The sequence below is a fragment of the Prionailurus viverrinus genome, chromosome D4 (assembly GCF_022837055.1).
Source record: "Prionailurus viverrinus isolate Anna chromosome D4, UM_Priviv_1.0, whole genome shotgun sequence".
Classification (NCBI taxonomy): Eukaryota; Metazoa; Chordata; class Mammalia; order Carnivora; family Felidae; genus Prionailurus; species Prionailurus viverrinus.
The window spans coordinates 19248520-19320407 of NC_062573.1; the positions used below are offsets into that span (position 1 = coordinate 19248520).

Genomic DNA, 71888 nt, shown 5'->3' on the forward strand with positions numbered 1-71888 from the left:
TTCATTTCAGTGTATGTTAAAGCTATCGCTCACAACGTCTCTTAGAGTTTACCATTCAAAGAAAAAGAAAGTGACTATTGATGCACTGGTTCACTTTCATTTACTATGTAATATAACCTTTAATTCATCATTTTCCATTTCCCCTTGACTGCTAGGAATCTCGGTTCTAAGTTTTGTGTATTATTGCAATAGATATTCTTACACTATGTATCTGGCTCAACTAACTTTCTTATATTTCATGGCCTTTGATCTGTCTTCCTTATTTTGATAGTTTTATTTTACACCACCTCAAATCTTTTTTGGGGGGAAAAAAGCAGAGCATAATAATTAGTAATAAAGAAGATACCAGTGCCCACCTCTTTTCTTCAAATGTAATCGCTTTGCCTTCTGAATTTAATAGAGTTTCCAAAATTAACTGCTGATTTAGAGCATCTGAAATTTGACAGAAGGCTATGAGAACAGAATAGTGCTTTACTTACATTAGAGGTATGATCTCCTACAAACATTCTCTCACTCAAAACTTTATAGAGCTTAGCACAATGCCTGACATAGGATAGGAACTCCATAAATATCCCACATTTGTTGCATAAATGAAGGCATAAACAAATATCATTCATGGTCATCATAGAAACTTCAGGGGCAGCTAGGTGGCTCAGTCAATTAAGCATCTGACTCTTGGTTACAGCTCAGGTGGTGATCTCACAGTTTTGTGAGTTTGAGCCCCATATGGGGCTTGGGATTCTCTCTCTCCCTCTCTTTCTCGCCGCCCCCTCCCCTGCTCATGCGGTCTCTGTCTCTCTCAAAAATAAATAAACTTAAAAAAAATTTTTTTAAATAATAATAAAGACTACTTAAAAAAAAAGAAACTTCAGTTAACAGAAAACTTGAAATAATAAAAATCTTCCCCAAAAGATGGTGATGATAACAGTGAGCAGATTGTGTGAAGGCAGTCTTACCAGCAACACCCCCGTACTGCACAAAACAGCCATGTATTAGGAATCCATGAAGCCTGTATTATTATACGCATTTCACAGATCCAGAAGGAGAGGCTCAGAGCAGCAAGGCACTGGTAGGAAGTGCTTGGGTTTGGACTCTGGTCTGTCTGTTGCTACAGTCCCTGTTCTCCAACACCATGTTGTACTTCCTCAGATATTTCTGAATATTTAATACCATCTCTACAACTTGATCATGTATTCAGGACATGAGACTTGTAAAAGGTCATTTAAATATGTTTTGTTTTTGTTTTACCTTGCTGATTCCTGAGATAGCTTCTTCCATCTGGAACCACAAAATAGGAGGAGGAGCTATGCTATAGAGGGGAGGATATACATGCATATGATTTATGATATACATGAACGTATATATTGCATACAGCACTGAACTCCTCATTCAGTCATAAATTCCTCCTCCTGCCCCTTGTACCAAGTGATTTTCCATATCTGTTGTGTCATTTAACTCTAAAAGCCTATCAAGCAGATTGTAGTACCTCTGCCTTCCAGGTAAGGAAACTCAGCCCAGATGGATCAAATGATACAACCATCTCTGGTGATGGCACCTGGTTGGCTAAAGCCCACCTGTTTCCAGAGAGCACACGCTACGCCCTCTTTCGCTGCACAACCATGACCTCCACATGCCCTCAGCCTGGTGCCACCTAATGAGATGTGTTTTCACCAGGAAAGATAATTATTTATGCATATTCCAAAGTGCATACCTCTACACATATCTGGGGTAGAAATAGACGGTGTAGCTGTACAGAGGTCAGGAATATTTTAGGATAGGGATGAACCCGAAGGAGTGGGGCTGCTGGCTGATACGGGTTGAACGCTGAGCCTACGGAAGGAAAGGCTCACACCTAAATAGCAACTGTGTTTGGACTCAAAGAAAAGGACTAGTTTTTGTTTATACAGTATTAACCTTCCAGCTAAATGTGCAGTCAGCTGAAACCAAAAGTTTTTTCACAGCAAGTACAGCTGAGCCCTCTTTCTTCTCATTCATGTGTTTGGCCTTAAGCAGTGGAGTTTCGGATCTGACATGTGCATGGACCCACTTCTATGCTACCCAGTCTCCTGGTCTCTCTTTCAACACCTCCAATTCCTCATCTCCCTGTCTCCTCTTAATCGCCATTTCAGGGAGGCCTTGAAAAGAGTGGAACAGAACCCAATGGACTCACAGCTGCTGGTCATCCTTCAGGAAGTCCATGTAGGGATGGAGGCCACGTCAGGCCCTGCCCCTATAGACATCCTGCCAGGTCTCTGAACAGACCACTGTTCTGTGCCCCTATGCTGTTCCCTCTGCCTTGAAAGCCTCTCTTTCCTTCTCAGCCTGCAATTTGCCCTCTCGAAAGTCAGCTCAGTTCACATGGGATCCCACCCCAAAACTAGAGCGCACCTTCCCCTGTCCACACAGCACTTAGCGCATTCTCCTGAAATCACTGCTTCCCACCTCCCTCACTATGCTGGGCATTTTCCAGGCCAGAGATTCACATCTTATTGTTTTGTATCCCAAGTGCATACCTAGCATGGAGCCTCTCACACACTGGGCAATATCAGAAGTCTACAGAATTGGGGTACCTGTGACTTCACTCATATGAGGACTTCAAGAGACAAAACAGATGAACATAAGGGAAAGGAAACAAAAATAATATAAAAACAGGGAGAAGGACAAAACAGAAGAGACTCTTAAATATAGAGAACAAACAGAGGGTTACTGGAGGGGTCGTGGGAGGGGGGATGGGCTAAACGGGTAAGGGGCACTAAGGAATCTACTCCTGAAATCATTGTTGCACTATATGCTAACTAACTTGGATGTAAATTTTAAAAAATAAAAAATAAAATTAAAAAAAAAAAGAATCGGGGTACCTGGCTGGCTCAGTCGGAGGAGGGTGTGGCTCTTGATCTCAGGGTTGCGAGTTTGAGCCCCATGTGGGGTGTAGCGATTACTGAAATAAATGAAACTTAAGTGTGTAGAATAAATGAATGTGGCCCACACTTCAATTCTTGCAAGTTTATACCTGTCTGAAGCATCTACTTACGAGAATTATTGCTTGTAATCGGTGCCAGAACTTTCAGGAAACTTCAAATTACATACCTCCTGAGATCCTCAGAACACCTCTAAGATATGGGTATCATCATGACCCATCTCAGATGGAGAAACTGAGGCTCAGAGACTGCCAATGGCCCAAAGTCACACTGCGAGAAGCAGTAGGACTGGGACCTGGCCGGGCCTTCTGGTCCTTCCCTCTCCCCCATACTGCTAGCCCCTCAAGGGGCAATCACCAAGTCTACGCTACGTCTGATTTTTCACGTGTCGCCATGCACACCACAAGGCCAAGTCTAGATAACATGCACAGGGTACTCTTACTGGAACAGCTCTGCCCTCCTGCTGCTATTTCTGATTTGCTGTCACCAATAAACTCCTTTCCTGGACCGTGGTCATCCTGCTCTCCTTCCACTCAAGCCCAAAGCAAGTCCTGGGGAGGGGAAGAACAAAGATCTATCTGCTAGAGAAGATCCCAGTTCAGAAAAACGCCTTCCCACCCACGTTCAGGTATAAGAACCCACCCTAATCTTAGGCTGCCTCCCGAGGAAGTGGCTCAGGCCCATGTTCATCCTGCCCAGGAGGTGTTCCCGGAACTGTGTTGGTGGACGCTAAATTCCTACTTGGAACCTTGGTGTCTAGAGGAACCCTGTTGGCCATTGTTAACCGAAGCGAAGAGCGTAACTAACCCCAGGGTAAGTCATTCATACCCACTAGGTTTGCTTAGAAAAGGGTCCACCAAGATCAGAGTTCTTTGAAAAAGTGATCTTTCCAGGCTCCCCACTGCCTGGCATTGGAGCCTTACATCCTCACTCTGCTTTCCTTTGCATCTAAAACGTGTGTGTAGACATGAGGTCCCAGCTGCAAGCTGAGAAGGGACTTTGGACCCTCTGTGAGTTGCTGCCTCAGGGAAAAGACACAGGGCTGGCGATAAATAGGGAAAGAAAGATGTGTACAGATTTCCAAATGGCTCTGTTTCTAGCATCACTTCCGTGACTCCTCCTCCTAACTGCATCACTGATGGCAGAGAGAGGTCGCGTCCTTACCCTGACTGGCCCTCACAATTCTGTTGCCAGGGTTGGGGGTCCTGCTGGGTCTGAAACACAGATTCAGGAAGACTATTCCTCCACCCCGACTGAGGATGGCCCCCCCCCGCGCCCCCGCCTTCCTCTCAGCAGCTGCTTCCAAACCACCTCCTTCTCAAACTAAGAGCTGCACCCACCCCAAACTGGCTCGCTCAATCCCAGCAAGGAAGACTTGGATCCTGCACGTTTGGCTTCCAACCACACTCCGGTGCCGCCTCTCTTCTCCCACCTGAGCCCCAGGGTCCCACTCTGTCCTAGGCTCCTGTGCCGGCTCACATTCTACGGTGGTCACACCTCTCACACTGCAAGAGAAGGAGCACAAACCCCTTCCATCCTACTTCCCTTCCAGCTACTGCCTTGCTGTCACTGCACCAGCCTCAAGCCTCTTAGTCTGTGGCCCAGCACAGCCCACGCTAGCCTCAGGCCCCTTCTCCTACTGGAAGGGTCTCCCCAAGGTCACCGTGGTCTTTTGTTGGCCAAACCCAGTGTCTGGTCTGAGTGCCCATTCCCCCCCCCCAACTCCTACCCTCCCCCCCACCACTGCCCACTCCATCACCCTCCCTAACACTTCATCCCCAAAACCCAATGCTCCCACAGGTTCCTGGCTTCAGCCGCATCCCCACCCCCCACTTCCTCCCTCCCCCCCCTCCCCCCAGGCAAAACCAGCACTTGTCCTCTTTATCAGCGGACCTGCCCAAGGACAGATACCTTCCAAGAATCTGGGAGGGTCGCAGGTACAGTCATGTGGCCTGAAAGGCTAGCAGGTTTGAGCATTCATCTCCACTAACCGGTGACAGAGGACATCTCCCAGGTCTAGTGCCAAGAACCCATCAGCCTCTGCAGCTCCTGTTTTCCAAGTTTCCGGGAATGGCCTGGTCCCCTTTAGACTGACACAATCCTTCAAAGCTCCAGATAGCCTTGCTCAGGCCAGTTGTCCCACCCCTTTCTGGCTTTGCTGGTCTCATCTCTGCTTTGCTAGTTTATAGCTGGCCCCTTAGCCTACCTCATTTACAAGCAGCAAACACACTGACACGCCGTTGCTCTGGGTATCTCCAACAAGGATCCTGTGACTGGCATGAGATCATCCCCCAAGTTAGCGATCTTTCCACCTACAAACTCCCTGTTCCCCCCTCACCCCTGCCCCAGCCCCCTCCTTCAGTTCTCTTCAAAGGCCTCCTGAATTCCCTTCCTGCAAGCCCCAGCCCCATCATCCTGTGTGCAGACAGAACCAATGGGTACCCTCCTGGGTTCCCTCCCACAACCATAAATTTACCATACCAAAGTACTGATTATTCTTGACATTCTATTAGAGCCATTTGGGGCTGACAGTCACATTTATTTTCATTTTTAAACAATGTTAAAAAGGCCTGATTATAACTGCCTGATACCTACACAAACACCGGGCAGGCGCTATTATATCAAGAAGTTGGTAAATGTTTTACTTGCTAGTTTCCATCTGCCATGGGGAGAGATCCTACCATTTGCCAGATGCTCAGATGCTGCCTGGAGAACATATCTGTAATGTGCATTATCCGCAGGGGGTGAGGTGGGGCAGGAGTGTTGCAGTAAATAAACCTTAGGGCTGCTGAACATTTCATACCTACTTTTTAAGTTTATTTACTTTATTTTGAGAGACAGAGAGAGAGAGAGAGAGAGAGAACGAACGAGTGGGAGAGAGGGGCAGAGAGAGAGGGAGAGAGAGGCTCCCAAGCAGGCTCCGCACTGTCAGCACAGAGCGTGATGCGGGGCTCAAACTCACGAAAGGCAAGATCACTACCTGAGCTGAAATCAAGAGTCGGACAGACACTCAACAGACTGAGCCACCCAGGGGCTCCCTATTTTTTTTTTTTTTTAATATCAAAAGGAAGGCATGTAGTGGAAAAAGCATAGAAAAACTTACATTCATCTTAGACAAAACTGGACTCTAGTCCTCACAGTGCCACTTACTAAGCTTTGTACTCTCTGGGACTCGGTTTCTTCATCTCTAAAATGGGCACAAATGGCAGTAAGACTACCTGCCCCTCCGAGAATGGCTGGGATAACAGATCTGAGAGCCCTTGGCGAGCTGTAAACTGTTACTCAAACGGGAAACAGAGTGGTTTTTGCCAGCAGCATTGATGTTTTGATGCTAGAAAGAAAACTGATGATTGCAATGAATCGAGCAGCCCACTTTTGCCTTGAGCCAGCTGGGTCACTTTGGACATAAGATGCCTGAATTACCTCACAGGATTCTTTGGGAGTTCGAGATAAAGGAAATGGTAAATAGCTTCAGAAGTCAAGAGTCTGGGGTAAGTCTTGAGGCACTTGATAGCATTAACCCTTTTTGCAGGAGCAAATTATGAACATTTATCCCCACCCCCTCTCCGGTGGTAATATCTGCCACAGGAAGACTCACTGACAAGGAAAAAAGAACTTCACTAGATACCCATAATATGAGCCACCGGCCGTTCCCTGCCCACCTTTGTCCTCCAGGTCTGGCCACAAAGAGACCTCCAACAAGGATGACCTTGGGCTGGTCACTTCAGCCCCCTGTCCTCCCTCCCTCCCCATCTGTTAACTGGGCAGAGAGCCCTTGCCATGGGGTTACTGTGCGAGCATCCAATGAGGTCATATATTTGAAAGACTCGGGTAAGCATTTAATTGTTTACCAAGCTGTACACATGTGAATGATCAGCATTATTTACAGTAAGTATGTGAGCTACATATGAAGGAAACCTAATGACAGTCCACTTCTCAGCCCAGCTGGGCAGAAGTTTCTTTTTAAAGAACCTGGTTTGGTGAAGTCTCCTTGTAATTAACGCAGCCTCAGGGAGAGGGTGTAGATCAGGATCAAGAGCACAGTAGCTTTGGGATTTGCAGGTTTAAAGCCTGACTGTGTCCAGAGAAGTGCCAATTTGCATAATCTTGGCAATTTATTTAATCTTTGTGAGTCTCCAGGTTTTCCTCTGAAAAAAAGGAATAATAACAGCACTTACCTCACTGCGCTGTTATGTTGAATATTCAAGATAATGTGCTTAAAACAATTCACACAACAGCTGGGTGCGATGGTTGCAGTGTCAGTTTCAGTAGGTAGGTGTACTAGAGAAAGGAAGACAGAAGGCAGTGGAATGTATTAACTGGTAAATATCATTCTCCTCTTATGAAATACACAAAAAGTATACATACTGGCAAGAACTGGACCCTGAAAGATGAGAATTGTATTGCTAAGGATGCCGGAGAGATGGGGAGGTGGCTGCTTTTCCTTTATCTCTTCTTATAATGTTGCTTGCACAAAGGATACAGTTTTATTGTATTTTGGGGGGAGTGTAAAAAGAAAAAACAAACCTCACCCTGAAGGGTAGTAGCAACTGGCTCTGAGGATGCCTTCCAGACCACAAGTCTTAGGCAGGGGGAATCGGAAGTCTGCAGGCTTCAGGAAGAAAGGTGAGAAAGGTATTAAAGTGACCGATCCCCATTAAATTTGAAAAAAATCCACATTCCTTCTTGGAGCCGGACGTACCTCCCTGAATATAGGCCGTTTGCAAGGTCAACCTGGCTTTCTCCTCACACTATCTCCTCCAACAGGAGGCTAGCCACCTTCTTCTGCCTCTCACACCCCCAGGCTCCTTTCACCTGATCCAAATACTTGCCTGATTGCAAGTCAGGTCTCTGGTCAATGTTATCTCTTCCCAGCGCCCAGCCCAAATCATTCCATTCCATCATCCTTTTTCTTTCCTTTTCTTCAAATACCTACACACTATCTAAAATTACCTCATTTGTTTACATGTTTATTGTATGCCTTTCTTTCTTTAGAACATAAACACCACAAGATCAGGGACCTTATCTGTCTCACTTGGGCCACAAGATCTCCAGCAATGGATCACGGTCAAGGCACTCAATTAAGTATTTAAGAAAGAGAACAAACTGAGGGTTGCTGGAGGGGAGGTGGGTGGAGGAAGGGGCTGAATGAGTGATGGGCATTATGGAGGGCACTTGATGGGATGAGCACTGGGTGTTATATGGAAATGATGAATCCCTGGGTTCCCTGTAACCAATACTACACTGTATGTTAACAAACTGGAATTTGAGTAAATATTTTTTTAAAAAGATAAAGGAACAAGTGAATACTGCCAATTGCTAATGAGGAGGGGATTAATAAGGGGCAAGTCAGCTGTGCCCCACCTCCCAGCTGACTGATTCGTGCAGGCACACATACCTGGGCAGAGTTTCAGGCATTTTGGCCAACGAGCAGACAGCAGCCACGGCCGAGGAATAGGTAGCAACTGGCACATGAGACGCCTGCCATGGCAGAAATCTGTACATGTGACTTCAGCAACATCAGCCTTGTGCATCTTTAGGCATACACCTGCTGGTTAGACATGACCAGTTAGATGTCTGGGCTTTAGTGCAGCCATAAATATAAGGCCAAATAGTCCGTGTCCTTCCCTGAATAAAAAACAAAAGACAAAATCTAGCTCAAGTGAAACACATTCTTGGGGAAGAGCACAGCCCACATTTACTGGGCCAGGTCCTACATCAGGATGACAAGATCCAGAGCTGCAGCTCCTAGCAGAGAATGACTACAGTGGGAAAAACAGAGCCGAATGAGGAAAGAATAATGAAATGACGTGAAATTCTAAGTTTCCCTCCTCTGAGTTGGCACAGAGGAGGGATTCAGAAGCCCCTGCTAAAATGAAGCCAGGCATTCCGTTCCCGCAGAGGTGAAAGGTGCAACAGATAGACAAATCCGCAGCAAAACCGCCCTAGAGAATCTCCCCAGTCTTCCCTGCTCTCACCACAGAGATGCCGGTGAGGTCTGACATCTTCCCATCCTTTCTGTGGCTCTGCAAACAGGTGCAGGCCTGGGGGCAGGTTGACAAACTGCTCTTACTGTTTGCGGAAAGTAGGGCAAGATCTGGAACCACTCAGTTCCTCAAGAACAGCTAGTTCTTCTGACCACAGCTTGGGCAGTTCTAGGGACTACCTGGAAGCAGGTGAAGGCCGGGCTCTGAGCTCCAGGAGAAGATATTCTAGTGCCTCCTTTTAGCAATGAGTCTGTTCCAGGAAAGGTTGTACCTAGGGGCCTTGTGGACTCTTTTATTTTTAGCTTTTTAATTTTTTTATGTTTTGTGTAGACTCTTTTATAATAAAAGAGAAAGAAAATAAGAAAGAAAGAAAGAAAGAAAGAAAGAAAGAAAGAAAGAAAGGAACTGCCCCTCCCAGCCTGTCATGTTAGGAGTGCCCCTGTTTATACACCTGGGGTGCATCTCCATGCAGTGGTTTGTGGAAATAGCCAGAGCTTTGGGAGTCCATGTTTCTGGCTTCAGTCCTGTACCACGTGGCACTTTCCCTAAGCAACTGCTTTTCCCCTCTCTGCGCCTCCATTTCCTCATCTTCAATTTGAGGAACAGGATGACAACTATGAGTTTTGACCCATTCATAGGCAAAAAAACAAAAAAAAAACAAAAAAAATCAATATAGGGGATTGCAATCAACATATTTTAAAAAGTGAAATAGAAGAGTTTAGAATATAGACTATCTGGGTGCATTGCAGTTACTAGAGAAGTATTACCTTTTGAAACTAATTTCATCTATAAACACATATGTACTGAAATCAGTAAAAATATATTTCTCACTGTAGGTCATTGCTTTTTTTAAGTTCAAAACATATTACATGGAGTTTTCAAGGATAGTAGCAGAGATAGACCAACCAGTAAGTGCCCACTGCTCCCTGCCTAATTGACAATTTCCCATTGTTTGCCTGAGGGCTGAGCCTGGCTCCAGGTGAACGTAGGATTAGGCTCATGAATATATTCAAAGAGAATAGATTCAGAGTAAAAGACAATGCTCCCAGAGGGCCTGCACCGTGACCCCTCCTCCCCAAAGGACATGACTTTCCTGATTTCTAACCCGTCCATTAGCTTTGCTTGTTTTCTGAACTCTGTCTAAACGGAATGACGGTGTGAACTCTGTGGACACAGTGACCTAGAAAAGGAGATGTTCAATGCTGCGTTTATTGTCCGGCATGACATCGGCCAGAAAGCATTGCAAAAATAATATTATGATTATTGAGCAAAGGCCTGTTATGTACCAAGCTCTGTGCTAAGGGATTTAAAAGTAGTTGAGTTCATTTTCACAAGGTGAATGTGATTCAAGGTGGAAGTCATTATCCTGATTTTCCAGGAAAGGAAACTGAGGCAACAGAGTTGTGCCGGGGGCATTCCAAGGTCACAGATCCTGTGAATGGCCAGGGTGGGGTTGGAATCCTTATCTGTCCGCCTCCAGAGTCCTTTCCATCATAGACTTTTTTGCAGGGGGCGGAGATCCTCTGCAACAAAGTAGCTGTGAAATAGCAATTGGTTCCATCTTTGCAGGACCAGTCTGCATTGTACAACCTTGCCTGGCTTTCACCCAGGAATTGAGCTGGTTTCTGTTTCTCGGGAAGCACTCAAACTACCCTTGGTGAAGCTAGAATATTCCAGAAGGCCCAAATTACACTGAGAGGTCTAATTTATGGGGACGTTCTTACTACACAAAATTTCTTCCAGAACATTTGGTCCTTTGGGATTTCCCCCAAATTGCCAATGATCAGACAGAAAATTACATCTCCCTCTCCCTGGTTCCTTCATTGTATGCAGTGTTTTCCCTGAACCTTACCTATCAGTGTATCTCCCTGGACTCCCTCGGCAACTCTTCACTATCCAGAAAAATTTGAGATTTTTTGTTTCTGTTTTTGCTTTTCTATTAAATATAACTACATCTCATAACTTGATTGATGAAGCCACATCGCATCAATGATGTTGGCCAGTAATTTGTTCAGTGTACCCAAGAATAGAGGATAAAGGGACCCATGTATCAATTTTCGTCCTATTCAAGATTTTGGAGCTTTCACAGTCACCATCCAGATTACAACATACCTACTACACCAGAGTTCCAAGGAAATTAGTCAGGCCTTAAATTAAACTTTAGCCTTGTTTCAAATTAAAAATACAATTTACCACATTAGTTTCATATGTTTCTATTTCCTGGCCTCAAAAACACTAACAGCTCCTTGACTACAGTAGTTGAAATCCTACTTAGCACTCAATAAGGAAACAACTTCCCAACCCCTAGGCAAGGCTAATTGAGTGATCCTTTTGCTCCCATAATGCTTTGTAAAGTTTTCCGGCTTGTTCCTCCATCCCTTACCAGCCCCCAAACCCTGAACTCCCCCCAGGGCAGTATTTATTCCTTTCAGTCCTGATACTTACCCCCAACATGGGCAGGACAAAGCTCCCTGCACACAGTAAGCCTTCAGTATTCATTGTTGCATTGAATTAGTTTCTTTCTTTTTTTTTTTTTTTTAATGTTTATTTATTTTTGAGAGAGACAGAGACAAAGCACGAGCAGGAGACGGGCAGAGAGAGAGAGGGAGACACAGAATCGGAAGCGGGCTCCAGGCTCCGAGCCGTCAGCACAGAGCCCGACGCGGGGCTCGAACCCGTGAACGTGAGAACGTGACCTGAGCCGAAGTCAGCCGCCCAGCCATCTGAACCACCCAGGCGCCCCGCATTGAATTAGTTTCTAAATAAGCTTTTCACTGAAGTATGATGTGCATACAAAAAGGTGCAGGGTTGTGTCTGCATGTTCACAAAGTGAAAGAGAATATACCCAAAAGGCCTGCACCATGATCCCTCCTCCCCAAATGACATGACTTTCCTACTTCTAACACTATACGTTAGCTTTGCATGGGTTTTGAACTTTCCATAAATGGAATCACAACATGAACTCTCTAGGTTTTGGCTTACTGTATTAAACACCATGCTTGTGAGATTTACCCACACCATTTTGTGTAGCACTGGTTCATTTATTCTCAGTTGCTACATAGCATTCCATTCTGTGCAGTTATTTATTTAACCATTCTACTGATGATGGATATTTGGGTTGTTTGAATTGGGAGCTCTTATGATCAGACTTGCTACAAACATTCTTGGATATTTCTTTTCCTTAAGTATTTACCTAAGAGTATAGTTGTTCAACTTAGTGGATACTGCCCAAAAGTTTTTATGGTGGTTGTGAAAATTGACAAGCTGATTCAAGAATTTTTATGGGGGTGCCTAGGTGACTTAAGTCAGTTAAGCATCCGACTTCGACTCAGGCAGGTCATGATCTCGTGATTCACAAAGTCAAGCCCCGCGTTGGGCTCTGTGCTGACAGCTCAGAACCTGAAGCCTGCTTTGGATTCTGTGTCTCCCTCCCTCTCTCTCTGCCTCTCCCCTACTCACATTCTCTCTCTCTCTCTCTCTCTCTCTCTCTCTCTCCCTCAAAAATAAACATTAAAAAAAAAAAAGAATTTATATGAAAATATAAAAGACCAAAAAATATCCAAGACAACCTTGAAGAACAAAGCTGGAGGTCTCACACCTTATTATTAAACCTATTTTAAACTTATTATTATACTTATTATTAAACTACAGTAACTAAGACTGTGGTTTGAACACAAATAGACCAATGGGTTAGAAGAGAATTCAGGAACAGATTCACAAATACAGGTTATTCGAAGTATTAAATGGGTGGCATTGCAATCCAGAAGGGAGAGAAAGATGCTTTCAGTAAATGGTGCCAGATCAATTGGATAAACACACGAATAAAATTTAACCACACATTGAAATCAAATCCAGATGGATTATAAATCTCAATGTTAAAAGTAAAACAATAAGACTTTGTAAAAAAAATAAAAATAAAAATACACACACACAGAAAACAATGACTTGGGATAGGCAAAAAAAAAAAAAAATCATACAAATAGGACATAAAAAGCATTAACCATAGGGGTACCTGGGTGGATCAGTGAATTGAGTGCCCAGCTGGTCATTTCGGCTCAGGTCATGATCCCATCCATAGTCATTGGATTGAATTCCATGTCAGGCTCCACACTCAGCATGGAGCCTGCTTAAGACCCTCTCTCTCTCTCTCTCTCTCTCTCTCTCTCTCTGCCCTTCTCCCCAACTTGTGCACGCTCTCTATAAATACATACATACATACATACGTACATAAATTTAAATTAAAAAATTAATAAAAAGCATTAACCATAAAGAAAAAATAAGATAGGGGCGCCTGGGTGGCTCAGTCGGTTGAGCGTCCGACTTTGGCTCAGGTCATGATCTCACGGCTTCTGAGTTCGAGCCCCGCGTCGGGCTCTGTGCTGACAGCTCGGAGCCTGGAGCCTGCTGCGGATTCTGTGTCTCCCTCTCTCTCTGCCCTTCCCCCTCTCATGCTCTCTCTCTGTCCCTCTGTCTCTCTCTCTCAAAAATAAATAAACATTTTTAAAAAGTTAAAAAAAAAGAAAAAAGAAGATAAAAAATTGGACGAGTTTTAAAAGTAAGAAACGTTCAGGGCGCCTGGGTGGCTCAGTCTGTTAAAGGTCCTACTTCCGCTCAGGTCACGATCTCGCAGTCCCTGAGTTTGAGGACCACGTGGGGCTCTGTGCTGACAGCTCAGAGCCTGGAGGCTGCTGCGGATTCTGTGTCTCTCCCTCTCTCTGCCGATTTCCGGCTAGCGTGTGTGCTCTCGCTCGCTCTCTCTCAAAAATAAATATTGAAAAAAAAAAAAAAAACTGGCCTTCCACATTCTTTTTAAAAAAGTAAGAAGTTATCCAGAAGATACCATCAAAGGCTTGAAACAGAGCACAAATTGAGAAAAGATATTTGCAAAAATGTATCTAACAAAGGCCCTGTAAACAAAATGTACACAGAACTGCTACACGTGAATTACAAAGTGATAGAAAAACGGCACACAGAAGGGAAGGCTAGGGGCGCCTGGCTGGCTCCGTTGAGCCACAGACTTCTGCGACTTCTGCTCGGGTCGTGACCTCCTGGTGCTGCACTGGGCTTGCCACTGTGGATGCAGAGCCGCTTCGGATCCTCTGTTCCCTCGCTCTCCGCCCCTCCCCCACTCCCTCTCGCTCTCTAAATAAAGTAGAAACATTAAAAGAAAACGTGAGAGGGGAAGACTACTTTCCACTTGGCCCTTAGCGAGAGCCTGTGCACACCCTTGGGAATAAGATTCATTTCTGACCGGGCTGGGTTCACAAGCTCCGGGAGAAACAGACAGGCACACACTCTAAACAACATGGAATTCTCCTCTCATCCGAAGACCTGAAGCTGACTATGCCTACGCACGCTCCCAAAACGAATTCCTAGAATTCAAAGTCATGCTCATTTTTATTTCTCTACAGGTTCGAGTTGCAAAACCCTCTTCCTGAAAGGCTAACTGGACACTTCCACCAGGGATATACACATGCCCTGTTTGTTCAGATGGTTGGTGAAAAATAGTATCTTGTTTTACTTGTGCCTTTGATCTCCAGGGAAATTACGTTTTTTAAATGCACTTGTTGGTGATTTTTATTTCTTCTTTTATAATTGGGCAGTTCGCACATTTTGCCCACTGAATTTTTCTTATAATTTTAAAAGGTGGCTGTATGTAGCAAAGTTATTAACTATTCACTTGTTATATACATTGCAAATATTTCCCCAGTATTTATGTTTTCCCCTTTAATTTTATTTGTGGTGAGTTTTCCATATATATATATATATATATATATATATATGAACCTTAAGTATTTACATAGTAAAATCTGTCCATCTGTTGTAACTTCTGTATTTTTAAAAAAAATTTTTAAGTTTATTCTTGAGAGATAGAGAGAGACAGAGCATGAGCAGGGGAGGGGCAGAGAAAGAGGAGGAGACACAGAATCCGAAGCAGGCTCCAGGCTCTGAGCTGTCAGCACGGAGCCCGACGAAGGGCTCGAACCCACCAACAGTGAGATCATGACCTGAGCCAAAGCTGGACGCTTAACTGACTGAACCACCCAGGTGCCCCGTAACTTCTGTATTTTTGCAAACTACTTAGGAATGCTCTTTCCATTTCGACATAAAAATGGTTATATACATACATTTATATAGACATATATATGTTATCTTTATATATTTAAATTGCTTGGAGTTTATTTTACATGAGGTGTGAGGTAACTCCAATGGTGTGTGTGTGTGTGTGCGTGTGTGTGTGTGTATAACCTTTTTTCTGAACGCTGGCCTGTTGTTTCAGCACCAGTTTACTAAAGAATGTGCACTTCCCCTACTCATTTGTGTGTGTTTGGATGATATAGTTCAATAGGGAAATTTGGGAGTGAAAGGATCTTCTTGGCCACTTGCGAGGACAGATTGATCTGAAGTGGCCAGAGTGGAGCTGTGGACCAGGAGGCTCATTGTCCCAACCGTGTGGGAGAAAGGGTGACTGCCTGAATTACAACAGGCACATGAAAGGTAAGGAGAGAGGACCTTTGTCCTTCCCCCTCTAATCCCCATATCCCTCACCTCGCTGCCTTTCCCCAGTCTTCAAGCTTCATCCACCATCAGGGGAGGGAATAAAGCCCAGTAGCTAATCTTGAGAATCTGGAATCAGATTACTGCATTTAAATCCTGACCTCACCATTCATACTGGTCTTGTGATCTCATGCCAGTGTCTAGATATTTCTGGTCCTCAGTTTTCCCACCTGTGGAGATAACAGGAACACCGATTGCAGAGCCTATCAAGAAGGATTTAAGGAGCTAATGCATATGAGGCCCTTTTCCTAGTGCCTGGCACAGACTAATCTCTACTAGTCAATAATGTTAACGGTTCATTTTTAAGGAAAACCGTGCCCATCACTTTTCTCAATGGAACAAAACTTCAGTCCTACCTTCGGATGGGTGTAGAGATCTGAGCCTGAAACAGAGCAGGTACAGGAGCAAGTGGAAGATGCAAGGTGGTGGAAAGGAGTCCAAGTCAAATGGTTGAAGGCATTGGTCTAGCAAATGCTTTGTTTGGGAGGCGTCTATTCGTTAAGGTATACTTACAATAAGACCTAAGAACTAAGGACTACCATTAGTAAAATAAATTAGCATATTAATTAACGATGGGCTCCACACACACACCCTATTTTTAAACACAACTGTTTGTTTATGTAAAACTTTGGTCAGAAGGGGAGCCCCAGGTGCCTTTCTTTCTTTCTTTCTTTCTTTCTTTCTTTCTCTTCTTCTCCTATTTTTTGGAGAATGAAGATAATAGCTACAGTTGATTGACTCCATCAGGGGCACAGTACTAAGCCCTTTAACAATTATCTCCTGTAACACGCCCTCTGTAATAACTCTGAGGTTATTGCCGTCTGCAGTAGACACATCAGGAAAGGGAGTTTCCTAGAAATGAAGAAGTGATTTGCATGTGGCCACCATTACTGAGGACAAAGATTCAATCCCAGGTCTCAGCGACTCCAACCCCCAAGCTCTAAAGCCAACAAAGAACACGTGACAGTTGAAATGGAATTTTGGAGGCTGGGAAGTCCAACTTGACAGATGAGAGAAATTCCTTTCTGAAGGATTTAGTGCCTGCTATTTATGTATAAACTGGTCAAGTCTGGAAGGACTTTGGAAGTCAATTAATTCAGCATCCTCCTTGTACAGATAGAGAACCTAGAACCCAGAACAAAGAGATGTGGCCCCAGCCAACTGTACGCTGACTGCTTCACTGGAGTCCCGAGTCTCTTCACCCTGTGCAGTGCTTGTAATCTCCACATGGCCTCAAGATCAAAGCCCTAGAGGTGGAAGAGATGGAGTGTGGAAGCATGCTTCATGCCGCACAGACTGCACAGGGAAAAACACACAGTCCTGGCCCAAAGAAGTTTGCAAATCAGCAAGGGAGACAATCTGAGCCTGCAAACAGCAAACACAGTGAATGAGTGGGGGAAAAACACTCTGAAGTCTTGAAAGGGTCCCATCCCTCTGGCCAGAATCTGGAAGACTTAGTGGAGGAGGTTGCATTAGAGCTGAGTCTGCAGCACAAATGACCGGAAGGGCATTCCAGATGGAGAAAAGCACACCTAGAAGGGATTACTAATAATGAAAGCTCACATTTATTAAGTGGAAATGTGCCGATTCTATGCTAAATGCTTTGTATGTATTAACTCCTTGAAACCCCACATCTTGAAACCCCACATAGACACTATAAGGTGGGACAATAATTATCCCCATTTCAGAGAAAGGGAAATTGAGACACAAAGGATAGAGAAGTGACTTGCTCAAGGACATACAGCTGGAAAGTGACAGGTTCCAGAAAGGAGATGCCAGCTGGAGTGACTCCTGCATTCTAGACAACCTGAGGGAGGACCCAGGGGTCAGAAATGGGGACAGAATGTAGGGTGAGGGAGTAGGGGACAGATTTTTTTCTAGGACAAGTCAACTTTCAATTGACCCCAGGCCCTTTCCTGGCCATCTTGGACCTCCTAAGGTAGGCAGGGAGTACTCAGTGAGGGTCAGGACCCAGACCCACTGGCCTTTGGGTCTGCCATGAGACCTTTCAGAGGCCACCAGGACTGAGCTGAAGACCCCAGATGAAGGGCCACAGAAGCTGCCTGGCTCACTCTGAGACCACAACATCCAGGAACCCACCCTGACTGATCTTACACCAACCCCAGGGGTTCTATGGGGCCAGGGCTTGGACGTTAGTCCCAAATTTGGCAAATATTTTCCAAATGCCAACCATAGCTATGGCTTATCCCCCTTGGGGACAGTGGACTTGGAGGTGAGAGCAGAGGGTGCTGCGGCAACCCAAGTCTGGATCTAAGAGCTGTGTGACCTGGGGCCAGCTCTGACCCTCTCTGGATTTCAGGGAGCACCTAAAGGGATCATCCTGATCTGTGGGCATAGGAATCTGTGAAAACAGATGGATGAGGGCCAGCACAATGCCCAGGCCCACAAGTGCTTAATAAATGCTAAATTCTTGCACTTGACCTTGAGAAACTTTTCTTCTTTTTGAAGCAGGCTGAGAGTAGATAGACCCAGTGCAGTCCTTGGACCCTTATCTTTCCTAAAAACATATCCAAGGGCCCTTTGAGTGTTGAGAATGGTACTGCTGAGCAGTGCTAGAAACAGGAGACAGCAGGAACCCCATTGGGAGTGACCAACTTCTCAGAACCAATATAAATTCAGTCACCTGGGGAGCACCTGGGTGGCTCAGTCAGATGAGTGTCCAACTTCAGCTCAAGTCATGGTCTCATAGTTGGTGAGTTTGAACCCTCCATGGGGCTCGTTGCTGTTGGCAAGGAGCCTGTGCCCCATCCCTCTCTCTCTGCCCCTCCCCCCACTTGTGTGCTCTCTTTCAAAAATAAATAAACGTTAAAAAAAAATTTTTTTTAAATAAATTCACTCCAGCACTTGGCTGGATCAGTCGGAAGACCGTGTAACTCTTGATCTCAGGGCCATGAGTTTGAGCTCCATGTGGGTGTAGAGATTACTTAAAGAAAGAAAGAAAGAAGGGTACCTGGGTGGCTCAGTCAGTTAAGTGTCCATCTCTCGATTTCAGCTCAGGTCAAGATCTCATGGTTCTGTGAGTTCAAGCCCTGAGTCAGGCTCTATGCTTATAACATGGAACCTGCTTGGGATTCTCTTTCTCCCTCTCTCTTTGTCTTTCTCTCTCTCTTTCTCAAAATAAATAAATAAACCGAGAGAAAGAAAGAAAGAAAGAAAGACAAAAGAAAGAAAAGAAAGAAGAAAGAAAGAAAGAAAGACAAAAGAAAGGAAAGAAAGAAAGAAGAAAGAAAGAAAGACAAAAGAAAGGAAGGAAAGAAAGAAAGAAAGAAAAGAAAGAAAGAAAGAAAGAAAGGGAAATTTTTAAAAATAGGCTTCACACCTAGTGCCAGACACTTAATCGACCGAGCCACCCAGGAGCCTCCCCAAATGTTTTTTTTTTAAATAAATAAATTCACTCATCAGCTTCCTTCTGCTCTGAAGTGGTGGCAGCCTTCCTGGGACTGTACCCACTCCTTCGGGGGGTGGGGGGGTACTTTCTTTGGTTCTCCTCACCCCAGACTTTCTCAAGGTGCCATCGTTCATCAATTAACTGCTGGTGGAACTCTTATCCAGAATTCTGGATGCAAGATAACTCAACAGCAAGTGGGAAAACAGCCTAAGTATCCATTGATAAATGACAGGTAAACAAAATATGGCATAGAAATACAATGGAATATTATTCAGCCTTAGAAAGGAATGCCATTCTAGCACCGGCTACATCACGAATAGACCTTGAAGACATTAGACTAAAATAAGCCTGCCCCAAGAGGACAGATATTGTATGATTCCACTCCCGCAGGGTATACAGAGCAGCCAAACTTCTACAGAAAGGAAAGTAGAGGTTACCAGGGGGTGGGAGCAGGGGGAAATAGAGGGTTAGTGGTCAATGGGTGTGGAGTTTCGGTTTGGGAAAATGAAAAAGTTTTGGAGATGGATGGCGGTGATGGTTGCACAACAATGTGAATAGACGTTATAACACTGACCTGTACAGCTAATAGTGCCTAAAATGGTAAATTTTATGTTATGTGCATTTTTACCACAATTTTGAAAAAAAAAATTATGTCTTTTAGTAGCTGATTGGATCAACTGAGGTTGATATCCAGACAATGGAATGTTATTCAAACGGTACAAAAAATGAAGCTATCACGCCAGGAAAAGACATGGAGGAGACTTGAATGGATATTCGTGAGCATAAGAAGCCAATTGGAAAAGGCTACATATTATATGACTCCAACACCTGACATTCTGGAAAAGGCAAAAGTATGGAGACAGTAAAAAGATCAGTGGTTTCCAGAAGTCAGGGGAGAGGAGAGGGACAAAGTAGGCTGAGCACACAGGATCTTTAGGGCACTGAATATACTGTGTGTGGTGCTATAATGGTGGATACATGTCATTATACATTTGTCTAAATTCATAGAATGTACAACACTGAGGGTGACCTGTAATGTAAACTATGGACTTTGGATAATTATGTGTCAATGTAGGTTCATCAGTTGTTACAAATGTGCCACTCGGATGGGTAATGTTGATAACAGGAGAGGCTGTGCATATGGGGGGCCAGGGATGAGAAACCAAAAAAAAATTTTTTTTGAGAGACAGAGAGCGCGTACGCACAATTGGGGGGTGGGGGATGGGTGGGCAGAGGGAGAGGGAGACACAGAATCTGAAGCAGGCTCCAGGCTCTGAGCTGTCACCACAGTGCCCAAAGCGGGGCTCAAACTCAAAAACAGTGAGATCATGACTTAGCCGAAATCAGATGCCTAACCGACTGAGCCACCCAGGTGCCCCTAAAAACAAAATTCTTTAAAAAAATGTGGTGGGACAGGGATGCAAACAGAAGCTTTCCTGCTCCTAGAGATCTCCCTGTCTAGTTGAGGAGACAGATAAACCGGCAGTTACTGAGCCATGATCTCATTTAATGGGTGGCTGTAGGTGTCTCAGACTGGCCTTTCTCCCGCCCAGAGGGCAGAAGGTTTTCTGGAAACAGGGAGTCCCTTCCATGTGGGGAGGCCTGCAACCTGGGTGTGGCCTTCTATCTCTCTGCATACCCCTGACGTCACTGGAGAAGTCCCTTCCAATAAGACTGGTAAGCCGACGGCCAACCTTTCCTGCCCTCACAGACCGTGGTAGCTATCAGCTCTTCCATTGGAATTCACGTCTGTGAAGCACGCTTTGACCTTAACAGAAACGAATGTCATTGAACTGGACACTCCCTCGCATACTCTCCAATGACTTACTCCTGAGTTTCTAACTCAGACCACGGCCCCGCTTCCTCTTTTCATGCGACCTCCTCCTACTTTCTTTCCAAAACTCTCAAATCTGTCTTGACCTTTTCTTGCCCTCTTCCAGGGCCTTAGGTGGAGAGGGCTGCCTGGGTGTCAGCAGGACCTGATTCCCGCAAGCCCTTCAGTTCACCCAGGCCAGTCCCGGGGCTGGAGTCAGAAGTGAGAGTAACATGCCCTGAAGCTTTAGGGACGAGATATGCAAAACCAAAAAGAGAAAGGATGGCTGTTTCAGAGCAAAATTAAATTTGACTCAGGATTAAGATAATCTAAAGAAGGAATGTGCCCAACAGAAGTGGCTGGGGGCAAGAAGGAAAAGAGTGTCAGCCTGGGATTTACCGTAAGAACAGATTGACTCATTCATTTAACAAACAGTTACTAAACCCTTCACCAAATGCCAAGCGCTGTCTTAGGGAGGAGGACATTGAATGAATCAAACAGACTGGAGTCCTGCTCTTACGGAGCTTGTATTCTAGGGCAATTAAAAAAAAAAAAAACTAAGAAAAATAAATGATATGTCAGATGATGACAAGTGATGTGGAGAAAACGAAGTCAGCAAGAGGAATGGAGATTTCCAGGTGTGGAAGGTGGGGATTGCAATATTTTATAGGCCTGTTGGGCCAAGAAGCTGGTACTTGAGCAAAGATGGGAAATGGGGAGAATCTGCCATTTGGATGCCTGGGGAAAAGCGTCCTAAGGCGAGGAAACTGCAGACGCAAAAGAGGAAAGGCGGGAGAACACGGGGAATTTGGAGGAACACAAGGGGGTGGGTGCCAGAAGGGAGTCTGCAGGTGGCGGGCAGGGGTTGGGGTCCCAAAGCAGGGAGCTAGGTTGTCTAGAGCCTTGCAGACCACGGCAAAAAGACTTGGTGAGACTCAGAGGTAGATCCCAGCACTGTTCAGGGACAGGTCCACACACTGGTGGATTTTGAGCCTTCCCCTCCCGGGAGTGGGATGGGTATACCAGGCTGGTGGGGGCTGATACCTTCAAAGACTAAAGGCCCATAATTGACCTCCTGCTGGGGTTTTAGACCTAGGAGGTAACCTTCAAGTCATACCCTGCCTGCCCATGGACAGGTCCTCCAGAGGGAGAGAATGCTAGCAACTAGGATGTTGTTCTTACTGTGACATTTGTGCTTTTCACTGTAAATCAATTTTTAATATGGCATGGCATGGTATAAACCAATATGATGTAACACAACATAAGTATTCCATGTCCCAGAACCTGGATAATGTGATTCTACTTCCAAGAGTTGAAGCAGCCCTAAACAGATGGCCTAATCCAATCTCTAAATCTGCCATGACCCTGGGCTAGACCCCCCAGGCCACAGTGTCCTCTACACAATTAGGCCACTTTGTGAGGCCACTCAACAGGCAGTCAGCTGTGCATCTCACACACCGTAATTCATCAAATTTAGTCTGCCAACAAATTTTTATTTATTTATATATACTTTTAAGATTCTATTTATTTTTTTAAAGTTTTATTTATTTAAATAATCTCTACACCCAACATGGGGCTTGAACGCAGGACCCCGAGATCAAGAGTCCAACACTCCTCTGATGGAGCCAGTCAGGTGCTCCTAAGATTTTATTTTTAAGTAATCTCTATACCCAACGTGGGGCTCGAACTTACAACCCTGAGATCAAGACTTGTGTGCTCCACCGACTGAGCCAGCCAGGTGTTCCCAGCAAATTTTTAGTGTTACCATTATTTTGGGTACCACTAAGAAAGAAAAAATGTTGCTAACTACATCATGACACATTGCCTTCTTATCGGTGGGAATTTAAATTTTATACTTAGTGAAAGAGTTCTTCTGAACTTACTTAGAAATACATTTTGAGGGGCGTCTGGGTGGCTCAGTTAGTTGAGCGTTGGGCTCTTGATTTTGGCTCAGGTCATGATCTCACGGGTTTGTGGGTTTGAGCCCTGCATCGGGCTTTGTGCTGACAGCTCTGAGCCTACTTGGGATTCTCTCTCTCTCTCTCTCTCTCTCTCTCTCTGTGCCCCTCCCCCCACTCTCTCTCTCTCTCAAAATAAATAAACTTTTTAAAAAATAGATTTTGATATCACTTATCACTCTTGTGCATATTATACATATTTATATATAAAATCAATTGATTAAGGCATTAACACATCATGACTAGCACCTGTCCAGTAGCAATTGTAAAAGCCATTGATTGTAATGCCTATCCCAGTTTTAAAGATGTTAAAGTATGAAAAACAAAAACAACAACAATAAAAAAAACTGTGTTGTAAAATCAAGATAACACAAGCTATCCCTTTCTCACAGACTAGTGCCTGGCACACAGTGCCTATTCCATCAATGTTTATAGGCTTGCCATTGGTTTATGACATGCTCCAGGCCAGTATAGAGTGACAGTGGTCATTTCTGTATTGCCCTGGCCTTCTCACGTGTGTTCAGGGCTTCCAGAAGGACAGGTTGGCACCAAGGCCATCTACGGAGGGCCTGGGGCCTCAGAGAAGGTCCTGGTTTCCTGGTGAACAAGAGGTCCAGGAATGAGATGGTTCCAAGGCAGATAGGAGGTGGATGTGAAGTTCTTCAAATCCCCAGACGTTCAGCAGAGTCCAGCTGAAGGATGGGCTTCAGAGCACAAAACCTTAGCAGTTGGAAGTAGGTTTTTAGTTATGTGTAAATTTTGGAGCCCACGTCCAGAAACGGCAACGATTATTGTGCTCTGTGCTCTGTCTCCTCCTCCCTCTCAGTTAAGTGTAAGCTGGAAATGGGGACTATTTTTTGGATAGTGAGAGACAGCGAAACGGTTATAACCTAAGGGAAATAATTATGCGTTCGGGCCAGAAATGACCCACTGTGTCTCCGTGTGAATGTAATGTTGTTTGAATGAGCTGAACGAAATCCAATTTGGCTGATCTTGAATTTGCAACACTCTCTTGGCTATCCTGAGCCTTACTCTGTGCACGGAGGAGTTTGCCAAACTCAGGTGGGTTCCGCCAGCCCAGATACCTGCCATCGTATACAAGAGGCAGGAGAAGGAGGCTTAACTGTGTCCTGGGAAGAGTCCTGGATTCACAGGCAGGGGCAGTGTGAGCCTGCTGGGGCTCCCTGTGTAAAATGGGGGCTGGAAAAACCTCCCAAGGGACCGGGGTGACAGTGCACCATCATTTAGCAACTCTTCGAGCAAGGGGACCCCACAGTGGCTGAGTTAACCCTTTAGGTGTTGGATCATAGGAAGGGATTCTGGGGGAGAAACCAGTGTGGTAAGGAGCACTCAGGACAGTTACTATTTATTTACCAACTGCTACAATATTAATATAATATGAATGGCACCCTGTCTACGGACTTCGAAGATCAGATGAGATTGTGCAGGTGAATGCACTGGTGACTGAATAAGAGAATGGGCATCTTGGGCTGTGCTCATGAGGCAAGAATACTGTCATCCAGTAAGTATTTACTGAACATCTACAACATGCCCGTTTTTGTGCCAGGTGCTGAAGATCAAAAGCTGATTCAAAGGAACTCTTCTTTCAAGAGCCCCCTTGGGACAGTAAGTGATGGCATGGGAAGGGCCTCCCCACTGCAGGGGACTTTGTGAGCAAAGACACAGAAGCAAAACAAGAGAAAGCAAAAGCAAGCTACAAAAACAAAAGCAAAAACAAGACAAAAAACAACAAAACAAAACAAAACAAAGCACACACACAGGCAAGCAAACAAAAAGCAGCTTCCCTTGCTCTCGAAGCTACAAGCTGTCATTTTGGTCAGCATAAAGTTTGAGGCTGGAAGCGGCAAGACGCGGAGTGCACGGGGGGCATAAGTGACGGCGGGCCTAGTGCTGTTCCATGGCAGAGGGAAGGATGGACAGTGGCAAGTTATATTCACGCTCCAATAGTCACTCCGGCAAGAGTGTGAGAAGGGGACTAAGAGTGGAGGCCCTGAGGCCATTTAGGGAGCGGTTGCAATAATCCAGGCAATAATGATACAGCCAACTCTAAATTGGTAGCATAAGTAAAAAAAGATGAATTGTTTTGGTTGTGTGGTTTTTTTGAAGTGGAAGAGTGAGAGAGAAAGGAGACCAAAACTGGAGCAGGGAACCTAGGGCTCGAGAGAAAGCGATATATTAAAGAAATACTTGGAGGTGAGGTTAGGAGGATGGGGAGACTATAGAAGAAGGGTAAGGGAGGGGGGCGCCAGGGTGGCTCAGTCGGTTAAGTGTCCAACTCTTGGTCTTGGCTCAGGTCATGATCTCACAGTTCGTGGGTTCGAGCCTCATGTCAGGCTCTGTGCTGGCAGCACAAGTCTGCTTGGGATTCTCTGTCTCCCTCTCTTTCTGCCTCTCTCTCTCAATCTCTCTCTTTCAAAATAAATAAATAAACATTTAAAAAAGAAGAAAAAGAGTAAGGGAGAGAGAGTAGTCAAGGGGAACTCCCAGGTTTCTGGGCTGAGTGACCAGAGGCGACAGTGTTACCAAGATCAGGAACGAGAAATCCCTGGACATCCAGGTGGGAAAGCCTTTCTGCCCAGAAAGTTCCACCGGCCTTCCCAAGATTTGCTTTGGGTCCCACTCTCTGAGCCGTGAGCCAAGAAAGATAATTCCAGGGATTCCAATTACTTTACCGCGATCTTTGTTTTAATGAGTTCAGTTTGTGGTTTCGAAAGTTGATAAGGACTCTGCCCAGCATGTCATTTTTTTCCCGTTAGCACTGAGGGGTAACCTACGTACAGAAAAGTGCATGAATCCTGCGTGTCTAGCGAAAAAAGCATGCTGTTCTGATGGTATTAAAGACCTTCACAATATAACAGGTGTGCACATGCACGCACACACATATGTACCACACGCGTGCAACACACGAAAATAGAAGCCAGGCTCCTCTCCGTGAACCCTCATTTCAAGAGGATGGACTTTGAGCAGGCCTGAGTGTGACAACACCATGAAGCCCAATCACCCTCCTTCACATGGACCTTAAGACCCTTTGGGATCTGCCCCCTGCCCCCTTCTCCCTCATCTATTGCCAGCACCACCACCCCCATCCCAAACCCAGCCCTGGCCTCACTCAGCCTCAGTGCCCTCCATCCCAACTGCTCACCGATCTCTCTACACCTGCCACACACCCCATTCCTACCCCTACTCCCTCACAGATCCATCCAGTAGATTCTCTGTAGGCCTGTTTGAGGCTTCCTCCTCCTCCGTGAAGCCCTCCTCCTCTATTCTCCTATACCCCACCCCACCCCAACACACACACACACACACACACACACACACACCCCTATTGTGTCTCATTTTCTTTCTAAGCTCTATAATAGCACGGTTACACTGCAGTCTCTCCACACCAAGTGTGAATATACCTTAACTACCATTGAGCCACCACTGATCATCCAACAAATGTCTGTCTAGGAAGGAAGGAGGGAGGCGATGGAGAAAGGGAAGAAGGAAAGAAGGAAGGAAAGAAGGGACTGAGGGAGGAATATGTGAGAGAATCCTCTTTTTAAAAATATTTTGGGGGCGCCTGGGTGGCGCAGTCGGTTAAGCGTCCGACTTCAGCCAGGTCACGATCTCGCGGTCTGTGAGTTCGAGCCCTGCGTCAGGCTCTGGGCTGATGGCTCGGAGCCTGGAGCCTGTTTCCGCTTCTATGTCTCCCTCTCTCTCTGCCCCTCCCCCGTTCATGCTCTGTCCCCCAAAAAATAAATAAACGTTGAAAAAAAAATTTTTTTTTAAATATTTTGAATGTTTATTTTTGAGAGAAAGAGAGAGAGCAGGGGAGGGGCAGAGAGAGCAGGACAGAGGATCTGAAGCAGGCTCTGTGTTGTTAGCACTGCTCGATGCAGGGCCGGAGTCCCCAAGAACCGTGAGATCGTGACCTGAGCCACGGTCACGATCTCACCTTCGTGTCATGAAGTTGGGCACTTAACCGACTGAGCCACCCAGGCACCCCGAGAGAATCCACTTGGATTCTCAGTTCCTGAGCCTAACACAAGTGTGCGAGCTAAAAAAGGACAGGCACCGGAGGCCAGGTCTGAGTCTGAAGTCTTACAACTGACCAACTGAGGATCACGGGCAAAATCCGTTAACTTCTCTGAGCCTCAGATTCCTCCCATTCTTCAAGTGTCCATGATCCTCAAGCCAAGAATTTAGAATCATAATAAATAGTACGTTAGAGACCTTGTTCTTCTATTTCCGCCATCTCTCATTTGGTCTCCACTCATGTGAATAGAGACTGATGCAAAACACATTTCTTTTCTTTTCATTCTTTACACGCTGAAATGTAAAACTGAGAGACAGAGGAAGGAAAGAAACAAGAGATGCTGAGTTCTTTCTGCACATGATACAATAAAGTTCAATAATATGGGGTTTTAATTGTTCTACACAAGAGCTGCGTCAATAGCCCGGTTAGCGACTGCCCATTGGCCCATTCTCTTTTTCTACAAGGTCATGAGATGTGCGCACTCTCTCGAGGGTAAACCGAGCTAACCACCCTGCATCAGTCACTCTTTTTAATGAGGCTCCCCCATTCAGACCCCATTTTCTTGTACACAATTCATTTTATTAAACGGCTGCAGCTGCAATTAGGAGTGGGAGGACCCAGGCATGTGTTTGGGTTCGAGATGCGTCTCGTGTGATTTTTCAAATACTTTGGGTTTGGCAAGAGCCGAGACAACATTCTGTCAAGTTCTTTTTCCCCTTCGTTTAAACCCGTGTGCATTCAAGAGAAATGTGGTCCATCTGACCCTCGTTCATTTTTTGCTTAACTCAACAAAAAGTTGTCTCAGAAGAGCTAGAAAATGTCCAAGCAGCAAATCCAGCCTCTTTAATGGAAGTCTTATTAGAATCTCCTTCTCTCGACCCCTGACAGTTTGACATTCTCCACACAAGCCAAGTGGTTTCATTTCTTTGTGCCATTGCACTTGCTCCCTAAACTGGAACGTCCTTCCCTTTTGCCCCCTTCTCTGCCTAGTGACGCTACTCCTCCAAGCCCAGTGCAACCTTTTTCTCATTTGTGAAGGCTTTCTCCCTTGCCTAACTTGCAAATATCGCATGGTCCTCTGAGCTCCTGCTGTAATCGTAGCCCTAACCAGCCCTTTATTCATCCTGCTTGGTATTTACAGTCTGCTGTTAGGCCAGGTGAGGCAAGCCCTCACTGATGTCTGCTTCAGTGTAAAGCCCTTGACCTTAATTACAAGTCTTCACAAGAAATGGCAGGCAGAAATTGGCATTTGTGGTTAAAGCTATTGCCCAAAACATTAAGTATTATGTCTGATAATGTCCCTATGTGGGCTTCCAGGTGAGAAGTAAACTTGAAGCTTGGAGACCTGAAACAACAATAGGCTTCTTCCTCGGTGATAATGAGAGGTTTGTACCTTGGCTTGTTCCCTTTTCTCCTTGGCTACCAGGAAGCTAAGAAGCAGATCCGATGTTCAGTCATAGCAACTACATTGCATACTGGCTTCCTTCTTTTTTCGTAGACTTGGTTTTCTATTTCTATATTAACGTTATAAAGGAAAAGAAAGCATATTGTTCTCCGTGAGTCACTTCAAAGTCTTTGTAGAGCAGCAGAGAAAAGTAAAAAGTAAAAAGAATAAGAAGAAATTCGTGATGGTTTCATCTATAGAACAGGTCTTGTATTTAGGAGTAATAGGAAAAGGTTTTGTTTTCAATCTTAGATGTTTCTCATAAACGATTTGAATCTTTTACCATGTGCATGTTTTAGTCGATACACACTCAATTTTTTAAACTTAATAATTAATTAAACTTGATTGTTAAAACATAATTGTTTTCAATTCTGACTCCCCAGGAGCACAGCCCAAGCCATTCATATTCTTCTCTGAATCTCCCTTACTACAGCAGCATTTTGTACATAACTAGCATTAGCAAATGTCTGTTAAGTGGATGAAGAACAAAGTTCACCCAAGTAAATTTAGAAGCCAAAGAGAGAGCCCCAGGCTCTGGATCTCTAGACCATTTTGAATACAAAGCCCGGCTCCAGCTGGCCGCATAGCCCTGAGGCCAGCCATTACTCAGATCCTTCCGAACCCCAGTTTCCCCATCTGTAAAATGAAGCTTTAACTACTACTGTTTCAGGGTCGTTTTGAGGATTGATTCAAAGAGGAGATGCTTAATTAGGGCAAATTCCCTTTTACTTATGAGTATTCATGGGCAGAAAATACACTCTATATTTAAAATAGGCAACTGACCACCAAAAGCTTTGCCTCTGGGGAGCACAAGAGGAGGTATGTGGGTGCACTATCATTGGATGGACAGGCATGCTCTTCAGAACTAGATAAATGGGAGAAAATGAGCTTTTAAAAGAGGCAGAATCCAAGCCCCAAAGCGGAAGGATGAAATGGCTTTGAACTGCTAGTCACAGAAACCAGTTTAGATAGAAAAGATTCTGCTCAGATGCTGAATGTAACACATGAGTGATAGAAGAAATCAGTAAGCTTTGGTTTTTAGCATCTAAATTGCCCTGGGGGGGGGGTGCCTGGGTGGCTCAGTCGGTTAAGGGTCTGACTCTTAGTTTCAGCTCAGGTCATGATCTCACAGTTTCACGAGTTCAAGCCCCAGGTCATGATCTCAGTTTCATGAGTTCGAGCCCTGTGCTGGGCTCTGGGCTGGCAGCGCAGAGCCTGCTTGGGATTCTCTCTCTCTCCCTCACTCTCTGTATCTCCCCTGCTCATGCTGTCTCTGTCTCTTTCAAAATAAATAAGTAATTTTTTAAATAAATAAGTAAACAGCCCTAGAGTTATGGTAGGATAGTTTTTACAAAAATGGAATATGAGTACCACTTGCAGTACTCAAGAAGACTTTCTTTAAACGGCACGTGGAGAAACAGTGATTTTTTTTTAAACCCTCAGAAAGTTTTACATTTCTTTATTTTTTTGACAGACAGAGAGAGACGGAGCACAAGTCGGGGAGGGGCAGAGAGAGAAGGAGACCCAGAATCCGAAGCAGGCTCCGGGCTCCGAGCTGTCAGCACAGAGCCTGATGCGGGGCTCGAACTCACGAACCATGAGATCATGACCTGAGCTGAAGGCGGATGCTCAACCGACTGAGCCACCCAGGAGCCCCGAAACACTGATTATTTTAATTTTGCATTTATTGTGTCATAATATTGTGTCATTTATTGTGTCATACAATGTGTTATACAATGTGTCATACAATGTGTACTAGGTTATGTTGACCTAGTGCATCCAAATTGGGATATCACACATATTACTATTAAATATGTTTTTAAAGTTTTAAAAATGAGTGGGTTTAAAGAAAATATGAATCATGTTATGACTGGTAGAATAAATCTATGACAAAAAAATTAACATAGCTCTAGGATCACTGAAAGTGTGGGAAGTACAACTTCAACATGTGGGTCTTGAGTAACTATTTGATTTGAGGGAAGCCCTGACACTGGGCCCCTCAATTTTTGTCCCCAGATGACTTTCCCAAAGATCACCAATCCTGCCTGTATACTCTACTTTGAGCCCCCTGGATCTCACCCTGTCCACACCCTCCTACCATCGTGCTCTGCTCTGCCTGAACCCCACTCCGAGAAGTGGGGCGCCCTCCCTGCCAGAATCAACCCTTCTCTCTTCTGGGCTCCCGGGCAACCTTGGGTATCCTGCCTGCTCTGATGACACCTGGCACCTTGTATTACAATTTCTTTCCGGGGTATGTCTCCCAGGCAATGTCCTATCTCTGTGTCCGAAGTCCCTACCCTGGGGCATTAAATAACTTAAAAAATTAAATAATCCAAAAATACCATTAAGGCCATGCTAGTTTTAGAAATTTAAGGCACAAATACTTGGCCTTAATCGTTCATCAGGGATCATCTTTCACAAGGACGACATGACTTTCATCTTTCCACTGCACTCCTTATATACCCCAGCCAGACCAGCTGCCCCTATTAGAAGATTTCCTACACCCTGCACCCTCTTTCCTAGCAGTTTTCTGCAGTTTTCTTTTGCCTTTGTGATTATTTGATGAATGTATTTCTCCTAGCAATAGACCATAAGCTTGCTGTGAGTAGGGTCACATCTATCTTTTTTTTTTAATGGTTATTTATTTTGAGAGAGAGAGAGAGAGAGAGAGAGAGTAGGGGTGGGGGAGAGAGACAGAAAGAGAGAGAGAGAGAGGGAGAGAATCCCAAGCAGACTCCATGCTCAGCACAGAGCCTGAAGCAGGGCTCAAACCCACAAACTGTGAGATGATGACCAGAGCTGAAATCAAGAATCAGACTCTTAACTGACTGAGCCACCCAGAGACCACTGGGTCACATCTATCGTTGTTCTCTGTTAACGTTCCCAGTGCCCAGTGCTGAGCCCGACACATGGTGGGTGCTCCCTAAATATCAGCCGTATGAAGGAGTGAATGAATTTTTCCCCTACGTGCGCGCGCGCACACACACACACACACACACACACACAGTTGGTCTTCTAGCACTTACATTGTTGTAGAGATCATTGAGTGGGCAGATGGTTGGCACAGAGACCAGTGTAAACTCTCCTGTTTGTTTTTCAGGCAGATTACAGCGGAAACATGATGCTTGCCAATTAGAAGGGGAGAAATTCAAAATGGTAAACGGAGCAGTCTCCTCACAGGGCTCCATGAGGGCTTGACAAACAACACAGAGCCAAAATAAATTTTTTAAAAGTATACTCCAGCAAAAGAGTATTGACCCTGTCCTTTCAAGAATTTCCCCAGCCATCCAGAAGAAAAACTTTAAGGACTGGAACTTTAGAATGACTAGGGCAACCAGGGAATACGTTCTACCTGCTGACAGCTTCTCCGAACTGGGTGAATATTGGGACGGCAGAGAGAAAGGAGAAAAAACAAATCGGTGTTACATTAAAATGAAGGTAAAGCCACTCTAAGAACTGCTTTGGTCCTGGTCAGATAGCAGGGGTTTGAAAGGATCAAAGTTACTTTTTAGCAGAGCTGCAGGGAGAGTGAAGAAATGTCTCCACCTTGACAACTAGCAGGTTCCTCTCTTCTTTCATTTCTTAACATTGCAAATATGGAGGCCAAGGCCATCCGAAGTCAAGAGCAGATGGATCCAACCAGCCAGGTTAATCCTGATGCTTTTGAGCCACAAGGGACTTGTTCCTTCCCACCTTCCTGCTACAGCAGAAGAGGCTGACGCACAGACTGAGTGAATGGCTGACCCAAGCTCACATGTGTGGTAGCCAAGCCTTCCAGCTTCGTGGTCCAGGCTCGCGTCCCTGCCCACCCTGCCCCATGGCTACACGAGACAAAGTCAAGTCTCAGCCAGTATGCTGCATAAAGCGGACTGGCCACGTGATGGCTTTGCTTTTGGGTCAGCAGTTTTAGTACGATGTTTTAGCTCATCTATGGTCTATTATCTCTCCATGGTTTTTCTATCCCTCAGGCATTCCCGAAGCAACTGGAAACGGTGCCAATTAGGAAAACAAGCCTTGAGTCTCCTGGTGCTATCTTTTCTTAAATACCTACTAGTTTCCGGCAACCTGAACTGAGTCCGGCCCGGTGGTCTTGAATCCCAGACAAGGACATTTTGGCTGGTCCCTGAGCTCTTTGAGGGCAGGAACCACTTTTTATTTATGTGTGGAGCCCCAATGCCAAGGCTACCGTCTGGCTTACAGTAAAACAGCAAAATGGGAGGTTGTCCGAAAAAAAAAAAAATTGTGCAGAGTCTGAAATCGAAGCCAGAAAGAACTGTGGTTGAACCCTTGGCAAGAAGCTTCCACAGGTGCCTGGCTCTGGGGGCCTCAGCATTCTCACCCGCAAAATAACACAGATACCAGCCACCCTACAGAAATGCTGTGCGGACAGAATGAGATGGGACACCAAGCACAGGGGACACCCTGTCAATCGCAGCCCCCCATCAACGTGGAGGCAAGGAAAGGATGAAGTCGGTTAGCATTTCAAACTGGTCCTTTTCTAGGAGACAAGCAAGGAACGAAGAAAAGGTGACAGCGGATGCAATTGCCCAGCCTGTGAGCGGTCAGACTTTCCTTTGCTATTTATTGTCAGAGCTTCGAGCCCTGTTTGAAAGCCGGCCTTGCCTCATCCCGACTTCTGCTTCATCTCCCAGTAAAGTCATAACGCTGGGCTTACTTCTCTGTCTATTGACACACAGAGCCTGTGAGTCACAAATTCAACAGAATGACTTTGCTGCAGTGTGATTGACTGGAAAATGTTCCCTCATCTGAAAAAATTTTTTTTGAAGCAAATGGACATGCTTATTTTTGCAACACGGAGTGCAGGCTCTTTATTTATTTGACGTTGGTCTCTGTGACATTCCAGCAGGCCAAGGGAGGGCTCACACGTTCACGAATTGCCCTATGAAGTGACATATGTTCTCCTCCCTCCCTCTCCTGCTCCCTTCCTGCTGACTATTATATCTAAAGCAAACAGTCCCAGCACAATAGTTAGATTGCACTTGAATTTGGTGTTTACTTGACATTTACACACTGGCCATGCTGGACAGTTCAGTCGTTCCAGAACAGAGGCTCAGCCAGCAAGCATTGTGCTGGACTTGTGCTCAACCCTGAGCAACATGGGATCCCAAAACAGCGAGACGCCGCCTTGAGAGTCGATAGTGCTGCCAGTTTTTACTCTTAGCCTGAATTAGCACTTGCTAGGGGGGAGAAAGTACCAGAAGGTCTTCCCAGGAAACATCTCCCTTGCCCACGCAGGGCAGGCTGGCCTTGCTGATACCACTCTTCCTGCCTTTAAATCCAACTCCCAGGCTGCCACACTATTCACTCTAGCTAATCTCATCTAGTCCCGGAGCTAAATCGCCCTGGTGGGTGCAGATTACTAATCTGATTAGCTGAAATCTCCAGGTCTTGCATTTCCCCCTCATGTAATGGAATTAGTAATAGCTACCTAATGGGATTATGTGGGCATAGCATAGTACCTGGGGCAGGGGAAGGTTCTCAGAAGGTGCCCGGAAAGTGCTTGTTCTCATCCCTCTCCTGAGGTGTGTGCTTCTGGCTTCAGGGGGCTCAGGGAAGGGCAGGTTATGGGGCTCCTGTGTCTGTTCAGTCTGATGCAGGGAACACTTGGACTTGGCTGCGAGTCAGGACACGTGTTCCTGGTTGTGGCATGGGCCAGTCACCTCTGATCCCCAGGCCTCTGTTTCCACATGTGCAAAGTGGAAGCCTCCGATTACATTCTAACACTGTACGATTTCCAAACCGTCAGAGTCTGGAGGAGGCCCGAACTTCCAAAAGCGGTTGACTAGCCCAAAAGCTGATATTCGTCGATACCAGTATTTAAAAGGGGTAGCAAAGGAACAAGATGATAACACTCAGTGCTGCACAGCATGTAAGGAAGCAGTACCCTGATACTTTGCAGATGGGAACATATACTGCTGATGGGAATGTACATTTTTTGAGGAACAATTTGATGATATCTGATGACATTAACCTAACGAAACGATTTCTCTAAATTGAGCCTAAGGAAATAAGCGAGTGTATCTAAGGGGGCATGTAGGAGTTTTCTAATAGTGAAAAGTGGAAATGATCTAAATGTCCATCAAAACGGATTGATTAATACCAATATCAGGAAAACTATGATGTGTTTAAAAGTGTAAGATAGGGGCGCCCGGGTGGCTCAGTCGGTTGAGCGTCCGACTTCGGCTCAGGTCATGATCTCACGGTCCGTGAGTTCGAGCCCCGTGTCAGGCTCTGTGCTGGCAGCTCAGAGCCTGGAGCTTGCTTCGGATTCTGTGTCTCCCTCTCTCTGCCCCTCCCCAACTCATGCTCTGTCTCTCTCTGTCTCAGAAATAAATAAACATTAAAAAAAAAATTTTTTTTAATTAAAAAAAATAAAAAAAAATAAAAGTGTAAGATACATTTATGTATTAACATGAATAGATATCTATGGTATATTGCTCAGTGAAAATAAAAGCAAATTTACAAAGCGGTGTGCAAATGATAAGCCATGTTTGAAAAATAAATTTTAGTATTTTTATATATACATAAAAATTCTGAAAATGTATACAACAAACTGGTAATCATAGTCATATCTGGATTGGTAGGATGTGGATTCCTTTTTACTTGAAACACACATTTATTGACTTTTTTTAAAAAATAGGAAGCATTCGTTTTTGAAATCAGAAAAAAAAAAGTAACTTTAAAAAGTAAAATAATAGGAGGAAGGGATTTTTGGTTAAGCATGGTGCATTAAACATGTTTTCTGACACTCTTTCCAAGACCCCATTCAGAGACAGTAAAGGGATTGAAAAGACAAAATCAACCACGACAGAGAGTGGGAACTGAGAGGCAAATGGCCAAATGGCCACAAATTTAGATCAGAGAAAGTGAAAAATAAAGCAGACTGATTTCAAGGCACAAGAACCTTGGAAGGCTCAGGAAGCAGAGACACCAAGTTACTCAGAAAGTAAAGTGCATATGGGAATAAAAGCAGAATTATTGCCTGAAAGCCAATATAATAAGCAGCAGTTGGAAAATCCATCCATCCACCCATCCTTCCATCTATCCAAACAGTTAGGCCCTAAGATTCCTCCCTAACCCCGTGCGACGGGGTAACTGCTTTTCCCCCAACTCGGGCAGAAGATTAGGGGTTTACTCTCTGGAGAGGTAAGGACTCTGGATTCAGGGAAGCTCCACACAGCTGAAGACAGGAACAAACAAGGATGACTAAGGGACAGACTGCATGCAGGGTCCTGATGCCACAGACCTCCCTCCCTGTGTGGGCTCTAAGAGCACTGACTATCTCCAGTCACTGAACCACTCTATACGGCACTTTCCAAAATTGAAAACTGGGGTTCACTTATTAAGCACATATGTACTGAGCACCTATTACGTGCCAGTAAGCTGCATTATGTTCTAAAATTAGAGTAAGTCAGGCTGGGCCCTCGCCCCTGCAAGCCTACAGACCTGGGTACCAGTGGCATCACCAACATCACAGGGGTGGTCTGAAGGGGACACGACTTGCTGCATATAAAGGGCTCAGCACAGTACTTGGTACAGTGTCTCATAGTCATGATGTTATTAATTTGAAAGTGGCTACTCCCTCCGAACCTTGAAGGGAGAACACAGCAAATCTTTCTAGTACTCCTCCAGGAACAAGGTTAGAGTTTTGCCAACATGGGGGGTGCCTGGGTGGTGCAGTCAGTTAAGCGTCTGGCTCTTGCTTTCAGCTCAGGTCATGATGTCACGGTTTGTGAGATCGATCCCCACATCGGGCTCCGCACTGACAATGGGGAGCCTGCCTGAGATTCTCTCTCTCTCTCCCTCTCTGCCCCTCCCCTGCTTGCTAGCCTTCTCTCTCAAAAATAAACAAACATCAAAAAAAATTTTTTTGCCAACCTTATCAACCTTAGAATCAATTACGAACTTCACCTTGACACTCCCTCTGTCCAATCTAGCTCTTGACTGGCTTATGAAGGGTCAACAGTCACTGTCTTTCTAGATTCGACAAGAGCAAAAGAGCCCATTGTAAGGCATGATGTGAACTCGTGTTGATTTATACATGGCCCTACTCAAAACAGCGTCTTTGTGAGGTTTCAGGTGAGGATGGTCCTTAGTTGTTGCATCTGTGGTGATGCTGGAATATTTGGAGGGAAATAAGAAACCATGAAAAAGCATTTTAGTTTCCTTTTTTATTTTTAAGTAATCTCTATGCCCAGCAAGGGGCTCAAACTCACGACCCTGAGGTCAAGAGTTGCACGCTGCACCCACTGAGGCAGCCTGGTGCCCCAGCACTTGAGTTTTCAAACCAAGATACCGCATCATCTGCTAGTGGTAGGTATCGCAGAACCAATTTCAAGTTCATCGAATTGGGAGAACTGTGTCAGGTTTTGTTGCCAGAGGGGAAAAACAAATATTCACGACAGCCTTCGCAACCAACATCTCACTGAATCCTCCCAATGGCTTTGTGAGGCAGGTACTTTCATAGCCCCATTTTACAGACAAGGAAAGTAGAGTGTCGCTGCATGGCACAACTTGCCCAAGGTCATGGGCAGTAAGAGGTCTGGAATCCAAATTCTTGGGTGGCAGCCCCAGCCATCTCTCCTAGAGTAGCTACACTTCCCACTTGCAATTCAAGCCCTTCCTTCCTCTCCCGTCACGCTGTAAATTCTGCCCTCCTTCACTGACTTACAGCAAGAAGGAGGCACAGAGAATGCAACTCAGATAATGACACTGTAATCTGCACCCAGATAACCCAGAGATAGTGGCTAGTCCCTAAAGAAGCTCAATTGACTCATTTTAATGGAAAACCTAGTTTGCTGAATGAAACACAGAACATCGAAATTCAACAGTTCAGTGTTTCCCATAAACACTTGGCTCTGAGAGCTTTGTTGGGTAAATGTAGCAACCAGAAAAATTCATCAGTAACTGACAACATAGACTGAAGGCAGTCTGAATAGATTACCTTCTTGAATCTCTATTAAAATGCTGGGAATTCCTCTAAGGTTAGGTAACTATTCTAGGGTTTCCTCTTTCAAAAAAGCTTCTGGTCGTCCCTTGACATGAGAGCATGTGTCTACATTTGAGTTATCAGACTTTGAAAAATGCATCAAGCACAATGAGATATTTAGTGCTGCCAGAAATTAATTTTGGTCTTTTTTTTTTTTTCTTTAGCATTGGCACTGGCCGTCTTCCTAGCACTATCCCCACCAGCCAGTACATTAAAATTGACTAACAAACACAATGTTTGTGGAAAAAAAGTCAACCGCAGGGTAATCAAATGCATTGTTATTATTATTTTTTCAAAAATCATTTCCTTGGCTCAAAGTACATAATGTCAAATTGGCAAAAATAACCTATCCTCTTGTCCGGCCCACAAACTGAAAAGAAAATTAAACACAGAATTGTTTGTTTCTTGTTTGCACTTCTCAGGGTGTGAAGCATTCACTTTTGAACTCTCAAAATCCCTACACTTTCCATAATGCAAAATTTTTACCTCCATTCTGATTTAAACCATGGAACCATGTTTTCTTCAGAAAAACAACATTGTCCTACACTAAGGATCTGAAGTATTGAGGCTTTCAAATTAAGAAAATAGAATCTGAGAATATGTCTTATTTCTTTCAATGCTAATTCTCCCCAGGAAAGAGTTTAACAAGCCAGGGAAATTTGGTGGACCAAGTCAAGGAGAAAATTCCAGCAATAGGTTTTTTTTTTTTTTCTGTTGATTTGCCTTGTTTTGCTTTTGTTTTGCTAGTTCTTTTACTTTTAAATGCTAATTTTATGCACGTAGTATCAGAAGATTCTCCTTGTGGCCTTAAAAACAATCACGCTAAGTGAAGATGGTAAAAGATGCTAGACCCTAATTTTTTTGTTAAGAGAAATGTTACTACTATGTATCCTACTCTTAAAAGATATTACTCTGTACTTAAACAGAAACAACCTAAAAAGAGGGGGATTTTTTGGTTTATTTTTGTATCTTCTTAACATCTCAGAACAAGATGAAAACACTGAAAAGTCGAATTTAACAAATGCTGGCAGTTCAGACATCTTTAAGGTTTAGAATTTCTTTTTGAACATCTTTAAAGTTTAGAATTTTTTTAAATGTCTTAAAGAAGGTATATCACTTAAAATTGGGGGGCTGCAAATGTAAGTTAAGTGATCAAACTTAAAGGTTCATGAGAAAGATTTTCAGTTTCTCAGAATTGATTTTTAAGTGTCTGTGACTCATTCTCTGCTCTAAAAACTTCAATACCCAATGTTCGGGTTTTGAAAGGCAATGGATTTGGCTACAGAAAAGAGGTGATTCGTTCTCCATTTGGTTTTGGTTTGGCTTTTGGTTATTTTTGTTTGTGTTTTCTAGTTTGTTTTATTACAATGCCTTGGCCAGGGCTGTTCTCTCACTGTTTGTTTTGTGAAGGCAGAGTTATGAAGGACTTTATTTTCTGTCTCCTTCATAGCACTTTTCTTTTTTCTTTTCTTTTAATGTTCTATTTTATTTTTGAGAGACACAGAGACAGAGCGTGAGCAGGGGAGGGGCAGAGACAGAGGGAGACACAGAATCCGAAGCAGGTTCCTGGCTCTGAGCTGTCATCACAGAGCCTGATGTGGGGCTCGAACCCTCGAAGGTGAGATCAGGAACTGAGCCGACCCAATGAGCCACCCAGGAGCTCCCATAGCACTTTTCAATGAAAGAAAAGAAGCCGGTGGAGGGAAGATAGGGATTGGAAAACAGAGAACCGAGCCAGTGATCTCTGAAGCAGAAGAAATGTTGTTGGCAAGATAGGAAAGAGCAGGGCTTCCAGATGAGTCGCCTTACCAAAGCAGCTTTGCTCCCTTCTTCCTAAAATGCATACTCCTTGGGCATTTGTCCTAAAGGATGCCACAGTGGAACAGGAGCCACAAACAAGTAGCCAGATCAGAGAGTCCACTGGGTAGATGCCACAGCAGTCACCACACAGCTTTATTGGAGCTCAGAGGGAAGAGCACTAGCCTTGATGAGGAGGACTAACAGACTACGGGGCTCTGAAGCTTGAGGAAGATGAGGGCTCCAAGGAGAGAAAAAGTATTTCGACTAGCCAATGGAAACACACACATACACACACACACACACTCATGTATTCAGACTTGAGAGAACATCCAGTTAAAGCTTAGGGAGGGTGGGGTCAGTCTCTAGAGATGATCCTGCAAAGTTTTCAAGGGCCATAGTAGGAAGAGTGTCGTCCGTTAGGCTAAGAAGTGATTTGTGAGCAAAAATGGATCGTATCTAGCAGGGAAATTCCAGTGGGACTATGGGGGAGGCGGCAGAGAAAGAGGAGGAGGAACACAACAGTTTGGAAGCCACAGCAATAACTAAAAGCTATAAATGAGAAGAGCCAAGGCAGCTCAACTCTCGCAGAAGTAGTGGAGACACTTAGGAATGGAAATGGCTGAGCTCTGTGGATGCCTAAATGCCCAGGCCCAAGAAAATAAGGGAAGAATTGAGGGGAATCTAGGTTTCTATCTTGGGAAGCCGGGTGCGAACGATCAAACAAGGGAGGAAAAATTAGGGTCAGGGTCTGGGTGGATTGAAGCTCTTGACAAAAAAAACGGGACTAATGCACCTCCAATGGGGAGCTGAAAAGGAAAGACCACCTTCCTGCTGAAGTACATTATTCATTTACTCAACAAACACAGAGCATTACTGGGTACCAGGCAGGCACTGTACTAGGACTTGGGGTTACAGCAGTGAGGAAGGCAATAGCTCCTGTCCTCGTGAAGTCTATGGTGCCCTGGAAAATACTGGTGATGGTCAGACATATCATGCATAATCCCGAGGCCTATGATAAATACCTTATCTGGATAATCCCACTTGTAATCCTCATCAATTTAACAGGCAGGTACCGTGACTATCCCCATTTTAAAGAAGAAACAGGTAAAGTGAGGTCAAATAACCTGCCCGGCTAAGAACAGCAGAGTCAGAACACAAACCCAGGAGACTGAGCACTAACACCCACTTTCTTAACCTCCACACACGACCGAGGTGAAAAACAGGCTGGCGTTTCCAAGCAGATGAAAGCGGAGGCTACGAAAACCTTTGCGACCCCGTGAAACCTATAAGCCCCTCTTCTCTCAGTTATCAGTACAGACTTCATTTCAAAGCAATATGGATACTTAAAATCATCTCTTGCTTTCTCTTTTGGAAAAAGCAGCTTTTCCTGAGTTTTGTGGCAGTTTTACAGACACCGCAGGCCAGGGTGCAGCCAGTATCTGCCCAAATCTGGTGCTGACTTCTGGGTGCAGAGTCCTTCATTTGAAACATGTTGAGCCTCTTCGATCTATCACACACACTCTGTCAAAGTTCTATGTCATCAACCCCCTAACACTGATGGCTTCCATCGCATCTTCTGCCAATGAATGCAGTTTGTGCTGGAAAAAAAAAAGTCTATTTTATAACTCCAAGGACATTAATAATTAACTTCCATACCACAAAACTTGTAATATCAGTTTGCTGAAATAAAGTCACCAGTAAGTATGTAATTCTTCTTTAAAGGGTGTCTTCTATTATTATTATTTAGAGTGCAATTTAGTCATCAAAGGTTTACTCAGCCTCATGTTTATAAATTATACAGGGCAGGGATTTAACTCTTCTGGACCTACCTGTTCTGAAAAGAGGGAGGGTCATAACCCTGTTGCCACACCAGGCACCTGCCTTGAAAGGAGATGAGGTGTAAACTTGGAAGTTCTTTACCACTTTTTAAAAAAAATTTTTAATGTTTATTTATTTTTGAGAAAGAGAGACAGAGACACAGCACAAGCAGGGAAGAGGCAGAGAGAGACGGAGACACAGAATCCAAAGCAGGCTCCAGGCTCAGAGCTGTCAGCACAGAGCCCAATACAGGGCTCGAACTCACAAACCTCGAGATCATGACCTGAGCCGAAGTGGGATGCTTAACTGACTGAGCCACCCAGGTGCCCCGAGTTCCTTACCACTTTTAGAAATCCATGGCAAATACAGAGATTTCCCTTTATGATGCAATCATTGGAATAACCAGATAGTTGCCTGCCACAAAGAGGCACTGGCTTTACCTAACCTCCTGAAGGCTGTTTGGAAACTATAAGTTCATTCAAAAAAATTTTTTTAATGTTTATTTATTTTTGAAAGAGACAGAGACAGAGAACAAGCAGGGGAGGGGCAGAGAGAAAGGGAGACACAGAATCTGAAGCAGGCTCCAGGCTCCCAGCTGTCAGCACAGAGCCCGACACGGGCTCCAACTTTCAAACTATGAGATCATGACCTGAGCTGAAGTCAGAGGCTTAACCCACTGAGCCACCCAGGTGCCCCACAAGTTCATCTTTTTAACTGAGTTTCAGAATCCTGTCTTGATTATATGATGTAATAATAGTATGTTTCCAGTTCACCTGTGCCATATTGTTTTTTCATTATGGTAGTTGCTCTTGCTGAAGGGGAAAGGTTACTGCTTTAGATAAATGAGAGCAAAGTAGAAAAAACTTCCCGCACCGGCTACCTAAGTTAGCCGGCTATCAAGTCCTTGATTTACATGTTTACATGCGATCAAGGGTTCATCTAAGTTCATTGGGGTTTAGAAACCTAGGCCTTGATAGAAAAGTGGGTAACTTTTCCATTCAATCCTGGAGTTCTAGCATTCCAAGAAATTGTTGCCATCCAAAGGAAAGGAGTGGGGGGAGGGGTAGCAGGTGTCTTCTTTTCTTGGTTCCTCCGTTTGAAAAGGGCAATGTTTTAAGAGTTAAAGTAACTGGCTTTTTCCTATGGGGTGAGATTGAACCCTTCCAAGCCACGGGAGGGTCGGGCTTTCCCTGCCAAAGCATGCCCTTCTCCCCAGCTGCGGGAGTTGGCCAAAGGATGGAAGTCATCTTCAAATGCGTCCAACCCACTGGACCTAGAGGGATTCCTGTCGTTGGCAGAGAGGGCCGAGTGGATTCATTCGGATGAGATGCATTCCAAGAATGCTTCTGTGGTCGGCAAGAAGTGGAAAAATCAGGGATAACAAATATTCTTTGGAAACCTAATAGGTACCAGAATCGCAGAACTCAAACAAACAGGTGACAACGACTTAAAATATGAAGCAACTGGAGCTCGGTGAGGGTGAGAGTGAGCGCACACTCTGCCCTGTTCTGGGGCTTCGACACTTTTCCCAGTCCTCCTCCTCCCCTTGTCTTTCCTGGGATCGACAGCGTTTACTGGTGAGGAGGCTCCGTGGAGAGGGCGGGTTGAGATCGGCTCTGCGCGGCTCAATCCAAACCAAACACCTCGCAAGCCTACGTTCAGCAGGCGATACCGAGCACCACACTCACGTTTGGGGAAGAAAAAAAAAAGCCACTGTTTGCAGAGATGAGGGCGAAAACATTTCCCGGCTGGAAAATTACTGATCACAAACTTAGGGGAGTGTGGGGGTGGGAAGGCAAAGTTATAAGGCTGAAATAACGATCGCCGTTTCCTCTTCTCTTCCCGGTGGGCAGGAACGGCTGCCGCGAGCTCCTCGTGCCCTTTTCGGGAACCGGGGTCCCACCGCACCGCTCCACTTCCTGGCACGTGTCCACTTTCCCAGCTAAGTTCCTTTCGGTGGGCTTGACCGCTCAGAGCCTGAGCCAAGGGAGCGAGCTGCCGTCTGACCTTTACCTCGCCATTTCACCTCTTTATGACTCAGTTTGCTCATCCATAAAGTGGAAAGGAGGGTGCGTGGCTTGTAAAGTGCTTTGAGATCCCCTGGTTGAAAGGTGTCTCCGCGCTTCACAGGCCCTCTGCCCACCCACCGCCCCCCCCCCCCAAAGTCTTGAGCCCTTTCACTCCCTTCCTTGCTCCCTTAAATATCAAAACCATTATCGCCCGTTTCCCGCTGCGGCCTCTTTCAGCCTTTTCCAGGCGAGAAGCACCACCCCGGCCCTCTCAAGCTCCCAGTCCCGCCATAGTTCTGGGTACCCACCTCCCCTCGCCTCCCACCCCCATCCCCACCCCACCCCACCCCACCCCACCCCACCCCACCCCACCCCACCGGCAGGAGAGCCCGCGAGGAACCTCGCGAGGTCAGGCCAAAAGACCGCACTGGAGCTCCGGGACCAGCGCCCGGCTGCTGCGTGCGCAGGGAAGGGACGGAGGGCTGGATGAGTCACGCGGATAATCGCGCTTTTCTCTAGCGCGCAGACTGCGCGGCGAGCGCGGACCGGAGCGGGGGTGGGGGCGCTGTTCCAACCCCTCAGCCCCTACCAGACTCCTCAGCCACGGGCTTCGAACTCGGGAAGCGGACCATGGCGACGCGGACTGCCCTAGTCGCGCGGCGACCTGACTTGCGCCGGGTGCCCAGCGCCCTGCGCCCGGGCCGCCGCCGACGCCGCCGCCGCCGCCGGCGTCAGCACGGCTCCTGCCCGCCAGCTGCCGAGCTGGCGTCACTGCTCCGCCGGGCCCCGCCCGCGCCCCTCCTTCCCCCCCGCCCCCACGTGCGCCGAGTTTGTTTATTTAGCTGCCATGGCAACTCGCGGGGGGGGGCCGCAGGAGGGAGGGGAGAAGAAAGGGAGGGGGCGGGGCCTGGCGGCCGGCTGTGGCGTACGGCGGGTAGGAGGCGGGGGTAGGGCGGGAGCCGAGAAGTTAAGTAAGGAGCGCGCGCCGGCCGCCGGCAGTTCCCCGGCCCGAGAGAGCGAGCGCGGCTGCGGGCGCGCGGGGAGCAGAGGCGGTGGCGGGCGGCGGCGGCACCGGGAGCCGCCAAGTGCCCCTCCCCGCCCCTCCGGCCCCCCACCCAGCCACCCACCCGCCCGCGGCCAGCGCCCATGGCCGCGCGCGCCCCGCGCAGCCCCCTGGACTCCGCGCCCTGCGCCGCCGCCCAGTCCGCAGATCCGCGCCACCGCGGCCAGTCTCACCTGGCGGCACCGCCCGCCCGCCACCCCGGCCACAGCCCCAGCGCCCACGGCAACAGCCGCGGCGACTGCGACAGTGGTGGAGGACACTGCTGAATCGAAGAGAGCGCAGCGCGGCTACCGGACTTACTCGCCTTGCTGATTGTCTTTTTTTTAGGAGTTTACAACTTTTCTAAGAACTTTTGTATACAAAGGAACTTTTTTAAAAAGGCATCTCCCATTTATATTTAATCCAAAGAAGAAGGATCTCGGGCAATTTGAGGTTTTTGGTTTTTGCTTCGATTCTAAGTCTTCCCCCCCCCCCCTTCGTTGACTTTGGGGCTAGTGTACCCCCACTGCTTCGGGCTCCCGAGGACCTTCTGGGCCCCCACATTAATGAGGTAGGTGCAGCGCGGGGCGCAGGGAGGGGTGAAGGCCGGAAGCCGGTGGGACGCGCCCGAGCGGCGGTCGCGAGTGGCCCCCCTGACTCCTGCCTCTGCGCCCCACCCGGCCCTCAGGCAGCCACCTGGTGAGTCTGACATGGCTGTCAGCGACGCACTACTCCCGTCCTTCTCCACGTTCGCGTCCGGCCCGGCGGGAAGGGAGAAGACACTGCGTCCAGCAGGTGCCCCGAATAACGTGAGTATTGCCTCGAAAGGTCGGGATCGTCCGGTGGGCTTCTGTGGGTTGGGTGGGGACGGGTGGAGCCCAGGGATCACCGAGAACCACCCGGCGAATGGAAGGAGAGGCCACCGCACCGGCCCCGCAGTCTTCTTAGGATGGCTTCAGCGTCCTTGGCTCAGTTGCAGATGCGTGTGGTCCCTACACTGCGGAGCCGCCGGGGGCGCACCCCAGGTCCGCATTACGTCCCCTAGCGCGCAGGCGGCAGAGCTGGCGCGAGGGCCACCGGCGGGAGGTGGCTGTGTCCCTAGACACTGGCTGGGCCCCAGTGAGCTTGGCGCGTAGGCGTACCCGTGGCGGGTGCGCACAGGGAGATCCTCAGTGCCCCAATTCCAGGGTTGGCGGGAGCGTCCCCGGGATCTGGCTGGGGCAGGACCCGGGCTGCCGAGCCACAGCGCTTGCTCACACGCAATCGGGCAGACACGACATAACATCTTCCAAACCGACGCACCGCCTCTCCTCGGGCCCGGCCGTGGGCCGAGATTGCCGCGCTAACGCCCGGAGGCCCCGGGCGCTTCGTGCCTGCCCAGTCCCGGTGCCTGGGCGGTATCGGCGTGGCCGGCCCGCCAGTATGTAGTGTAGCAGCAGTGGACCAACACCGACGGTCTCTCTCCCCTCCTGTTCCTGCAGCGCTGGCGGGAGGAGCTCTCCCACATGAAGCGACTTCCCCCCGTGCTTCCCGGCCGCCCCTACGACCTGGCGGCGGCGACCGTGGCCACCGACCTGGAAAGTGGCGGAGTCGGTGCGGCTTGCGGCGGCAACAACCCAGCTCTCCTACCCCGGAGGGAGACGGAGGAGTTCAACGATCTCCTAGACCTGGACTTTATCCTCTCCAACTCACTGTCCCATCAGGAGTCAGTGGCCGCCACCGTGTCCTCGTCGGCATCAGCCTCATCCTCGTCCTCGCCGTCGAGCAGCGGTCCTGCCAGTGCGCCCTCCACCTGCAGCTTCAGCTATCCGATCCGGGCCGGAGGCGACCCGGGCGTGGCGCCAGGCAGCACGGGCGGCGGCCTCCTCTATGGCCGGGAATCTGTGCCTCCTCCCACAGCTCCCTTCAACCTGGCGGACATCAACGACGTGAGCCCCTCGGGCGGCTTCGTGGCCGAGCTCCTTCGGCCTGAATTGGACCCAGTGTATATTCCGCCGCAGCAGCCGCAGCCGCCAGGTGGCGGGCTGATGGGCAAGTTTGTGTTGAAGGCGTCGCTGAGTGCCCCTGGCAGCGAGTACGGCAGCCCGTCGGTCATCAGTGTTAGCAAAGGCAGTCCAGACGGCAGCCACCCGGTCGTAGTGGCGCCCTACAGTGGCGGGCCACCGCGCATGTGCCCCAAGATCAAGCAGGAGGCGGTCTCCTCATGCACCGTCGGTCGGCCCCTAGAGGCCCACATGGGCACTGGACCCCCTCTCAGCAATGGCCACCGGCCGCCAGCCCACGACTTCCCCCTGGGGCGGCAGCTCCCCAGCAGGACTACCCCGACCCTGGGTGCCGAGGAACTGCTGAGCAGCAGGGACTGTCATCCTGCCCTACCGCTCCCCCCGGGTTTCCATCCCCACCCTGGGCCCAACTACCCACCCTTTTTGCCTGACCAGATGCAGCCACAGGTGCCACCGCTCCATTACCAAGGTCAGTCCCGGGGATTCATAGTTTGGGCTGGGGAGCCCTGCGAGTGCCCGCCCTCCCGGGCTCAGGGGATGATGCTGACCCCACCTTCTTCACCCCTAGAGCTCATGCCACCTGGTTCCTGCATGCCGGAGGAGCAGAAACCAAAGAGGGGGAGAAGGTCGTGGCCGCGGAAAAGGACAGCCACTCACACTTGTGACTATGCGGGCTGCGGCAAAACCTACACGAAGAGTTCTCATCTCAAGGCACACCTGCGAACCCACACAGGTAGGAGAATAGAAGCTGCTGAAAGGAGGGAGGGTGGTGTCCAGCCCCACTGGCGAACTGTGGACACTTCTCAGGGCCTCCCTTGGGATGAGGCACAGTCTATCTCCTCCATCTCTTGGATCACAGGAGAGAACAGCAACCTGGCGCCTCCTTTTTTGCCCAAGAGCCTTTTGCTTGATGGATAGTATCAGTGCTTGAATGTGCAGTTCTCTTAGGCTTTTGAAAGGCAGGAGGGAGGTTCCAGGCTGCAGGTGGGCCTCTCCTAGTCTGAGCAAAGCATTGCCCTTGTAATCAAGAAATTACACTTTGGGGGTGCCTGACTGGCTCGGTCGCTGGTGCATGAAACTCTTGATCTCGAGGTTGTGGGTTCGGGCCCCACACTGAGTGTAGAGATTAAAAGAAACAACACCCTAAATTATCAGGGCGCCTGGGTGGCTCAGTCACTTAAGCGTCCGACTTCAGGTCATGATCTCCCCTCCCGGTTCGTGGGTTTGAGCCCCGTGTTGGGCTCTGTGCTGTCAGCTCAGAGCCTGGAGCCTGCTTGGGATTCTGTGTCTCCCTCTCTCTGGTGCTACCCCACTTGCACCCTCTCAAAAATAAACGTTAAAAAAAATTAAAAACTAAAAGACACCTGCAGTGCAAAAAAATGATAGGTCTTATTAGTTTTTAATTTTCTAGACAATTTTCACCGGTTGTTCCCTCCCCACATTTACACTCTTTTGCTATTTTAAGGTCTACTCTTCATAAGTAAGTTCTATTTTCAGAACTTTCAAGAATTCTATTTCAGAAACTTTCAAGAATTGAATGTTATGATTACTAAGATTGTAGTTTAAGATGGTCAGTTCAGGGAAATTCCATGTTATGTAAGCGCAGGTACATAAGGTCAGTTAGGTGTAGTAGTCATTAAAATAACAGAAATGCACGCTATGTGTTAAGTTGGATTTAAATGTTAAAAAAATCTTAAAAAATAACAAATTCTAAAGCAGAAAAAGCCGCTTGTGGCTCTTCGAACCCATTTGTAGTGGGACAGGATATTAATTGCTTGGTTTGGGCAGGGGAAATAAACCAGCAGATTTCATTTCCAAATTCACTTCCACCGCTATGGTACTTTGACTCAAAAGAATGAAAACATTAGCAATATAGAAGTGTAGGTTGACGTTGTATGTGTGTATTTTCATTGCTTAAATGTCTGTTCCTCACCCCCCCCACACACACACCAGAAAAAAAGCGAAAGGAATACTTAGAAGCTTAATATTCCTATTTGTGATCTGAAATTTAGCATGGCCTTGAAGTGGTCTAAAAACATTCCTGGCTTCTTTCAGAGTAGGGTGCTTGGGGAGTCGGTTTAACATTTGGCCTCCGGTTTTTAAAGCAGCCAATTCTGCATGATGTAGCAATGGCTTCAATGGGTTTCTTTTCCTCTGCCAGGTGAGAAGCCTTACCACTGTGACTGGGATGGCTGCGGGTGGAAATTTGCCCGCTCTGACGAACTGACCAGGCATTACCGGAAACACACCGGGCACCGCCCCTTTCAGTGCCAGAAGTGCGACCGGGCCTTCTCCAGGTCGGACCACCTCGCCTTACACATGAAGAGGCACTTTTAAAATCCCAAGACAGTGGATATGACCCACACTGCCAAGAAGAGAATTCAGTATTTTTTACTTTTTTCACACTGTCTTCCCCGGGGAGGGGAGGAACCCAGCTGGAGAGCACTACAATCATGGTCAAGTTCCCAACAAGCCAACTTGTGAATGGATAATCAGGAGACACAAGGAAACCAGAAGACAAATCAAAGAACAGATGGGGTCTGTGACTGGATCTTCGATCATTCCAATTCTCAGTCCAACTTGAATATTCCCGGACTTACAAAACACCAAGGGGGTGACTGGAAGGTGTGGATATCAGGGTATAAATTAGATCCATGAGTTGGGGGGAGGGAAGACCAGAATTCCCTTGAATTGTGTTCGATGCAATATAAGTGTAAAGATCACCTTGTATTCTCTTTGCCTTCTAAAAGCCATTATGATACTAGAAGAAGAGGAAGAAATTCAGGTACAGAAAATGTGTTTTAATAACCTAAACGATGGTGCTTGGTGAGTCTTGGTTCTAAAGGTACCAAATGAGGAAGCCAAAGTTCTCAAACTGCTGCATACTTTGACAAGGAAAATCTATTTTTGTCTTCCGATCTACATTTATGACCTAAGTCAGGTAAATACACCTGGTTTACTTTAACATTTTTATGCAGACAGTCTGTTATGCACTGTGGTTTCAGATGTGCAATAATTTGTACAATGGTTTATTCCCAAGTATGCCTTAAGCAGAACAAATGTTTTTTTCTATATAGTTCCTTGCCTTAATAAATATGTAATATAAATTTAAGCAAACTTCTATTTTGTATATTTGTAAACTACAAAGTAAAAAAAAAATGAACATTTTGTGGAGTTTGTATTTTGCATACTCAAGGTGAGAATTAAGTTTTAAATAAACCTATAATATTTTATCTGAACACTGTTTTTGTTTTGTTTTTCCCCTGGAAAAGCATGTTACAGGAATTTCAGTTTAAACATGGGAGGGCAGGTGAAAAGGCCAAACTTTACCTCCACAGAGATTAAAAGAAGACATTTTTAAGGCTGGGTTTACAGTAAGTACTATCAAAGTCTAAGGCTTAAAGCTGAATATTGGAGATCATAGAATTAAACCTGGTTTGGGTGGCTCTTTCCAAGTGTACGGAAAAGTACATGAATGCAATTTCCTTACCTGAATATGAATTTCCAGGTACAAACCAGCTCAATTATTCTTCAATATGCTCAGTTTAATAGGAAAGTATTCATAAAATACATACATTCCAGTTTCATATTTTAAAAGGTCCTTATGGTTTCTCTTTAAAATTAAATGAAAATATAAAAATCTTTCTCAGAGGCCCGGCCTCGCCCTCAGAACAATTTGAGGAACAAAAGAAACCTTCCTACAGCGGAGAAACCCTAAGAACATAGTTCCACAGTGCCCTCCTGAGGATTAAAGGGTTCATTTATGCTTAGTGGGTGTTACAGATACATTCTAGTTCGAGTCCTAAAGAGGTTAGTACCAAATTTTCTGGCAGAAAGTTTTAACACTCCATCAGTCCTCTGTAGATTCAGCAGACTGAACTAAGAGTTAATTAAAACATACTTTCGCAAAACTAAGTGTAGAGCAAAACTTTTTAAGTGGTGTTTTTGTAAGCTTGGAGCATATTTCCGAAATTACTCAACTTTAAAAGGGCACTGATGCTTTTTTGAGGCGGGCACGCAAGGTTTGAACTTCATTTGTGGCAGTCACAAATTGGAAAGAGCATTTGTGACTCTTGTCGACACGTCGTACATTTGTAATGGTGATGCAGGGTGACCCAAGCAGACAAGCTCCCTGGCATCTTTAGACTGCTTATTAACTCTCCATTGTACGTAGTGTCCAGAAGTGTGGGTGCATCTTATAAATAGAAGAAAACAAATTCATAAGAGCCTGATGGTGGATCAACACAAAGTATTTTCCTTGGCTTTTGGGAGTCCAGCATGACTGGAAAACATGGCATGTGTCTTAGCTTAAAAGAAAACAGGTGCATTACTAGGATGGAATTTTATGTGGCCAAGAACATATTCAAAGCATATTTAATGACATGGAAAAATGCTCATGGTATGTTAAGTGGAAAAAGCAGGATCTAAGACTATAAACAGTATGATTCCAGTTGCATAAGTTTGTGTGTGTGCATTGAAGGAGAGAGAGAAGCAACAAAGTTTAAGAGGAAGGCCTGGAAGGAAATGCGAAAATATCCATAATGGTTTTCTCCATGTAGATTTTCTACAGTTTCCAAATATGTATCTATCTAGCTTTTTAAGAATGCAGGTACAAATATTTAGGCTTTTATTTTTATTTTTTATTATTTTTAGAAGTTTTAATGTTTATTTATTTTTGAGAGAGAGAGAGAGAGGAGTGGCAGAGAGAGGGAGACACAATCTGATGCAGGTTCCCAGCTGTCAGCACAGAGTCCGACACGGGGCTCAAACTCACAAACTGCGAGATCATGACCTGAGCTGAAGTCAGAGGCCCAACTGACGGAGCCACCCAGGTGCCCCTAGGCTTTTATTTTTGAAAGATCAGTTAAAGCTATTTAAACAAGAAGCCTTTTCTTGTGTGTTACATTGTGGCGGTTGCTCTTGTAATCCACCTTTCTCTCATACAGAGACTTCTGGCACGCGGTTGTGTATGAAAAGTATTTACTGAATGGCTGATACCATCTTCGGGTTTGCTAAGTGCCTGTTACCTCACAAGAAACGTCTCAAAATAGCCGAGCATACTAAAAATTTTCTGATTCAGGGAAACGTCACTTGCATGAACTTTTTCTAATCTGAAAAAGTTTCAGTATCGACAGCAAATAAGGAAGATTTTCCAAAAATGTCACAGGGCAAAACTTTTCAACACGAGTAAATAGCTAAAACCACTCTTGTTCCTATCCCGTTCTGAGTGCCGAGATGTCCTGTCATTACTGCATTATGGAGCCGTTTACACTGTATAATAAACAGCACCTAACATTCGAGATGCCTACTTATTACCTTTTCCCTATGATATTTAATTTTATATGTCCTAGATTTTAACTTGTGCACACAACACACACACATACACACACACACACACACAAGATAAACAGTAGTGTTTCCTACACATCAACAGATTTCTTCAGTCTACCTCTCGCCCAGCAAAGTGTCTTTTCCAGCAAAATAGTCTTCCTACCTGAAAACCTGCTTAGTGCCTACAATTAATTCTGTTTCGGTTTGTTAAACAGGAACCTTCACCATCTCATCATGTAGAGTGGTCGGGGGAAGAATTTTCTTCCATTCAAAAACTGTTCTAATTTTTAGAAACACGCGATGTTATTTCATATTTGAAGATTAACCTTTCTTACATACAATTTTACATATAAGAAAGCCCATGGGAGGTGGTCCTTATGCCAAGGAAGCAAGTCCACAGGGAAAATATTTAAAACAAGCAGTGATGGTGCCTGTCATATTTTGATATATGGCAGTACCTAAATTCAGCAGCCTATGTCAGCCACCTGTTCTATTGTATGTTCTGGCTTCTGAAGCTCTGTTCCACACACCAGCACACACACATCCAGTCCTCCACACACCTTTTCAGCTTATGTATTCCATTCTTCTATCGTGTTATCATGTATTTTATTTTATGTGTTTCGTTTCTTCATATTTTCTTAGCACCTTCTAGAGTATAGTGACATGTTTTTATAGTGCTAAACTGAAGCCATGTCTGCTTCCTAAAGTTCATTTATGAAATTATCATTCATTGTTCACATGCACAGCCATTCAATAGTATTTCACATAAAACCACCAAGAACGCTCTACATGATGAATGCTGTGGAACATATCCCGGAGTGTTCTACTTGTGAAAATGCAAAGGAGCGACTGTTCACAATCAGAATGCTGTATGAAAAGAAAGTTTTCTCCTATTAAGTGAAACTAAAATGAAAGTTGGAGACAAACAAGCTTTGGAAGCCTTTACCTTAAAACAAAAAAGTAAATCTTGAGTAAATTTCTTACCATCTTCTGAAAAACTAATAAATTCTTAAATCCTAATGAAGGTACCTAAGAGCTTCAATGCCCGGGTTGCAGTCAAAACACAGAAGAAACCAACTGCTGTCATGTTAGCCTAAACACAGAAAATCTTGCAGGCTGATATCTAGGCTACCAGAGCCAGTTAGCTTAGTTGGGCAGGAGGAGGGTGCACAGGGTTAGAGCATCAATTAAACTGCTTCTCTGGAATCACATACACTGGGAGTCCACCTTTTTTTTTTGTTTTAATTTTTCTTTTTAATGTTTGTTTATTTTTGAGACAGAGAGAGAAACAGATCATGAGCAGGGGAGGGGCAGAGAGAGTGAGACACAGAATCCAAAGCAGGCTCCAGGCTCCAAGCCGTCAGCACAGAGCCCGATGCAGGGCTCGAACCCACAAACCATGATATCATGACCTGAGCAGAAGTCAGATGCTTAACCGATTGAGGCACCCAGGCGCCCCTAGGAGTCCACCTTTTTAATTGTTTTCCATAATACCATTGATGTAATACTTTTTCCAATCGCTCAGGTCTTCTCCGGCACCGGCACCGAGAGGAGTCAGCATGTTGCAACCTGCCCTCCCAAGTCCTTCTCCACTTGTTCTTAAAGGAAAAGGAGGAAATAAATATAAATGTAATTTCATAACAAAAAGGAAATACACATTTCCAGGATCCTTTTGACATCTGATTATACCTAGCAGAGCATTTTCCACTGATACAACACAATAATTATAATGGTACCCTAAAGTATGAAGACCATTTGTCATCCTTTTATGTTTCTTTTCATGTCCACAGTACATGATATCATCTAAACAAAGCAAGAGACAAGAGAAATAGCTCTTTATGGAGACATAGGCAGGTAGGTAGGTAGTAGGTAGGTAGATAAATGAAGCCTCAGGTAGAGGTTTGGCAATGATATAAAATCAAACCATCAAACCTGTCCAGGCCAAGGGGCATTGAGGGGGATTATAATACCTATGTCACCCATAATATTTGAATATGTACTAACTGGCATTGGATCAACATGTTACTGAACGGTGGCCATATCCACACAACACTCAGATGCTGTATCTGCATACCCACTTAAAAGCTAAAATTGGTAAAAATAACTTTACAGAGATACTGAAAGAACTCTAGATACACTCGCTGAAAGCTAGAGAGATTAGTGAATCAATGTAAACCACAAAGCAGAGTCTCTTAGGCATGATAGATGGGATTTTTTCAGTAAGCACAAGAGTGCCTCTTCTCTGATCTGGTCACTTTTTGCTGGTGTATAATAACACCTCACTTCTGCACAAAGCCGTGAGATCTATGAAGCATTTACACTCTCCATTACTGTAACAGATCCTCACAATGAAGACAGGGGTGGGATCTCCCTCTCCATCCCCATTTTATGGAACGGGAAACTGAGTTTCCCTTTACAAGTTAGCGTTTGGTTTTTGTTTTTCATTCATTCAACGCATTTTTCTCCTAAGACTTCTGTCTTCAGTCTGCTGGGCAGGGAAGGTCACATGCAAAATGGATACACACCAATTCAGAAGGATTTGCTAATATCCAGGTCCTTCCAACAAAGCCGGTAAAAAGTCAAAAGCCCCCCAAGTTCTGTCTCCCAACCGAAGTGCTATTTAAAGGTAGACCGACAGGGAAGCCCGAGTTTCCCATAGATGTTTTTTGAGCTGGTCACTATGCCATGAGTGTATCCACACTTTCAGTTCGAGGTGGAAGAAAAAGCTCCTGTTTTTATCCCCAGCTCTGGCCCAACACACAGCTCTCCTGATCAAACAGATCTGGTCAAGCCCCTCCCCTACTCATTAACTTCCCATGGTCCCCAGTGCCTAGTAAAGATTTAACATGGTCAGTCCTTCAACGGTAGCTCCCACCTAGCGTCCAGTATTCTCTCCTTAAATATCCAATCATCCTTAATTATACCAGCCATGCTAAACTACTCTTGACCCTCAATGCACCATGCCTATTTCAGCCTCTGAACCTTTGCTTAGAGATGTGGGTCTCTCCTGCTTCTGGAAAAACCCACATTCCCCTGACAAGCTTCTATATATCCTTCGAAGCCCAGTTTTTATTAAAAGTCTCCCACGTTTCAGTCAATCTAGATCTTTCATTAAACTCTTATCCTCACATGCTACAAGGTTTTGTGGGTCTGGCTCCTCCAACAGACACAAGTCCCTGGAAGACACTGGAAGCTTCCCTTATTTGCCCTTGAATACCCACAGTTACTGCATTTAATGGAGTAAAGTTAATTACTTATTGAATAGTTACCCCCAAATCCTAGCATCTCTTTTCAGAGGATGCTTTCTTGCCAGGTGATTCTCTGCATTGATTCAGAAAGAATTTTGTTCATTTGGAGGGTTTGCTGTGTATTGGGGGAGGCACATGGATGTCAGGTGACCCACAGGAAGCAGTTAGGGGACCACTGGGCATGGCCTTCAGGAAGTCAGAATTTGGAAAAAGGCCCCCAAAAGGCACTATTTTATCCTTATCCTTGGATAATCCATTGTGCCTCTTTACAAGGGCAAAATTATAAGTGTCCTGTATACAGATGACAATGAAGGTTAAAAAAAAAAAAAAATCACACTTTAAAAGCTAACGAAGGCACTTTACGCTGTAGGATCCTGGGTGAGCCAGTTTGCCCGAATGAGGAAGGCTCATCCATCCATCTGTGGCTGTGAAGTCACCACCCACCTGCTTTGCGGTTCTTCAAGTTTGAAACTCTCCTAGCTGCTTGCATGACAGTAGTTTTCTGACTTCTGAACATGTCCAAATGAGCTGAATCTAGAAAACAGTACATGAAGTTAACAAATGCCCTTGCCTTTGAGCCCCCGTTAGTGCTTCACAGAGGAATGGGGAACAGACTGCAAGTTCTAAAGCTGTGACATTACATAGACCCTGTCAGTGAGGAAGGAAGGAAGGAAGGAAGGAAGGAAGGAAGGAAATATACATGGACATTGTAAATAAATAAAGAAATACTACATAAGCTTTGTAAATAAATAAACAAATAAATAAATGATAAATATTACATAGACTTTGTAAAGAAATAAATATCACAATAAACTTTGCAAATAAATAAATAAATAAATAAAAATAAATTACACAGACTTTCTGAGCAGGAAAGTATCTTCAAGACCATCTAACTCAAGGAGAAAATGGAGGCCCACCTAAAAGACTGGGCTTGCCCAAGGTCACGTCAAGTCTGGATCAGAACACCAACCAGCACCTTGAGCTCATTCAGCAGGCCAGCAGCTGACTGCTATATCCTGAGAACCCAAGGGAAATTTAGAGGGGAATAAAGAATTTAAAAAACAAAAAGGATGGTTCTAGTTATTTTTTTATACTCTTCTCTTTATTCATTTTTTTTAAGAGCGAGAGAGAGAGAGAGAGAGAGAGAGAGAGAGAAAGTGTGATCAGGGGGAGAGAGGCAGAGGAAGAGAGAGAATCTTAAGAGGCTCCGTGTTCAGCATAGAGCCCAACTCTGGCTGGATCCCAAGACCCTGGGGTCATGACCTGAGCCGAAATGACGAGTCAGACGCTCAACCGACTGAGCCACCCAGGTACCCCCAAAAGGATGATTTTAAAAGGAAAGTGCTAGTGCTCACTTTGGCAGCACGTATACTAAAATTGGAACAATACAGGGGAGACTAGCATGGCTTATGCCTAAGGATGGCACGCAAACTCATGAAGCGTTCCATATACAAAAAAAAAAAAAAAGAGGGATTAAAAAACAGGACAGTTCTAAATTCAATGTAACATCCTGTCAGCTGATGTCCAAAAAAGCATTTTACTGTTCTCTACAGTGCTTCTTTTAGTGTTCTGCTACCAGCCAGCTAAAACAGGCACTATAACACTCACCACTGTTCCCTTCTTTGGAGAACATAGGAGCCATTCCATAAGAGTGTTAATATAAAATATAATTCAGGCTTCGTTCTGCTTCTTTCTCTTCCCATGCAATTCCATTCAAACATATATAATCTGCTCAAAGACCTACTTTACCAGCCACTGTGCAAAGGGTAGGGGAAACAAGGGTCAAGAAGAATACATAAATACGCACGTCTGCAGCTATTTTTTCCTGGTACAATGGCTCCACGAGGGGTATAAAGTGTAACTTAAATGAAAATCAGCAATCTAGCCAGTAGAAACTGTTTGCCTCTCTTAGAAAGTGATTGTATAGTTCTTTGACAGACTCAACCACGTTAACTACAGCAACATATACCATTTTTTCCCCTACAATTTTCTTGACTGCTTATTATTTTAGATACATCCAACTTGTTTATCAGGTGCATGTTAAAGCCTGTTAAAACGTGTTATTCTGGTTTGGCACGAAGGTTTCAACCTTATTCAACAAAATATTTCAAACTTGTGCTGGAATTAATGATTCAGGCCAAATGGAACTTAATCTGCGATCCAAGACACCTTTCTATGGTTTGGAGACTGCATATCTAGACCAGGAGGACAACCTGACTTTGTTTCAGGCACAATTAGCTTCATAGCTAGGGAGCATAACTGACTTCGTAAGGCTCTTTTGGTGCCAAAGCTTGTAGAAACAGAGGAGGCTTTGCCTAAGGGATTCTTTGCATTAAAGACTTTGTTAGGCAAAGCCACTCTGGCTTGGGAGTCTGATTTGCAATTTGGGCCTTTGTAAAAGGATTAGAAGATCCCTATTGTTTAATGTTTGGATCTCAATTTGCATTTGGAAATGCATGACCTCTTCCAGGTTTAGAGTTCTTTATTTTCAGTTTCTCCTCCTGATATACAATCAATACGGTATGTTAAAAAATTGATAAAACTGCTCAGCCGAATGTTTGCACTGATTAAGGGGAATGTGATAGATTGATTTTCTCCGTGAATGGTGGAGTCTACTTAGGCTCCAGCAATACCGATCCAGTCATCTCTTTAGGAACTGACAAATAACTCCTAGGTTTGGGTACACACACATTTCATTTATTTCCTTAATCGGAATGCATGGGCACTTTGTTTAAAAACAGACACTGGGTCTACAAAAGAAACTGACAAGAAAAAAAATCCTCCGACCGACCACCTCAGGACACATTCGAATACTTTTGTCCAACATCTCCCTTTAAACATAAAGGTTTGAGAAAAATTATTTCAGGTTTGTGATAACACTACCCTCGGCTGTACACAATATTTAACTACCTGTCCCTTGGTCAACAACTTTTAACTAATATTTGCTTTGACAATATTCCCAGATTGGCAACATAAGGCCTAGAATAGAAACTTCGTGAGGAGGCACAATTTCTTAGATTGGGCGTTTAAAACGCGTGATTTATTTGTTTGTTTGTTGCCTTCAGTTTCTAGCTTCTCTATCATCACTGACCACAGGAAAACATGTCTTGTGTGTCGGGATGAATGTGCCTGGTACCTGGATTTGGAGTTGTCGGTTGAATGCGCTGGAAGTGGATGGAAAACACTCACATTCATTGAGCACCTACGATGTGTCCAGAATTTTACTAGGCGTTTAAGAGTTTGTTATTATACCCATTTTGTAGTGGAGAAGACCGAGGCCCAGAAGAGTCAAGTGACCTGCCCAAGGTCACACCCTCCCTAATGATCAGAACCCGAGTCTACCTGGCCCCTAACCCCAGGCTCTTTCTGTCATGTCACAACCGCCTCACAGATAAAGTAAAGCTAATTTCATTTGGAGGATTATCTGCTCTTCACCTCCTTGGAATGTGCTTATTTTTTAATCTAAACAGGGGATATGTTTGATGCACAGGAAGCTATGTGGACAAAATTGACCTAACCCATCCCTCTCGCTAATAGAAACAAGTAATCTTATCTGTAATTCTATTAAAAATACACCACATTCCTCTATGATCCAGTTTGGAAAATGACTCAAGAAAGGACAATCTGTTTCCGCATCACAGCACCCCAAGGCCTCTCTAAGATCAGCAAGAGTAAATAAGCCATTGCTTTTCTCAAATATTTCATTCACTGATTCCAAAGCACTTTTACGTGTAATTAAATAAAGAGCAGCAGCCCTCTCGATAGTTGGGCCAGAGGTAAGCCCAAGAAAGTCTCCGTTGCTGAAGATCACACATGCTGAGGCCCCCTTCAGTGGAGAACAGCGATGTGGAAGTTAGCTGAAGTAGCTGAAAGAGGTGTGCTGTGCTCTGAGCCCTCGATCTCAGCCTCGGCCCATGGGAGACACTCCTTCTCCGCCATCTTCCAAAGTGCTCTGCCGACATTCTCCTGATGCTCCCAATATCTAAAGATAATCCCTTTTCCCCTAAACAGGATCTCAACCTAAAATAGATCTGAGTATGTGCCACAGGGCTTGAACAAATGACTCAGAGGGCCATTTCAGATCTCGGAAGCAGGGAAGGCTCTTCAGAACACAGGAGCACAGTCTGGGAGCTAGTTAGTACTCAAGGAACAAGCAAATGACAGCTGGAAGGAAGGAGTTCCAAAGAACATGTCACCTGAAGGTTCCTTTGCACACATGAGGCAGCTGAGGCCTAAGTACCCCACAGTTATGTCACTGCGGAACCTCATTCCAGCCTGATTTTCCAGGCCCTCATTCTCAGGCTGCACAGCAGGCCATATATTGACCATAAATTAACAGATAAGGCCCAGGGGCGCCCTAACCTAGGCATAGGTGGCAAATGGACAGGTTTTTAATGTGTGGATGTGGTTCAGCATCAAGGATGTCAGAAGGGAGTCTGTCTTAGAAAATGTGTTGATTTGGCATTTTCTCCATTTGGATTTTGTGTGGTTACTGTTTTATGTTTCTCCTTCCTTTCACATCATCTGAGTTTGGTTTGTGTTCAACTCTTTGTGTCCAACAGTAGGGCAGTGGTTAAGTAGGTCCTAATAAGTCCTCGGAACAGACTACCACCCTCCATTTAGATTATCTGGTAAACAGTAATAAGAGCTAACATTTATTGAGCTTTACTACATGCTGTTTCCACACTCAGCATTTGACACGCATTTTTCTCCTGTAGTTCCCACAAGAACCCTATGAGGTAGGCAGTATTAGTCTCCTTGTGTTAACGTTGAGGAAACTGAGGCAAAGAGAGCTTACAATCAAATGACTGAACGGTGAAGCTGAGATTTAAACCTGATTCTACCGGCTCCCATGTTCTTGAGCCATATATTATTCTACACACAGAGAAGAATGCTCAGAAGTCAACGAGACAGGGAGAAAAGCTATATAGTGGGTTCCAGCTTGGTAAAATAGACCTATGCTTATGTGTTTGGAGGTACATCTCCACTGAGAAAATTCTAGAAGGACCACTCCAACGTCAGTTCCTTGGAGCAGTGTTCTCTGACCATACTAAAAGCCATCCCACCCTGCCCCTGTTATTCTGTATTTCTTTCACATATTTGATTTTTTTTTTTTTCATGGCCCTTATCATTACTTGAGATGTAACATATGCTGGAGCCATTTATTGTCTAGCTGGCTTCTAGAATGAGGGGCAGGACAATTTCTAAGGAAATGCCTGGCATGTTGTAGGTGTTTAATAAATAATCTGTTGACTTGAATAAGTGTGCTAAACTCTTCGTGTTGGTGGTTTTTTCCTCTCTCACTGTCAAAGAGGAGCAATTTGGATTCTTGATACTTAAATGGATTAGACTCTTTTTTATGTTTCATTTGAAATCCTCTGAGTAGAAAAGAAAAAAAAAATTCATCCCACTTAAAGATCGAGAAGTGAAAATGGCCTACTTAGGAATGTAAAAAGTGGATCTCCACGGTGGACCTGTACCTTCTCAGGAGAGAAGGTTCTCTCAGTTGCAGAAGAGGAGGCCACTGGAAATCTACTGAGATAAACTTGCTTTGAGTCAAAAGAGACTCATTAATGTTTCAACTGCTAATCCATTTAGTGTCCTATTCACCTAGATGTCTGTTCTGAGCAACCCCCTGGTGGTTTTAGAAAGATAAATTTCCAGTCACCAGGCTCAACTGACCAAAAGCAAAAGACAATTGACTGCAGAGGAAGGGACTGACTCAGTTTTTGAGATGAATGAATGGCCTCCTATCTGGCCAATGTGAAAATGAAAGGGACACTTGGAATGAGCTGATACCAGTTGGTTACATGTTATCCCAATTATAAGCTCTCCTTTCTCCTCTAAAAAGGATTAGGCCCCCTGTGAAGGGGAATCTTGTCTTCAAGTCCTATGGCCTTGACCTTCCTTTGTACTTTAAACCAGGCATGGCAGTTATTTGAGATTTTTCCTCAGCCATCTCCTTCTGAAGGGTGAGTCTTGCCCCATCAGCAGCCCCACGAACCATCTAGAAGTCAGGAGCAAAATATCCTCGCATTCCGGGCAGAGGAGGGGGCTGGCTGCTTTGGCCAGCTTCCTTCTCCCTTTCCCAAACAGACCCAAGCTCCTATATAAAATTCATAAATTCTTGGCAGGAAAGAAATCCTCCCATTGGAAGGAACAGATGTTCTACGAGTAACTTTTGCCATTATACTCTGTTCCTAATATCATAGTTTTAAAGTGTGGGGGGATGTTAACTTTTTTTAAAATGTCAACATGTTCTGGGCAGCTTTTCCATCGCCATCTGTGGCATACACATCACCAATCCTCCTGCCGCCCCTTTTTAAATTTCCAGAGACTGGCTGGGAATTGGAAAGATATTAAAAAGTTAAAAGCGGAAAATTCACTTGAACAAGTATGCTAATGTATAACCTAATGCAGAAAGTAATATGATGTTTCCCTCTCAGTTGTAAATCTCAGAAACTTTCTTTCCCTTGTCCTCTTAGAACTTGGAGGGGTCTAGGAGACTTTTAACAAGCTAATTATGACCAATTAACATTCAGGGGTTATTACTGGTAACAGAGTTCCATGGGAGTAACCTATTCATAAAATTCCCTTTCTAAAGAAAGCCTCAATCCGGCTTCAAATTCAAGAGGCTACCAGGCCATTTTCACTTCGTTATCACCTCGTTAAACTGCCCACCTTAAATGCCAGGGTCCCAGGTGACCGCGGGGAAGGGTCAAGGTCAGTGGATGATGCCTCCTAACTCGCCTGGGAGTAACTTCAGAAAACGTGACCTCACTTTGGTTGGTCCAAGGTGGGGTCCTCTCCCCAGGGACAGCGATGCTGTTTTGCAGGGATTTTGGTAAGGGTTCAAAGTCAGAATTCGGCGGCGTGGGGTGTGGACTCCGCAGAACAGAAAAGAGAGGAGGGGACAGCGTGGGCGGGGTGGGGTGGGGAAGCAGCGGACCGACATTCAAATACGCAGGGGATCCTCCCGGAGTCCCGGCTCTTTGCCGGGGTTTCCCCTCCTCCGCCCGGTGGGAGCCGGACGCCTCTAAATCTCCAGATGCCACGCAGGGCCCAGTGCCGGGAGCGCCACGTCCACCCCGGAAGACCCTGTCCCTGGAGCCTTTCGGTGTCCAAGTGGACCGCGCATGCAGGGCGGGGCGCAGGGGGCACCCACGTGTGGCGCTGGCCCGAACTCGGGGTCCGGGGGTGGCGGAGGCGGGGTGGGGGCCAGAACGGCGCACGCGGTCGCCAGAGCCCCTGGGCGCCAGGGGCCGGAGGCGGGCGCAGAGGCGAGCGCGGTCTGCAGTGCCCCCCTCCGGACGGCCGGGAGCAGGACGGCTCCCCGCGCCCCGCCTCTGCGTGGGAGACCCGCGCCCCTCCGCCGCTGCAGAGGCTGACCCCCTGTTAAGGAATTTAAAGTCAAGTCCAAGTGGATTCTCCTTCTGGCTCTGTCGCTTACTGGCTTTCCGCTCGCGGGAACTCGGGATTGCTGCCTCCCTTTGACTAATGTGAATACTAACCCGGACAAAATTAATGAAATAATTAAGTGAGACAATGCGCTCAAGTACCTGGGTATATGGTAAGTGTTCACTAAGTGGCTGGTCTTTTATTATTATTATTATTATTATTAGCTGGCTAGACCTTGGATGGGGGGAGGGTCTCACTCCAGTCTGCTCTTCTATGGTGGGTTTGGGGGAGGACAGGGAGGGATGGTTTCTCCTCTGAAGTGGAGAAGGAACCTGAGCACTCAGCAGGGGATCCAGCCTTCCTGTCCACTAACTCCACCTATAACTGTGGACTCGGCATCCCCTCTTTGAACCTAATATCCTCATTGCAAAATAGGAATAATCACACCCAACTCACAGAGTTTCTGTGCGATAAGAACTGCAGAACGCCTGGCCCATGGTGGATACTCGTGGCAAACCTCACTCCTAGCTGGCAGCCAGCAGATCCCAGAACACCTGTACTTATAGCACATGGCAGGTACAGTGCAAAACGCTTGTCCCTATATACACAAGCAGTGAACACACCCAGGGTCTCTTTTCTCACAACACGTGGTAGGTGCTGGGTGCAAGCTCCCCCCCTCCCCCAACCCCAGTCAGTCAGCATGCCATTTATTGACTACTTACTATGTACCTGTCTGACTCAGGCAGCTGGGGCTGCAGGAGCCTCACACTGCTGGGGTCCCTCTACTTCATCTCCCCTGGAAACCCCCTTCCAAAGATGCCTCATATCTGTTTTGGAAACTAGTAGTGTCAGGAACAACAAGAATGCACACTCCTGACCACGGAGTAATAGAATGTACCGTCAGAGGACCTGGCTGTCAAGGGCGGCCCTTACCGGTTCCTGGCTGTCTATCCTGCAACCTCCCTGAACCTCAATTACCTCATCTTTAAAAACTGAGGCAATAACACTTTCTGGAATGGACCAGTGTGAGGATGAGCAGATACGTGTGTACGAAAGCACTAAACACATAATAGGTGTTCAGTAAATATTAATGTATTATTACTTGTTTCCAGCATGAAGCAGGTGCCCAATGAGTACTCATCGGATTGAACTGGGCTTTCCCTCTTTACAGAGGTCTGTACTTGGGAAAGCTTCCTTTCAGGTGCCCTCCCTGTCGTCAGCTTTGCCAAATGCCAAGCCCTGTGACCTGCCTCTCCCCACCTCTTTCTAGAGTTTGCTACCTTGCATGTAGGAAGAGTGATGGATCTTTCCAGAGTTGAAAGCCTGGTTATTGCTGCCTCTCTCAGACCTGCTCTGAAACCCATTGCGTCCCATTTGGAAAATGGGAAAAAACAAAAACACCGTGTCCAATCTTTATATGGGCCTTGGCAGTCACGTTGCACTATTGTGTCTGTTCTATTACTTAATCTTCAGTACGGTTCGTTTTCCAGATGAACCTCACGGAGGCAGAGCGGCTGACACAGTGCTTGTTTCCATGACACACAGTTGCTGCTTGTGCTGCCACATTTTCGAGCTGCTCTCCTGGGCTGTGACATGGGGCTTCTCTCTGGCCATCGGAGCAAGCCTTCCTAGTGACTCTTTCGAAATGATAGGACATGGACTTTGCTAATACATAGCATTAGGCAAATTAGAGCTTTCCCATAATGTGACAAGGTGTGTGAAAGCTGTTACTGTGCCCAAACTATTCATTATGGGGCCGTTTGTTTAAAGGCTGTCCTGGCAGCTTGGGGACGGTGTCTTTGGCTCTCTGACTCACAGGAAGCAAAAATAAGTTACTATCAGGTGATGGTCATGCTTAGAAGCCAAACTAAAAATGAGAAGGTTTGTCATCTTTGAGAATAGGGCAGTGGCTGCTCTTTCAAACTAGTAAGTGCCAGGCTGCTCAAAATGTAAGCTTTTCTTTGTGTCATGCATTTTTAAAATGTTGTTATTTATTTATTTATTTATTTATTTATTTTGGAAGAGAGAGAGAGAGAGAGAGAGAGTAAACACACAAGCAGGGGAGGGACAGACACACACACACACACACACACACACACAGAATCCAAAGCAGCCTCCAGACTCTGAGCGCAAAGCCCAATGCGGGGCTCAAACCCACAAACCGTGAGATCATGACCTGAGCTGAAGTTGGACGCTTAACTGACTGAGCCACCCAGGCGCCCCTGTGTCACGCATTTAAAAAAATAAAAAAAAATCGATTTACCAAGTAGTTGATCAATAATCATGGTGTGCCAATTTCTATGCTGGGCAACACACAAAGGGACATGATATGGTTTCTGTCAGCCAGCATTTCAGTCTAGTAGGAGAGATGTGCTTCGTAAGTGAGCCAATAGTCTCTCTGCAAAGTAACCACTTGGTGGGGGCTTGTGAGGCCAGGCCAAGGAAGGCGCAGGTGAGAAGCAGTTGCTGAAGGGCCCCACCCAAGACAGGCTCTCGCATAGTGTCGTTAACCTCATTTTCAGACAGAGAAATGGAGGCTCTGAGAGGGGAGGATATTTGCTGGTTCATGGGGGATTCAGTTCAAAACAATTTCATATGTCGTCTTCCAGCCCAGGGCAAGTCATTGCCACTGTTGAAGAGACTTGTCTTTAATTGGGATCTGTGTACAGTGGGAATTAGAGTTTGCCCAGGTGTATACCAGCTCTTTGGCTTTCCAGGTTTCTAAACCGTGTCAGATGCAACCCCATCCTGCCTGTGTTTCAATTTTCCACAGAGTTCTATGGGAAAAGAAGTATGATTTCTGGTCTCTGTGTTTACGCTGGAAGTTGAATGAAACCATTTCTCTTACTTGCTCCCAAAAGGATTGGTTTTATTTAGCAAACAAATACATCAGGTATCTCAAGCTTTTGGGGGATGAAACAAGTTTTTGTTGTTGTTTCTTATTCAGTTTTATTGATATGTAATTGTGCACCCAAAACTGCATATATTTAATGTATAAAATTTAGTGAGTTCGGACAGATGCATACACCCATGATTCTATCACCATTGTCAAGGTAATAAACATATCCATCACCTTCAAAAGTTTCCTCGTGCCCCTTTGCGTGTGCGTGTGCGTGCGTGCGTGTGTGTGTGTACGTGTGTGTGTTGTTGCTTTTGTGACAGGAATAGTTAACATGAGATTTACCCTGTTCACAAATTTTTGAGTGTATAACACTGAATTGCTAACTGTAGGCACTAGGTTGTACAGCAGATTTCTAGAACTTACTCATCTTGCATAACTGAAACTTTATACCCATTGAGCAACAACTCCATTTACTCCTCTCCCAGCTGTTGGCAACCACACTCTATTTTCTTAATTTTTTTTAAAATTTATTTATTTTGAGAGAGAGAGAGAGAAAGAGTGCACATGTGTGCACACAAGCAAGGGGAGGGTCAGAGAGAGAGAGAGAGAATCCCGGCTGTCAGCACAGAGCCCGACAGGGAGCTCCATCCCACAAACTGTGAGATCATGACCGGAACCAAAGTCAAGAGTCAGTCGCTTAACCGACTGAGCCACCCAGGCGCCCCATTTTCTGCTTCTCTGTTTGCCTAATTTAAATACCTCATATAAGTGGAATCATGCAGTATTTGTTCCTGTGACTGGCTTATTTCACTCAGTAAGATGTCCTCCAGGTTTACCCATTTTGTCACAATTGTTATAATTTCCTTCTTTTTTTAAGGCTGAATAATATCCCACTGTATTCATGTAACACATTTACTTTATTCAGCTGTTGATAAACATTGGGTTGTTTCCATATCTTGGCTATTGGGAAGAGTGCTACAATGAAAATGCGAGTGCAGATACCTCTTGGAGATCCTGATTTCAAATATTTTGGATATATATCCAGAAGTAGGATCACTTCCTTCCAGAAGTAGGGTAGAACTACCATATGGTAGTTCTATTTTTAATTTTTTGAGGAATGTCTATAGTGGTTGCACCATTCTATATTTCTCTCAACAGTAAACAAGGGTTTCAGTTTCTCCACGTCCTTGCCAACGCTTGTTATCTTTAGTTTAGTTTAGTTTTGTTGTCGGTAATAACCATCCTACCTACCAGGTAGGTAATAACCAACCTGTCTCATTGTGACTTTGATTTTATTTCTCTGATGATTAGTGATGTTGAGCACCTTTTCATATATCAAGTGGACATTTGTATATCTTTGGAAAAATGTCTATTCTAGTCCTTTGCCCATTTTAAAAATTGGACTATTTGGTTTTTGTTTGTTTTTTGCTATTAAGTTGTATGAATTCCTTGTGTGTTTTGGACATTAACTTCTTATCAGATAAGTGGCTTGCAAATATTTTCTCTTTTTTCATTCTGCTGATCGTTTACAATTCAGAAGCTTTTTCTTTTAAGTTTTTTATTATTATTATTATTATTATTATTATTATTTTGAGAGAGAGAGAGAGAGAGAGAGCGTGAGGAGGAGCAGAGAGAGGAAGACAGAGAATCTGAAGTGGGCTCCGTGCTGATAGCAGAGAGCCTGAAGTGGGGCTGAACTCACCAACTGTGAGATCATGACCTGAGCTGAAGCTGGATGCCCAACTGACTGAGCCACCCAGGGGCCCCTGTACCAACACTGTTTATGATGTAGTCATGATGAAGTCTCATGCATCTATTTTTTGTTGCCGGAGCTTTTGGTGTCATATTTAGAATATCATTGCCAAAACCAACGTCAAGAAACTTTCCTTCTGTGTTTTCTTCTAGGAATTTATAAGTTGCAGATCCTCAAAGACTTAAGAAGTCTTTGATCTGTTTTGAGTTGATTTTTGTGCCTGGTGTAATATAGGGGACCAAAATTGTGTGTGGATATCCAATTTTCCAAACATTGTTTGTTTGGAAAGAGGTGATCCTTTCCCCATTGTGTATTCTGCACACCCTTGTTGAAGACCAGTTAATCATATATGCTTGGATTTATTTCTGGGCTCTTTATTCTATTCTATTGGTCTGTTTGCCTTAATGCTAGGACCATGCTGTGTATTTGTTTTAATTTTTAAGTAGGCCCTACAGCCAGCATGGAGCCCAACGTGGGGCTTGAACTCATGACCCTGAGAAGAGACCTGAGCTGAGATCAACAATCCGATGCTTAACTGACTGAGCCACCCAGGCACCCTACCATGCTGTTTTAATTTACTATAGCTTTGTAAAATTTTAGAAGTCAAAAAGTGTGATGATTCCAGCTTTGTTCTTTTTTTCTCAAGATCACCTTGGCTACTCTGGGTCTTTTGTAGCTCCATATAAATTTTAGGATTGTGTTTTCTATTTCTGTAAAACAAAACAAAAGAAAACAAAACCGCCATTGGGATTTTGATGGGGATAGCTTTGAATCTGTAGATCACTTTGAGCGGCATGGTCATTTTAATAATATTAAATCTTCCAATCCGTTAACATGGGTAATCATTTCATTTATTTTTGTTTTCATTAATTTCTTTCATTAATGTTTTATAGTTTTTGGTGTATGTCTTTCACCTCCTTGGGTAAGTTAGCTCCCAAAGATTTTTTTCTTTTCGATGCTATTGTAAGTAGAATTGTTTTCTTAATTTTTTTTCAAATGTTTGTTGTTATTGTGTAGAACACAGGTGGTTTCATATGCTGATTTTGTATCCTGCAGCTTTACTAAATTCATTTATTAGTTCCAACAGCTTTTTCATGGAGTTTTTAGGAATTTCTACTTATAAGATCATGTTATCTGCAAACAGACATTTGATTTCTTCTTTTCAGATTTAAATTTGTTATGCTTATTTATTTATTTATTTTTAAATTTTTTAACATTTATTCTATTTTGAAAGATGAAGAGAGACAGAACAAGAGCAGGGGTGGGGCAGAGAGAGAGAGGGAGACATAGGATCCAAAGCAGGACCCAGACTCTGAGCTGTCAGTACAGAGCCCGACGCAGGGCTCGAACTCACAGACCAAGAGATCATGACCTGAGCTGAAGTCGGACGCTTAACTGACTGAGCCACCCAGGCGACCCTATGCTCATTTATTTTTGAGAGAGAGACAGACAGAGCAGGCTCCAAGCTCCAAGCTGTCAGAAAAGAGTCTGACACAGGGCTCGAACGCATGAACTGTGAGATCATGACCTGAGCTGAAGTCGGATGCTTTTTTTTAACGTTTATTTATTTTTGAGACAGAGAGCGACACAGCATGAACGGGGGAGGGTCAGAGAGAGAGGGAGACACAGACTCTGAAACTGGCTCCAGGCTCTGAGCTGTCAGCACAGAGCCCGACGCGGGGCTCGAACTCACGGACCGTGAAATCATGACCTGAGCTGAAGTCGGGCGCTTAACCGACTGAGCCACCCAGGCGCCCCTGACATACCTACTTTGTAAGGGCGGGAACCTGGTTAGGTTACATAACCTGGCTGAGCCTCAGTTGCATCATCTGTAAAATGGGGAAGACAATAGGGCTTGTTAATAAGAATTAAGTGGGTAATGCATAGTAAAGTGTCTAACATAGTGTCTGCCTCAGAGTAAGCATTCCATAAATGTTGCCTATTTTTATCAGTATAATTGTGAACTGGATCAAATTTCTTGGGTGTTAGGGAAAGGAACGCAGGCTGATGTTCAGTCACTAATGCTGATAACGCCATCTCTTAGAAGAGCCTGTCAGAGTGAAGCTTATCAGGCTCCTGATGTTTGATGGTTTTTGGCTCTGGCTCATGCGCCCATTTGCTCCATGCCCTTCGGGTCTAAGACATCCCCTCCCCCATCTTTAGGCCTTAGCCTTCCCCTCTCTGGTCGTTTGAAGGAACGGGTCTAGGTCTCCAACGGCACTGAATGTGCCCTTTGCTACAAGTTGGAGGAGCTCATCAAAAAGGTCACTTTTCTTCTATCCTATTTTAATTCCTTGCCCTGAAAGCAAAAGAGAGTCCAGATTAATTTTACTCACGATGGCTGTGTGTTGTGACTCTCAAGGGCCAAGTCTGGTACCTTGAGACAAGACTCCATGCGGTCAAAACCTCTTACAAATTGACTGACAAAACTTGGAATATGGATGGTACGGAAGACAAAAGTATCAGTGTAAATAGATGAAGCCAGTCTCTGAAGTTCAATGGAGCTGAATGTACTTAATATGTGCTGATGTACTTAGGGGTAAAAAGCCATCAAGCATGTAACTCGCGTGTAACTCACTCTGAAACAGAGTGAAACCTTTTTTTTTTTTTTTAACATTTATTCATTTTTGAGAGTGAGAGAGACAGAGCATGAGCAGAGGAAGGGCAGAGAGAGAGAGAGAGAGACAGACAGACAGACAGACATAGAATCTGAAACAGGTTCCAGGCTCCAAGCTGTCAGCACAGGGCCCGATGCAGGGCTTGAACTCACAGATGGCGAGATCATGACCTGAGCTGAAGTTGGACACTTAACCAACTGAGCCACCCAGGCACCCCAAAACAGAGTAAAATCTTAACAGTAGGTGAATCTGGGTAAAGGGTATGTAAGGTGATTAATTTATACTTTTTTTTTTCTGTAAGTTGGAAATTATTTCCAAATAAAGATTTAAAAATAAAAACCTAGGGAGGCCCGTGGGTGGCTCAGTGGGTTAAGCATCTGACTTCGGCTCAGGTCATGATCTCATGGTTCATGAGTTTGAGCCCTGCGTCCGGCTCTGTGCTGACAGCTCAGAGCCTGGAGCCTGTTTCAGATTCTGTGTCTCCTTTCTGCCCTTTCCCTGCTCGTGCTATCTCAAACATAAATAAACATTAAAAAAAATTAAAAAAACAAACAAGCAAAAAACCTAGGGGCTCCTGGGTGGTTCAGTCAGTTAAGCATCTGACTCTTGGTTTCCCCTCAGGTCATGATCTCGTGGTTTGTGGGTTTGAGCCCTGCATCGGGCTCTATGCTGACAGCGGGGAGCCTGCTTGAGATTCTCTGTCTCTGTCTCTCTGTCTCTCTGCCCCTCCCCTGCTCAAGTTCTCTCTCTTTCAAAATGAATAAACTTGAAAAAAAATTTTTTTAATGTTTTTATTTTTGAAAGAGAGAGAGAGAGAGAGAGAGACAGTGTGAGTAGGGGAGGGGCAGAGAGAGAGGGAGACACAGAATCTGAAGCAGGCTCCAGACTCCGAGCTGTCAGCACAGAGCCCAACACGGGGCTCAAACTCAACAAACGTCGAGATCATGACCTGAGCCGAAGTTGGACGCTGAACCGGCTGAGCCACCCAGGTGCCCCAACTTAAAAAATTAAAACTAAAAACCTAATAAAGAACAAGAAACCCGTGACTGTTTTGTTAATCCCTACCTGCTAACATGAGTGCTATAAAGCAGATAGATGAAGTTCTAGAGTAAAGGTTTCCAAGCAAATCCTCCATTATAAATTCCTGAGTTTCCAGGAGTATGCAAATCCTTTTCAAACCAGTCACCCAATGGGTTTTTATGCAGTGTCTTCTGTTTCTGCTGCTAATAGTTGCCAGGTATGGTTGAAGTAACCTCTAGAGGCTCACACACTAAATGGCTTGCTCAAGGTCATGCAGTCAGCATGTGGTAGACCCTGGCTTCAGGTCTGGAGACGTCCGTCTTCAAACCCCGTGCTGTTTTCCCCCTCCCCGACCATGTGCCAACATGGGCCCCGCCCTGTGGGAATTTACTAAGATTCCAGGGGACAGTACACACTTACATAAAAAAGAGACCAGATCTTGCATATAAATCATATATGGGATTGTAGAAACAGCTGTAAAAATAATGGCATCACCACAGAAGGATTAAAATGGAGTACATTTCGGTCACAGAACAGGCTTTGTGAGATTTTAGCAGGAACTCTGCAGACCGTATCTACAATTAAAAGGAACCCGTAGATGTTTTATAAGCGATGTGTTTCAAAACCATATACACAGGAGGAAAGAAATACATTACATCTGCTACTACACTTGCCATCTTACATCTCATCTTCCAAACGGTGGGACATTGTCATTGTTTTGCCTGATCCTTCATTTCCAGCAAACTTGCTGGGCATTTGCAGATGATCCCTACCAGTGTTGGCCAACAATTGATTCCAAGTTCCCCTTTACTGGGTATCCAGACCTCCCCTGGACAAACGATAAACGGGCCCTCCTAATCCTGTTTGGCCATCCAGCTGAAGTGAGGGTAGAGCTGATTTCTAGAGACTGCGACAGAAATGACACTGCCCATTCAGTTCCCCTCACCAGAAGCTTTTAAACAGCATCATCTGCATGTCATAAGACTAAATCTCTGACACAAAAGCAAATAAAATGTTTTCTAAGGAACTTTTTTTTTTTTTGGTTTAATCTTTTTTTTTTTTTTTTTTTTAAGTAGGTTTCACACCCAACGCAGAGTCCAATGCCGGGCCTGAACTTAAGACCCTGAGATCAAGAACTGAACTGAGATCAAGAGTTGGATGCTTAACCGAATGAGCCACCCAGGTGCCCCTCTAAGGAAGTTCTTCTGGGCAAATTCTCTAAGCCTCAGTTTCCCCTCTGCATAAGCTGTGGCTAATATGCAGATGGCCGATTTCCAGCAAAGACTCAGTGAGGTAACGTACGTGAGAGAAGCCACACCGGAATAATAATAACCTTTTTCTCCGTGCCAGGTACTGTGCAGAGCATCTGACACACCACGTTAGGGAGATACTACAGAAAAGCATGGCTGAATGTGGCTTCTAGAGTTAGCCTGGCTCTCAATACTGGGTCTGTCACTTACTAGCTATGATCTGGAACAAAGAATTTAACCCACCTCTACCTTGGTTTCCTGTTTGTAAAATGGGGATAGTAACGGTACTTCCTGAGCAGGATGCTGGGGTAACCCATGTAAAGTACTTAGTACAGCGACAGGTGCTTTATAAGAGTATGGGAGTTATTTGCTACTGTTAGCTCATTTGATTACCCCAGCAACCCCTGGAGATCAGGATTGTTACTACTTTCAGTCTCAGATGAGACAGCCAACGGTCGTGGAGACAACGTCTCTGCCCAGAGTGTCACGGCAAGTCCCCCACAGAACCCCAACCCGACCTCAACACTGGCCAGCTCCAAATTCCCTGCATGTTCTCGACCACCTCAGCTGCCCTGGCTTTGCAGAACGCCGGGGGTCATTATTACATTCCGCGTACCCCT

General features: G+C 45.3%; 1 protein-coding gene and 1 non-coding gene across 3 annotated transcripts; both read left to right on the forward strand.

Moving 5' to 3' along the window:
- The first annotated feature begins 43846 nt into the window (after window positions 1–43846).
- On the forward strand, window positions 43847–49047 carry KLF4 (KLF transcription factor 4). Of its 2 annotated transcripts, XM_047831298.1 has the most exons (5): window positions 43853–44376; window positions 44494–44614; window positions 45287–46277; window positions 46377–46541; window positions 47970–49047. In XM_047831298.1, the coding sequence occupies exons 1-5, from the start codon at window positions 44372–44374 to the stop codon at window positions 48143–48145; spliced, it is 1458 nt and encodes a 485-aa protein (XP_047687254.1). In that variant the 5' UTR covers window positions 43853–44371; the 3' UTR covers window positions 48146–49047. The 2 variants fall into 2 exon arrangements, with proteins under 2 accessions (XP_047687253.1, XP_047687254.1); XM_047831297.1 differs by having other exon boundaries at window positions 43847–44376; window positions 45287–46541.
- Window positions 49048–55734: 6687 nt separating this feature from the next.
- On the forward strand, window positions 55735–55841 carry LOC125151019 (U6 spliceosomal RNA). Its single transcript, XR_007146582.1, has one exon. It is a non-coding gene; the product is annotated as a U6 spliceosomal RNA (small nuclear RNA).
- Window positions 55842–71888: the final 16047 nt, after the last annotated feature.

Bases quoted from the DNA above. Each gene is read 5' to 3' on its own strand.
- KLF4 (XM_047831297.1), top strand. The intron at 44,615-45,286 runs GTGAGTATTGCC...CTGTTCCTGCAG, and splicing joins CAGCAGGTGCCCCGAATAAC to CGCTGGCGGGAGGAGCTCTC. The intron at 46,542-47,969 runs GTAGGAGAATAG...TTCCTCTGCCAG, and splicing joins ACACCTGCGAACCCACACAG to GTGAGAAGCCTTACCACTGT.